Raw genomic sequence first — 72,089 nt, forward strand, 5'->3', positions numbered from 1 at the left:
AACAAAAAAAATCTTCATAAAAGTGTCTGATATCTAACAAAATGAGCAAATCAGATATACTACAATACAGTGTCATATATCCATTTTTTATAAGGTATTGAACAGTGGAATAAGTTACTTCCCAATGTGGCATATTAAGTCATCAAACAAGACTTGATATGCAAAATAAATGAACAAGAAATACCATAACACAGTGTTACACATCTATTAATAACACTAACACATTCCTGAGGTACCAATAATACTTTCTAAGCTAAAAAAAATCAGATACAGAATGGTTATTTATTTAGCAAACATTTGATCCAGTCAGAGTTTAAAAAAACAAACAATCTGCACAAAATAAATATTTCTCTAACAATATTAAGAGCTTAGTATTTTTAACTGCATTGTTAATAATGAAATATAAGTATTAAGGGAGAGAAGTGCATATGCCTTTGGAACAGATTTGTTTAAGCATTCACAATTATGTACTTGTACTGTTTTCTAATTTTTCTGCCAGAAGCCTAGCATGTATATGAGCAAATACTGATCCTAAAGGATCAGACTGAAATGCAGGATGATTCATAACTTCATGAAAAGTTTCAATGTTTTCTAACCTGTAAAATTAACAATCAAGAATTAAAAACTGTAATTGCCTTTACTTTACATATACAGTGGGGCCTCGACTTACGATGAAATCGATATCCAATATTCTAAGGAACCAATATACCTTCCATACGATTGTTTATTTTAAGGACCGATGATATTTGCAGGTACTGATGGTTTTCCGATATAGCTGGAATGACACATGAATGATTCAGATGGGTGGCGCACGGAACATTACTCGTACGATTGTTCTCAACCAATTAACATATTTTTTATTGTTCAACATGTGGCACGTGGAACACTACTCATACAATTGTTTCAGATCTATGACGATCTGAAACTTATAAAGTTCCATCAACCAGCAACAGTGCTGTGCACTTTGAAGACTTTAAAGCCAGCAGAGGCTGGTTTGAGCACTTCAAAAAAAGATGAATAACAAAAGTGTTGAAAGGCATGAAGGTATCCAGTGCTGATAAAACAGCAGCTGAAACCTTTAAAATTGAATTTAAAGAGTTTGTTGATCAGGAGGATTATCTTCCTCAGCAGATTCTTAACATTGAAGAAATCGACCTCTTCTGGAAGTGAATACCCAAGAGAATGTACATCACTAAGAATGAGGACAGTTTACCTGGGCATAAGCCTATGAAAGATAGGCTCACTCTCCTGTTGAGTGCCAATGCCACTTGAGATTTTAAGCTGAAGCCTTTGCTTGGGTATCACTCTGAGTATTTAAACAAAAAAAAAGGTCAACAAAGGCATGCTGGGAGTGTTTTGGCGCAGTAATAAGAAGGCTTGTGTTACAGGATATGTCTTCAATGCATGGGAGCTTAAAGTTTTCTGTCCTTCAGTGAAGAGTTATCTTGAGAAAAATAAGCTTCCTGTGAAGGCACTGCTCCTGCTGGATATGATCCCAACCATATCCAGCAGGAGCTGGATATGGTTGGGATCATGGCCTGGTGCCATGATCCCAACCTTGTTCAATCTCTTGAGGCACAATTTGACTTTGTTCATGTCAAATTTTTGCCACCCAACACAATTCCTCTTCAACCAATGGACCAGCAAGTGACTGCAAACTTCAAGAAAATCTACACCACAAAAATGTTCGCAAGTTGCTTTGCAGCGACCTCTGGTGAACATGCTATCACCCTCAAAGATTTTTGGAGGTCGAAGTTCAACATGCTGGATTGTGTGAGGCTGATTGTAAATTGTTGGAATTATGTTTCCACCAGGTGCTTAAATTCAGCCTTGAAAAACATCTGGCCTTTAATTATCCATAAGTTGATGGATTTGAAGATGTTGGTGCTTTGATAAATGATATTGTTACTCTTGATAAATCAATGGGTCTGGAGGTTGGTGAAGAGGATGTGGAGGACCTCATTGGCGCTCATGAGTGTGAGCTAGCAGCAGAGGAGCTACAAGAGTTGGAGAAAATTACAGAAGTGACACTGGAGAGAAAGAGGAAGATAAAAGACACCCAAAAAGTGTCAGCTGAAGAGTTGAAGGCTGCCATTTCTGCTGGGAGCATTTAAGAAGTGGTAAAAAAACACCCTGACATTGATAACACTGAACTCATGATGTGAAAAATGGAAGGCAAAGTGATTCCTTACTTCAGGAAGCTACAAAAAAATCGTAAAATACAGTCCACTTTGGACAGTTTCTTTGCCAGTAGCAACAAAAAACTGAAAAGACACCTGATGCTAAATGCTAATTTATTATTCATTTTTTTTAAAGTTGTTTTATGACTATTTATTAAATAATCTTCATTTTCATTTGTATTAATTTTTAATCATCATTTTCATTTTATTAATTTTTAATCATCATTTTCATTTTTATTAATTTTTAATCATCTTCATTTTTAATGTAAAAATGAAGTATAACATGTATAACCCGGAGAACAAATTACAGGAAATCAATGTATTATTGGTTTCAACTTACAATATTTTCAACTAACAATGGGTTTTGTTGAACAAATTACCATCGGATGTTGGGGCCCCACTGCACTTTTAATATCAAAAACATTTATTTACAGTATTTATAACTAAATACATTCATCTTTTTTAAATTATTAATTAAAAAAACTTAATCATAAGTCAAATAAAACAATAGCAAAAAGTTGATTAGCAGAAAATGAAATTAAGTACTTTTAAACTGTCAGTACCTGGTATGCTAGAGGAAACCACCCAGGTATTAGGCAGTGTAAACAGAGATCAAGAGGTAATGTCCAAGGAAGAATCTGTGCAACCGGGCAAAACTAGATAACAGATAATAGGCTCAGTTTTATAGTTGGATACCCTTCATGAGAAGGAAAGAATATATGCTTAAAGGCCTGACATAGCCCAGTGGTCAAGAGCGATACCAGTTCATCAGTGGTATGTGGATAATTCCTTAGATATTGCAAATTATTCTTAAATTCAATTATTCATAAATTTACAAAGTTATTTGTAAATTTGATTTCAGTAATTCTGTGAATTCATCTTCTGTAATATTTTGTAAATTTAATTTTTGCCTCTTGTAAAGCTAATTTTGCTAAATTACATTCTTTTTGATATCTTGTAAGCTTAAATTTTTAAGTTCAATAGTAAATAAAGTTTTAGTACCTGCTTAATTATCATAATATTTTGTTAATTTAAATTCTGTAATATTTTATACAGATAATTCTAAATATTCTGACAGCTTAATTCTTACCTTAATGATAGCTGGTACAGGATCCATTCTGAATATCCTGTCTAAGGATATGCCCCAGATGGAAATCACTATAGGCGATTCCTGTATAAGTCAATAGTTCATTGCTTGTGTAGCCTGTGGTATGTATTCCAAGGTCGATCTAGTAGATAATCCTAGCTCTATTGATTGGTGAAGGTAGCATGGCTATTTAATATTGTGGTTGACAGATTTTGCACTTTCAATTTTATATCAAAATAAGTGGTTTTAGCATATAAAAATTTACAAATATTGTACCAGATGGATTTGTGCACTGATTTTAGCATTAAGTTTTTGGAGCTGGAGATGGCCTTTCTAAAAAAGATTATTAGTGAATGTTCAAAGCATGTTTTTAATAGATCACTACACAATAGCAACCAATATAGTACAGATGTTAGATGCCAGATTAAAAAGATGCTATAAACTACAGGCTAAGGCTACAGATTAGAAGACTATAAAAAGCACGATGAGAGCCACTATATACAGCTGGAATGGGACAGCAAGTGTGAATGCCTTATTATAGGCAATTTCAATTTGCCCCTTACTGATTGGAGAAAGTGGAAGGAAAATTCATCATGGAGCATAAAATAAAAAAAAAAAAAAAAAACTAGATGATTATCATTTGTATCAACATTAGAGAATATACTAGAGGTAACAATATTATTCTAGACCTGATCATCAAACCACAAACCAGATGACATCATAAGCCAGTAAAGGAACTAGCATGAAGTGATCACACAGTTCTAAGTTGGAAGATGAAGAAAGAGTTTGCAGCAGATGAAGGAACAGGGTTTAATTTCCTCTCTATTATTAGGGCAGATAGCACGGTAATGGCAAATACATTAGAATTATGAAATGCCTTTAATGCAGTAGTCATAGAAGCCATAAATGTGTATATGCCATTAAGAAAATACAGAATAAGGAAGATGCTGAAATGGATGATTAATAAGCTAGTCAATTAAATAGAGTGGGAAACAATGGCATGAAAAAGTTACACAGCTATGAAAAGTACTGAAGTCTACAACACCTACAAGTTGATCTGTAATAGCACCACAGAAAAGGTTAAAAGCAAGGACAGATTATGAAAAATCACTGACTAGAGTAGGAACAAAGAGTTTTTCACATATGATATGTGAATACAAAGAAGAAAAGAACAAATCAAATCAGACTTTGGATAGTGGGTGTTTGTGTGCAGGAAAGTCTTAGATAATCTAGCTGATGTTGCAGATGAACTTAACAAATACTTTGTATTCATATTTATACAGAAGAAAGACCCTTCGTGGTTAGAAGAAACTGTGTGAGTGAAGCTCAAAAGCATAAAATTACCAAATATTGAAATTTCAGAAGATTATTTATTAGAAAAACTTTTCAGTCTGAGTTTATCTTTTGAGTTTTGATGGCACATACCCATTAATTTTGAGGGAGACAGCAAGAGAGTGCACTGAACCTTTAAGTTTAATTATGAGGCTTCAGTGGATACAGGAAAAATTCCTGTGAACTGGAAAAATGCCAATGTATCACTAATACATAAAGGTGGTTCTAAGAGCGAAGTGATTATCTACTAACTAGTCAATCTGACTTTAATGGTAAGGAAAATCATGGGGACAATGAGAGTGTGATACAGAGATATTTAGAGAGATGGAATTCTGAAGGATGCACAACAGTTTTGTTAACACAACAGTAATGGTGAGTAACCTAAGAAGTGGCCCTCAAAATTTAACAGGTGCCTCCGTAGCCAGGTGGGAAGGAGCAGCAGTGCATAGCACATGCTTCTTGATTAGACCGGGGTTTGAGCCCATCACCACCAAATACGGAGGATGCGGAAAGGTCAGGGAATGACCACCGCATATCCCGGAGCAATATGGCCTTAGTTGCTAATGCTTCTAAAAACCAAATAACAACAACATCAAAATTTAACGTTTCTGCATTAACCATTAATCAATGATTAAAAACGTGAAAATTTTCCTTCCTAAATATAGCACAGCTTTTACTGCAATAGTTTCTGAAGTGATTTTTTTATCGATTTTTTACAGAAATTGCACATAAACTGACAGGTTACCCACCACTGTCTTTGCAACTATTTGGGATTTTGCTTTAACAGAAGTATGATACCGAACATGCGGACAAGTGCCAATGCTGTGTTTATTTAAAGTTTCATATTACTTGTTTTTCTTCTCCATTACTTCAATAAACATCTACATTCTTATTCTAGTTGTTTTTGAGAGTATATTATAATTTTCACAGTGTAAAGACAACTGTAGGAAACCCAATACTCTCTCCAAAATAACTTGCTTCTCTGCGAAAAGCAAGACATATAGTTTCAAATTTCATGCACTGTCAAGCATGCGGAATTTGAAATATACCTGAAAAATGAAAGTAATTAATAATATCAAACATATATATTTTTATCTTTTAATAATATTTATTTTATTTTAATAATATTTTATGTCTAAAACATTATTTTGCAAGTTTCAGCTTAATGCAATCCATTAAGAAATTATGCAAAATGGGCACAGTTTAAACAGAATTCAGAAAACAAAAACATTTTCAAAAAATTGGAGAAAGATTTGCACCTGTCAAGTAACCTGCCACTGTTTTTGCTACATTTTTGTCACCACCAATACCAGGTTAAGGGAAAATCCTGTTTAACTAGCCTAGTTAATTATTCTGATACAATCACTCATGAACAGATGTAGAAAATAATTTCAAAATTTTTTATTTGGATTTTAGCAAAGCACTGACTTAATTCCTCATGAGAGGCTATTGTATAAGCTGGAACATGTTGGGGCCATGGGTAAGATTCTAAGATGGAACACATAATAGCTACATTGCTAACTGGGCTAATGTTAGAAGTGGAGATCACAGGGATCAGTTTTGAAATTACTATTGTTTCTTAGTTTCTTAAATAACACTGATGAAGAGAAAGAGGTCAAGAAAGAGGACCAGAGTATGTCTGCCAGGGGCAAAGGTTTATGACGTTGTAGAGCGAATATCATCTTTTAAGGGCACAAAAGGTGATATAGTTGTACACGTTGGCATTAATGATATTAAGAGTAGGAGACCGGAAGAATTACTTAACAAGTACAGGTCACTGTTGAACAAAAGCCGAGAATTAGGGTTGAATTTGAAAGTGTCTGCAATTCTGCCCAGACACAATAGGAGGGAGTATATGATGAGAGCCTTGTTGATCAATTCGGCCCTGGAAAGATTGTGCAAGGCTCAAGGGGTAGAATTTTTTTCAGGCTGGACTGTACTTGTTAACAGGAGAGATTGCTTCTACAGGGATGGGATACACTTAAATAGAAAGGGTGCAAGAATATTTGCTGATGCTATCGAGGCAGTGTTAGGTGGGTCGGAAAACTGCTAGCTTGGGGGAGACAAAGACCAATAGATTGACAGTAGCCACTGGCAGATGTGAAAGAGATTCTTGCACTGCTTCTATTAGAATGAGCAGAAGCCTGAAAAACAAGATGCATGATATTTCAGAGACTGCTGGGAGCCATTGCGGTACAAGTAAACACATGGGTTGTGTTAGGGTAGCTAAGAATAGAAACAGGTGCAGGTATACTTGCGTGTACACCAATGCTAGGAGTTTAGTAAATAAATTTGATGAATTTGAGGTATTGCTCAAAACATCAAAGGCAGATATTGTTGGGATATCAGAGATGTGGTGTCACACAGATATAAGGGATGCAGAACTGGAATTTGGGGAGTACAACATCTACAGAAAGGATAGACAGGATAGCAAGGGGGGAGGGGTTATGCTATTAGTTAAGAAACACATAAAAACCAAGGAAGTGAAGCCAGTCGACATTGCTGGACAGTGCAGTGTTGAGGCAGTTTGGTGTGACATAAGCATTGGGAGATCAAAATTGAGAGTAGGAGTGTGCTATAGGCCTAATGACTCTGATGAGTATAATAAGAAACTGTACAGGGAAATAGAGTGGGCCAGTAAATCAGAGTCTTATAATGGGAGATTTTAATGTCCCAGATATTGACTGGAATTTGGGGGCTGGCCACTCACACACTAGCAGGGCTTTTGTGGATTTATTGGATATTGTTTTCTACATCAGCATGTTCGGGAGGCAACTAGAGAGAGTAATACTCTTGATTTGATTATCAGCAGTGATTCTTCATGCATTAAGAATCTGCAGATAAATGAACCACTAGGTGGCAGTGATCACAGTGTGCTAAAGTGGGATTTACTCAAAGAGGTAACTACCATTAGGGGTAAAGGGAAGGGTTATTGCTTCCGTAAAGGCGACTATGATGGACTGAGACAGTATTTAAATTCTATACAGTGGGACCAACTGATGATGTTACCAACAGCAAATTCAAAATGGGAAGCATTCAAAGAACTTATCTTGGAAGCTACTAGGCTTTACATACCAACTAAGAAATATTGTTCAAGGTTTAGGCCAAAATGGATATCAGATGAACTAATGAGGCATATGACAGAGAAGAAAAATGCATGGGATACTTACAAATTAACACATGACACAGAAGCCTATGATAGATACAAGTTGATATGCAACCAAGTTACAAAGGAGGTTAGGCAGATTAAGAGAAATCCTTGGCAAGGGAAGCAAAGAAAAACAGCAAAGAGTTCTTTACTTATGTAAACTCTAGAAGGAAGGGGATGAATCAGATTGGTCCACTTGATATCGATGGGTCAACTGTTGATGATCCTGCTCAGGTAGCTAACAAACTAAATGAATATTTTGCATCAACATTTACACATGAGGAGTTATTCAGCGAGGGGAATGCCAGAGGTGTATTCAACTCTAGCAGTAAGCTACAGAATCTTGAAATAACTGGGAGTAAAGTGGAGGAGAAATTGTTGAAGATAAACACAAGAAAGGCACCCGGGGTGGATGGGATCTATCCAGTTATATTAAAGGAGGCAGCAAAGGAAGTAAGCAAACCCTTAGCCATAATTATGAGAGCTTCCTTGGACTCAGGGGAGGTACCCATAGACTGGAAATGTGCAAATGTGACCCCAATTCACAAAGGAGGATCAAAGGCTGACACAAGTAATTATAGACCTGTGAGCTTAACTTCTGTTCCAGGAAAATTAATGGAGGCACTGGTTAAAGAAGCACTGCAGGATCATTTAGACAAGACTTCAGTTATAGCTCGGACACAGCATGGTTTTGTTAAGGGGAAGTCTTGCCTGACCAATTTGATTGGATACTATGATGCAGTCACAAAAGAACTGGATGCAGGGAATAGCTTTGATATTATATACTTGGATCTTAGAAAGGCTTTTGATACTGTTGCACATGGAAGACTGCTACACAAATTGGAGCAGTGTGACATTGGAGGCAAATTGCTGCTATGGATAAAGGGGTGGTTGAGGGGGAGAAGACAGAGAGTGGTAATCAATGGACACTGCTCATCATGGAATAATGTTATTAGTGGAATCCCTCAGGGCTCAGTGTTGGGTCCATTATTGTTTTCTGTATTTATAAATGATATTGATGATGGTATATCAAGCTTAATGTCCAAGTTTGCAGACGATACAAATGTTGGCAGGGTTGTCAAGGACACTACTGACACTATGCTGCTGCAAGAGGATCTGGAAAGGTTGAGCAGATGGGCTGAGAGGTGGCAAATGAAGTTTAACATTGACAAATGTAAAGTACTACACATGGGAAACAGCAACCCCAGAGCAACGTATCAACTCTGTGGTACTACACTGACAGTGGTAGAGAATGAAAGGGACTTGGGGGTGGTTGTGCAGGCAGATATGAAGTTCTCTGAGCAGTGCAGACCGGCTGCAAGAGTAGCTCATGGAGTATTGTCAATGATATATACAGGAATTTTTCCAGCAGGGATAAGGAGGTGATTATTCCCTTGTATAAGGCAATGGTCAGGCCACACCTAGAGTACTGTATACAGGTCTGGAGGCCTCATTTCAAGAAGGATGTAGAGCTGCTGAACGAGTACAGAGAAGGGCAACAAGATTAGTGAATGGAACAAAGGGGTGCTCTTACGAAGAAAGGCTTAAGTTTTGCAAATTACAGTGTCTGGAGACTAGGCACCAGCGAGGTGATCTGATAGAGGTGTATAAAGCCTTGAATGGTTTGAGCATGCTCAATGCTGATGGGATTCTTCCTCTAGCTCAGAATAATCACCTGAGAGAGCATAAATTCAAATTGAGGAAAGACAGATGTAGGATAGACGTGCGGAAATTTGCCTTTAGCCAGCGGGTGGTTGGTTGGTGGAACAGACTTCCATCCCTTGTCGTGGAGGTTGATAGCCTAAATAAGTTTAAGGCTCAGCTGGACAGGTATTTTGAACGAACAGAGGGGTGAAGTGGAAGTGGGTTTTTTTTTTTTTGGCTGATGCTGCATGAGCTTGATTTCTTGCATCAAATGCCTCTACTAACGCTAATGCTAATGCTAATGATGTCAAAATTTGCAGATGATGTTAGGATGAAGGGGAGAGGTTAATGATGAGTGGTACTTCAGCAGAACTTGTGCCTATACAAGTCAGCAAGGTCAGAAAAGTAGCAGCTATATAGAGAAAGAAAGGGTTTTGGGAGTTATGATACTGGTGGAAATGAAATTCTTTAACAGTGTAGGTTGGTGGTAAGGAAAGCCTTGCTATTAGCCACTTTCCTTGTAACGTAACATTACTGTTACATTACAACAAAAGCCCATGTTTGATACCACCCCAGTTGGTACGTTACTCTGGGGTTACTGCTAATCATATAGAGTACTTTACATTTATCAATGTTAAACTTCAGTTGCCACCTCTCACAGCCCATTTGCTCAACTTTTCCAGGTCCTGTTGCAGCAGTGCACTATCATTACTGTCATCAACAACCCTGCCAACCGTCGTATTGTCTGCAAACTTAGACATTAACCCTGATATACCATCATCAACATCATTGATAAATACAGAAAACAACAATGGGCCCGACACCGAACCCTGGGAGACTCCACTAACAACATTAGTCCACGAAGAGCAGTGTCCATTAATTACTGATCCATTGGAGCAGTATGGCATTAAAGGCAAGTTATCCAACTTGCCCTTAATGTCATACTGCTCCAATTTGTACAGTAGTCTTCCATGTGCAAAAGCTTTCCTAAAATCAAAAGCCTTGCTAAAATCCAAATAAACTATATTGAAATTGTTCCCTACATCCAGCTCATGAGTAACTGTCAAAACAGGTTAATTAAACATGATTTTCCTTAAAAAAACCATGCTGAATGTCTTCAGAATGCCATTTCTATCTAAATATCCCTGGATTGCACTCTTGATCACTGCTTCTAAGATTTTCCCTACCAATGAATCAGACTAACGGCCTGTAATTACTGACTTCACTCTTAGAACTGACTTCACATACTGGTGATAGGTTGGCACTCTACAATCCAAAAGAATCTCTCCCAAGTTCAATGATGCTGTCATAATTAATCTCAAAGATTCAATATACTCCCTGGCCCCCCTCGCTCAAAATTACTGGGTGTATATCATCAACTCCAGAGCCTTACTTGCCTTTAGTCTCTAAAGCTTTTCAAATAATAAATGGTCACTTATAATTTCAAGATCACTAATTTCCAACCTCACTCACACAGCACTTCCTCAGCATGAAGCTTTTGTCAGTAAAGAGCAATGTGAAGTACCTATTCAATCCATCAGCAACATCAGCTGGGTTATCCTAGGCTCTCCCACACCGAGTGGGAGAGCCTGGGATAACCAGTGTCCGATCTAATTTGTTTCCTTCTTCTTTGTGTTCACTACACAAAAAACTCCTTATCCCCATTCCTTGCTCTCTTAGCCAGTGCTTTCTCATACTCAGCCTTGGTCTCCCTAAATCTTATTTGTGATACTATTACAGTTTAAATTGTAGCTGTTGGGCTTCAATACTTTTCATTGCTCTACAACTTTTCCATGCTATTTTTTTTCTGCTCTATTAGAATGGCCAGCTCCATATTAATCCATCTCGGCATCCTCCTCATGCTATATTTTCTTAATTGTATATATATATATATATATATATATATGCATTCATGGCTTCTGTTATTATTGCTTTAAAGGTATTCCATGATTCTTATATATCCACCCACCCTCTGCAGTCCGTCCAATTAATAGATCCACGTGGTGCCTGAAACTGTTGTAGTCCTCTTTTCTGAAATTAAAACCCGTATCCTTATCTTTATTTATTGCAACATCTATCTTCATCTTCCAAGAAATACCTGCATGATCACCACCTGCAAATGGTTCCTGTACTTTAAGCCCTGTGATGTCATCTGATTAGCGAGTAATGACAAAGTGAAGAATATTCTTATCCCTAACATGCTGGTACAAATAATAATAATCTAGTTTATTTAAAATTTTTGTTTGCAATACTTCACAATCTTCTGATCTGTAGATTATTTCCACTTGCAAAAAAAAAACACAAGAATTCTTGAGATGTGTGCAAGCATTACTTTGACCCATATTATCTGATATACATGAGTTTACATTAACCCCCCCAACTAGCAGTTCCCCTAAACCCTTAAGGTATCCTCAATGATACTAGCAAAAATCATTGCACTACCTCTGTTCAAATGAATACTGTCTCTACAAAATAGATTCCTTCTACTTACAAATGTAGACCACACTGATTAAAATCCCCCCCCCCCAGAGAGCCTTGCAAAGTATCTCAAGTTTTGAGTTAATCTACAAGGCTTTCAAGCATATAATTCCTCCTACTGTGTTTGGGTAGAAATGCAGACACATACACATTCTGACCTAGCTCGTTTTTCAGCATTGTTCTATATTTATCCAACAAATCGTTGGGTTGTGTTTGTTTAATATCATTTTTTTTTTTTTTTTTTTTATGAAAACCCCAAACACAAAAGGTATCAAAACCTATAGTACTTAGTACCGTGCTTGGGTTGAAGGAGAAGTATTGGTGGGGGGGATGCCGGAAACTTTGCTCTAGAGCCTAAACATGGGTTTCACCACTTCTTCAAGCCTCCAATAAGCAAAGTGGTGGTATTTCACCGGTTGATGAAAGTCATCTACCACCTCAGTTAGTCCCCCATACAAATAATAATACTCTCTTACCCATCCCCTCCAAAATCTGACGGTCTGTTGGTAACATCATCAACTGTTGATCCTTGCGAATGCACCATGGGTCTAATCCACCCATCTTTATTGCATCTGTTTCCCTCACAATAGAATCTCTGAATAAAGCTACATCTCCCTCAACCAGAGCAGTATGCACTTGACTATTCTGTTCTGGGACACGAATCGAGGATGCAATGTTGACAAGTTAGGGGTATCCACAGAGTTTGTGAAGATATATCACTCCATTAATAGAATTCAATGGCAGAAGGGCAAACTACCATAATATAGTGATACCCATATAAAATTATTAATGTATTTACAAAGAACATTATCCAGGACTATTCTAGTGAAGCAAAATTATTTATACTGACATGCGATATAGATAGATTATGGTAAAAAAAAAATAAAGTTAACACAAGAATCTATGATTCTTATCATTTTTTTGCTGTTTCTATGAACTGAAGAAAAGAACACAGATTCTATTTTATAATATATACTTACATTGCCTTCTGCTGTGATTTAAGTGATCTACAACTAATTGGTTTCTCTGGTTTTCTATTATCATTCCTATAAGAAAATTATGAAAACATTTTAAATTATTTGAAACATGAAACAGCATTATTAAGGCCAAATACTAGAAGGAAGCAGACTTTTCTGCATTAGCCAAAAAAAAATAAAAAAATAAAAATAAATAATATATTAATACTATTCCCATTCCCACAATGTATTCATCCAGTTCCAATTTGAACTTAACCAGAATCATTGCCTCTGCCATAATGGGAGGCAACAATTATGGTTGACAACCTACTGCCCATAGGTGAACTCCAAGAGATTGGGTCTTTCCCTAAGATTTTATAGGTGCCCCATAATTCTTGTCTCACTTAAAAGGGAAAACATCAAAATTTCTCATTCATTTTACTCAATCCCATCAGCACCTCATTCATTCAACCTTCTAAGTCATTCTTAACATATGCATCTCTTTGCTCTCATCACCAATCTGGTCATCCTTCTCTGAACCCTGTCCAGAAATTCCATATCTTTTTTAAGGTGTGGTCTCCAGACCTGAGTATAATATTCCAAATGCAATCTAACCATTGCCTTGTAAAGAGGGATATGGCCTTCTCTCCACTAGGAAAGTCATTATAAATCATATGACACAACATGCCTTCTTAGCCACTTGTTTACACTGCATAGAAAATATCATGACAGAATGAATCAATAATGTGTAAGTCTTCAGCTTGAACCACTTTTAGCTCCTCTCCCCCACTTTATATGTGATTCCAGGATTTCTGGTCGCCAAATGCATAACCTTAGATTCAGAAGCATTAAACTTCAGTTGCCGTTTTTGGGACCATATATGCAACTGATCCAAGTCTTTGTGAAGCAACATGGCCTGGCTTGAATCCTTAACCTGCCTTACCACCTTCTAATCATCAACAAAAAACGAAACAGTAATGTGAAAAGTTTATGACAGCTTACCATGGATAATCTTTTCACTATCATTTATAAAAATTAGAAATAGGAAGAGACCCAACAGCAATCCCTGAGGGACACCACTTGATATGCTATCCACCCTTAGGAACAACCATTTATAACAATCCTCTATCTCCTCTCTTTTATCCAGCCTGTGATCCATCATAGGCTCTCATCAGCAACTCCAACTCCTAGTTTATACAGCAACCTTCCCTGAGGGATGGTAATAAAAGCTTCAGTAATTTAAAGAATTTATTGAAGTAAATAAGGCATGACCTCCCCTTAACTTAAACCCATGCCATGCAAAGAAAATTACACTGGAAAAGTGCCCAATGGTTCAATATACTGTTGAATATATACCATCCTCCCTTGGACCTTGTCCTCTTTTAACCTCAGTGGTTTTCTAAGAAACACTTCTCTGAGATCACTATATACATGTAACCTGTTTTACAATCCGACCCTTTAACATTCCCCAGAGATTTGAGCTTGTTTTCAACTGTAAATATCATTCAGAAGTATCTGTTCAAGTCATTTGCCATTTCTGCTGGGTTTTCTATTGACCTTCCAGTGCAACCACTTAAGAAACCTATTTTATTTACTCTCATCCTCTTTTTATTCAAATATGAGAAGAATATTTGTGAACCAATGAAATGCATTTTCAGTTCCATGGACATTTTAAATGTTTACCTGCAACAAGTGAGAAATTAGTGACAAGGATTCAAGAGTTTTATACCTCTTACTTGTGCTTTGGGTTGGACTTTCAGGATTTCACAATGGTTCGAGATAAAGATTTTATCACAGAAAAATTACCATATTTGATACGTTGCTATCTCTATTCATTATAGATGTTCATTTAAAAAAAAGAGAGAGATGTTCATTTAAAGATGTCATTCAATTTTTTTTGGGCAGCCTGTATACAATACAACAATTTAGGTTTAATTTGTTAAATATGCAATAATTCCATTTAAAAGACCCAAAATACACGAGGCAGGAAAAATATGTAATGCACAGTCTTTGGAATGTCATAATCTGCGTCATGTACACTGGATTTGTTTTTAATAGCCTTCTAGTGAATTATAACTATAGTATGCCTGGCAAACATAAAGCAAGATGAACAATTAAGTTGTCAGTTGCTGAAAGATAAAAGACAAAGAAGCAGTAACAAACAAAAATGTTTACAGCACTCAAAATAAAACTATGTTACAAAACAATCAAAACCTATGTTGGTATTATTACATTTATATCCAAATTGGAAATATATACATAATGGAGTCAAATGTTTCGTGGTATTTTCTCACCATGTCTTCAGTGACAGTTGTCTTTGCGATATCAAATTTGGTTACAAAAAGAAGTTCAAAGTGATCTTTTGTGACAGTGATATTGCAAAGACAGCTGTCACTGAAGAATTGGCAAAAAAAATACCATGAAATGTTTGATTCAAAAATAAAATTAATAACACCAATGTATGTTTTGAGTGCTTTATTATCTTCAAACAACACAGTTTACCTATGCATCATGCTGCTCAAGGAATATCTTAAATATATTACAAAAATAAATTACAAAGTTTGGACCTAAGTATTGACTGCCAATCTGTTATGCTGCAGGAATTTTAAATTAGCATCAAGTTTTTTTTTTTTTAGTATCCAAAATTAAGATTTAACACCACTTCAATTGGGCATATTTGTGGTCCACATGCAGTACTAGTTCTGTAAACCGCATCAGTTTTTTTCCAAATGTGGAAAATTGATTTTCGAGATTTATCATAATATTTACCTTGATAACATTAAATCTAAATAAAAATATGCATACTATAATTTAACAATTAAATAATATCTAAATTTTTGTATGTTGTACATCACCTGGTGAACTAATCTAATCTACCGTATGGGAGCCCCTGAAAATATTTTGTAAATGTAAAAGGAGACCATTACACACAATCAGGTTGAGAAGGATTGAATAAAAAGGTGTACACATGAGGCTATAATATTTATCGTTATATTTATTTTTATAAAAACATCACCTTTCTTTTGTCTCCTTTTTCAGTAAGAGTTCTAACGTTGGTAATGCATCTTCTAAGGGTTTCATATCACCAACAATTGGAGTTTCCTTCCTTCTCTTTGCCTCAATTTCTTCTTTTCTGGCTAAACTGATGGCACTAAGTTCTGAAAAACAACATGTTCAATTACAGATGCAAACATTAAATATACATTTTAATAAACATGTAGAACTTAATACTTTTACTGTGAATTGTATTAGCAAAGGTACGAGCTTATTACTATGTTGGCCAAGGTTCTACTCAAGCTCTGTGGGTTTATTTTGAAATTTTTTGTTTTCATGAAAATCCTAAATACGAGAGGTATTAGAACCTACAGTACTTAGTATGAAAAGATTCTAATTATAACTAGTACTTACTGAACTAAACACATTGGTCACTGACCTCACTGGAGACAGTGACTAATCTGAAATACTTACTTTTATAATGCCTTTGTATTAGATAATGGTATTTTGTGGAGGTAGTATGAAGGAAATGGCTACGCTGAAATAAGAAGCACAATTTGAAAGGAGTATCCCTAAAATACCTAAGTACTTATTGTTTATATTTTATTATTTTTGACTTACCTCCCTACTAACTTAATGGTATCTTTGGGAAGGTCTGTGAAGGTGATGGCTGTGATGTAACTGTAGTACAATGATGTGAGGCAGACCACCTCATGGACTGTTCTGGCTGGTCTTGCTGGGACTGGAAATCATTGACAGAAATACTGTCAGGCATGTAAGATTCCCTATTCTAACTAGCAATTCACTGCACTGGTCAAAATGGTCACTGACCTAACAGAAGATATGGCCTAACCTGTTATGCTTTACATATGTACATTGTAATATCCAAATGGTATCTTATATATTTAGTCATTGATTGTACTCTAATTTTGATTTACCTCTCTGCCAACTAAGTGGTATCTTGGGAGGATATTGTGAAAGTGTAGGCTGTGCTGTAACTATAGTACAATGATGTGAGGCAAACCATGCCAGGGACTGATTTGGCCGGTCTTGCAGGGACTGGACATCATTGACAGAAATACAGGCAAGTATGAAAAGATTCTAATTATAACTAGTATCTACTGAACTAAACACATTGGTCACTGACCTCACTGAGGACAGTGACTAATCTGAAATACTTACTTTTATAATGCCTTTGTATTAGATAATGGTATATATTGTGGAGGTAGTGTGAAGGAAATGGCAATGCTGAAATAAGAAGCACAATTTGAAAGGGGTATCCCCAAAATACCTAATTACTTATTGTTTGTATTTTATTATTTTTGACTTACCTCCCTACTAACTTAATTGGTATCTTTGGGAAGGTCCTGTGAAGGTGATGGCTGTGATGTAACTGTAGTACAATGATGTGAGGCAGACCACCTCATGGAATGTTCTGGCTGGTCTTGCTGGGACTGGAAATCATTGACAGAAATACTGTCGGGCATGTAAGATTTCCCTATTCTAACTAGCAATTCACTGCACTGGTCAAAATGGTCACTGACCTAACAGAAGATATGGCCTAACCTGCTATACTTTACTTATGTACATTGTAATATCCTAATGGTATCTTATTTATTTGGTCATTGATTGTACTCTAATTTCGATCTACCTCTCTGCCAACTTAATGGTAACTTGGGAGGGTATTGTGAAAGTGTAGGCTGTGCTGTAACTATAGTACAATGATGTGAGGCAAACCATGCCAGGGACTGGTGGCTGGTCTTGCAGGGACTGGACATCATTGACAGAAATACAGGCAGGTAAGAACAGATTCTAATTATAACTAGTATTTACTGAACTACACACATTGGTCACTGACCTAACTGAAGACAAGGACTAATCTGAAATACTTACTTTTGTAATGCCTTTGTATTAGATAATGGTATATATTGTGGAGGCAGTGTAAAGGAAATGGCTGTGCTGTCATAAGAAGCACAATATGAGAAGGGAATCCCTATTATACCTAATGAATTCTTGACTGTATTTCTAATTTTGCATTGCCTTTCTACTAACTTAATGGCATCCTTGGGAAGATATTGTGAAGGTGATGGCTGTGCTGTAACTGGTGTGTGAGGATGTGAGGCAAACCATGCCATGAACTGTTGGCTGGTCTAGCTGGGACTGCACATCATTGACAGGAATACGGCCAGGCATGGAATGTATCCCTGTCCTAACTAAGTGAATTACTGACCTGGTCTTAATGGTCACTGACCTATCAGAAGCTATTGTCTAATCTGTTATACTTCCACTTTGTACTCTGTAATATCCTCCTGGTATCATAATTGGAGGTGATGTAAAGAAATTGGCTGATTTGCAACAGAAGTATAAAGATGTGGGGCAAGCCAGGCCTTGAACTGTTTCGGCTGGCGTTGCTGGGGTTGGGCATCACTTACTGCAATACGAGCAGGCATGCAAAGGCACCCCATTACCTCTAGTAATTATTGAACTGGACAAGACTGACATTGACCTAACAGAGGGTATAAACCAACTGTTCTACTATGTACTACCCTCTTTTAACTTAACAGCGTCCTCTGTGGAGGTGATGAGAGGGTAATGGCTGTGCTGTAACAGGAGTACAAAGATGTAAGGCACACCATGCCATAGACCTTACTTTTACTCCTGTCCCAAACCTGAATTAGCTTAGTAGCATATTACAGTCACACAGGCACAGCGATGATACAATGATGAGTTATGTGCCCTGTGAGAGCTGGGCACTGGCACACCCCACCCTGGGGCAGGGTTCTCGACTCCCCACTGGGCGACCTTTTTTTTTTTTTTTTTTTCCCCGCAGGTCTGCCCTGAGTGGGTAGGGCCCCGCTGGGACGGACTTGCGGGGACTGTCCTCCTCCCCCTGTTCTAGGTCAGGGCTGAGCCCTGCGAAATGGGGGGCGGGAGTTCCTTATGGGTGAAGGTAAAAATTAGTAGAATCTGGCTGCCTCCTCGTGGCTAGGGATGGGAGCGGGGGGTTGGGGCACATCTCGCCCTCGACCCCCGCTGCTAAATGCCAGAAGCCAGCCACACACAACACAAAACAACATATTATACACACTAAAATAACATTAAGTAGACCCCAACGTTCTCACTAGGCAATTCTTAATTTCGTAGACCTCAAACGTTCGGAATTTTAACCTCTTTTTTTTTTTTTTTTTTTTTTAATTTAAATTTTTTAAATTTAAAATTTTAACTTTTTTTTTTTTTTTTTTTTTTTTTAACCCTTAGAGGAATTATTACTGATCATATGATCCTGCTGGCATTAACATAGCTTAATACACGGCGGACATAGGGGACACCCTGGAAACCGCCAGTAACATACAAATATACTTTGCAGTACTTAGTACCGTACTTGGGTTGGAGGTTGAGAAGATGAAGGAAGATATTTGTTGACATTAGACTTGAACTTTTGTAGACTGTTATTTTCAGTAAATACGTATGAAGGAAAGTTGTTCCAGAAAATGGCAGTTGAATGAATACACAAGAAAGATGAAAAGTTGATTTTGTGAGTTTGAAGTTGGACAGTAAACGAATGTTGGCTGGTGGTGGTGGCACATGTTCGGATTGTTTTGAATGAGAGAGCGAGAATTATAGAAGCCAAATCAGAAGAACAGTGCACATGGAAGTATCTGTAGAAAAGGCATGCAGCAGAAACAGTACGTCTATGAGACAGCAAGTCGAGGGATTCTGTTAGAGATGAGTCATTAATTAACCTAACTGCCCTCTTCTGGATGGAATCTAGAAGCCTGAGGGAGGTTTTGGGGGCACCGCCCCCAAAACTTCTCTCAGGCTCATCTCAAACCCAGATGTGGGAACAATATCCCATGGTAGGGTAGATTTGTGATTTGTACAGAGTGAACAGCTGTTTGGAAGAAAAGTAACGCTGAGAGCGAAAGAGAAAACCAAGTTTTTTAGATGCAGAGGAAGCAATATTTGTAATGTGCTTGTGCCAAGAGAGATTAGAAGTCAAGGTAATCCCCAAAAGAGATATATCATTTTGCCTAGAAATCGGAGTGTCACCAAAGAAAAGAATAGGAGCAGAAGAATCCTTTTAGCAAGATATAAGACAAGACTGAGTTTTAGAAGGTTTGAAATCAACTAAGTTGTTTTCCCTACTGCAGAATTACCTGGAGATCAGCATTTAAGGAATTGGTAGTGAATATTCGAGAAGTTCCAGCTGATTTAACAGGGCAAGGTTTCTCAAAATCGAAAGTGGAAGGCAATGTGCTATCATTGGCAAAACTATGGATAGGATTTCCAGTCAATGGAAGAAGGTCATTAATATACAAGAGGAAAAGAGTGGGGAAAATTACTGAACCTTGGGGGACACCAGCAACAGTGGAGAAGTTAGAAGACAGAGCCATCTACCATCACCCTCAGTGAGCGATCAGAGACAAAACTGGATAACCAATTACAAAAAACAGTTGGCAATTCATAAGATGGAAGCTTGTTAGAAGACCATTATGCCAAACACGATCGAAAGCCTTTGAGATGTCAAGAGCAACTGCTTGTGTTTCACCGAACTTTTCCATTGAATTTTTCCATAAATGGGTAACATAAGCCAGAATATCACCAGTGGATCGAAACTGACAGAATCCATATTGGCGATCGTTGATCAGACGGAAAGTTTCTAGCTAGGTAGTTTAAGAGTTGGCAGTTAATTGACTTTTACTTTAGAAAGAGTAGAAATAATTGCAATGGGACGATAACTGGATGGGAGAGATTTGTCACCTTTTAGGAACTGCTTGGATATGAGCAAATTTCCAAGCAGAAGGAAAAACACATTTGGAATAAGAAAGTGAAAAAAGGCGGCAAAGCACAAGAGTAAGTTCTGGAGCACAGATTTTGAGAACAAGTGGAGAAATACCATCAGGACCTTGAACTTTCTTAGCATCACGATTCGTCAAAATCCTTCTGAAATCCTTTTGACAGAAGACCACAGGGGGCATTGAATGGAGCGTGGTGGGGGGTGTTTTTCCAAGGTCATTAATACATCAGTTGGAAGAAAAATGGGATGTTAGCAGGTCAGCTTTATCCTTGGCTGAAGTAACAACAGAACCATCTGGTTTTGACAGAGGGTGAGAACAGAGATGGGCAGAAGTTGCACTCAATAGCTTTGGCAAGAGACCAGAATGCTTGGCTGCCGTTAGGGCAAGAAGCAAGTTTTCTACTCTTAGCTTGTTCAAAATCTAGTTTGGACTGATTAATAACTGCTTTACAATTGTTGCAATCTTTGGTGCAGGCAGAAAATGAAACCGAAGAATTGGAAACAAGCCAATTATGATATGCAACGTTCTTCTCTTGAACAGCCTTAGCACATTTATTGAAAGTGGAGTGTGGAATAAAGGATTCCATTCCTGCAAGAATAATTTCGCTGACGCGATCTGAGCAAACATTGACATCAGAATATTTGAAACAGTAATCTGACCAAGGAAAAGAAGAAAAGAAATCTCGCAGGTCCTCCCATTTTGCATTCGTGTAATGCCAAATAATACGAGGTTGGGAATAGTCACGAGATAAAGTTTCCATTGGAGAAGAGACAATCACTAAGTTGTGATCTGAGGTGCCTAAATGACCAGTCACTTTGACCTTGTACTTAGAAGGGTTGTTTGTGAGAAAAAGATCAAGCGTGTTGGCTGTATGGTTAGTATTGTCCAGTATTCTTGTAGGTAAATGAACAATCTGTGCATTAGTAATTGCAAAAGCCTCAGCATCTCGACCAGCTGGGTCTGTGGGACTAGAAAACGGAAGCCAGCTGGAGTTGTGAACATTAAAATCACCAAGGAAAATTACCTCACTGTTAGGAAAGTTGGACTACAGAAAGTCAAGTTGCAAAGAGCTCTAAGTGATTAGTGGAGATGGCAGAATGGTAGAGACAACAGATGAATTTAACAGAATGAAGTAGTGAGATTTTAAGCCAGAGAAGATTCTAAATTATCAAGTCTCGGACAGGGAATATCGGAATGGACATATGCACAAGTACCACCTTTGAGGCAAAAGGAATCATACAGCGAATAATTTGGGCAAATGAGATAAGCAATAGTTGAATCAACCGATAACTGAGATTCTGTCAGAAAAAGTACATGGGGTTTGGCAGACTGCAAGTGAAAATGGATATTGTTAAGATTAGAATTGAGACCACATATATTTGTGAAATGAAGTAGGAAGTGTTTGGGAGGTTTAGATCTTTTCGCAGATATGTTTACTCTTATTAGTTTGAAAATTCATGGTGTATTCAATAGTAAAAAAAGTGTGTGTGGGGGGGGGACATGCTATATGAAGTAATGAAATTTTTGGATATGGTGTACACATAGTAAGAATATACCCAGTTCATTGACATAACGTAGCCTCGATAATACCCCCTGCATACACACTACTCGGACTCCGTCCAGTCACTATCTGGCAGAGTAGAGGTAGCAAGATTATACACTATCTGATCCGGAAGCCTCATAAAGAGTTACTAATAGGTACGGTCCTGTGTACTAACTATCGGCCGGCCTGCGAACACCATTTTAGAGCTGTACCCTTGAAATGTAAGAAAGACTGGATCTCACCATGATGATCATAATAACCTCAAAAGTCATCAGTCATACTGCATGATTGAAGAGATGGGGAAGGGGTGACCGGAACTTAGCTCTGCAGACTAAACATGAGTTCCACCACTTCAAGCCTCCAATAAAGCAAAGTGGTGGTATTGCACCAGATGATGAGAATGATCTACCACCTACAGATGAATTAATGAGGCTCGTGGCAGAGAAGAAACATGTATGGGATGTATATAAATTATCAGGTGACACAGATGCCTATTGCAGATATAAACTTGTCTGTAATCAAGTCACAAAAGAGGTTAGGCAGGCAAAGTCAGTTTACGAGAAATCTTTGGCAAAGGATGCAAAGAAAAACAGCAAAGAGTTCTTTACTTATGTAAACTCTAGAAGGAAAGGGATGAATCAGATTGGACCACTTAACATAGATGGGTTGACTATTGATGATCATGCTCAGGTAGCTGATAAACTGAATGAGTATTTTGCATCTACATTCACACATGAGGAGTTATTCAATGACACGAATGCCAGAAGTTTATCAAACTCTAACAGAGTAACTCTAGTAACAGAGTTGCTCTAGTAATAACTGAGAGCAAAGTGGAGGAGAAATTCTTGAAGTTAAACATAAGGAAGGAACCTGGGGTGGATGGGATCTATCCAGTTATATTAAAGGAGGAAGAAAGGAAGTAATCAAACCCTTAGCCATAATTATGACAACTTCCTTGGACTCAGGGGAGGTCCCCATGGACTGCAGGTGTGCAAATGTATCACCAATTCACAAAGGGGGTTCAAAAGGTGACACAAGTAACTTTAGACCTGTTAGTTTAACTTGTGTTGCGGGGAAAATAATAGAGTCATGGTTAAAGAAGCATTACAGGATCATCTAGACAAGACTTTCTTTTTTTAATGAAAACCCCAAACACAAGAGGCTTTAGAACCTATATCAATGCCAGAGCTTGCACTTGAACATCACACAACACAGCCCACATCAATGCCAGAGCATGCATTTGAACATCATGCAACACAGCAGCAACCCCCAAGGCAGAATGCGCTGGTCCCAAAGGAACTAGTTGTTGTCGGTGACTCTATTGTCAGAGAAACGGGGAACATATTATGCAAAATTTCATATTGTGGTAGACACCCTGGTCCTGTTCCACAATATGTGGAACAGGACCAGGGTATGTCTACCACAATAGCCAGAATATGTCTGGCAGAAACAAAGGTTGATGACATTATAGAGTAGATATCATCTTTTAAGGGCACAAAGGGTGATACTGTTGTACATGTTGGCACTGAGTAGGAGACCGGCGGAATTACTTAACAAGTACAGGACAATGTTGAAAAAAAGCTGTAAGTTAGGGTTGAATTTGAAAGTGTCTGCAATTCTGCCCAGACACGATAGGAGGGAGTATATGATGACGGCCTTGTTGATCAATTCAGACCTAGAGAGATTGTGCAAGGCTCAAGGGGTAGAATTTTTCTCAGCCTGGTCTGTGCTTGTTAACAGGAGAGACTGCTTCTACAGGGATGGGATACATTTAAATAGAAAGGGTGCAAGAATATTTGCTGATGCTATTGAGGCAGAGTTAGGTGGGTCAGAAAACTGCTAGCTTGGGGGGGGATACACGGACTAATAGATTAACAGTAGCTGCTGACAGATGTGAAAGTGATTCTTGCAATGCTTCTGTTGAAATGCAATTGAGCAGCAGCTCGGAAAGCAAGGCAATGGGAATTTCCAGGACTGCTGGGAGTCATAGTGGAACAAGTAAATACATGGGCTGTGTTAGGGTAACTAAGTGTAAAAATAGGTACATCTATATTTGCATGTACACCAATGCTAGGAGTATACTTCATAAATTTAACGATCTTGAAGTGCTAGTCACGACATCAAAAGCAAATATTCTTGGGATATAAGAGATGTGGTGTCACACAGACATAAGCAGTGCAGAATTGCAATATGTGGAGTACAACGTGTACAGAAAGGACAGACAGGACAGGACAGGAAGGGAGAAAGGGTTAGGCTGTTAATTAAGAAACACAAAATCTAAGCAAGTGCATCCAATTGATGTTGGTGGACAATGCAATGTTGAGTCTGTTTGGTGTAACATAAGCACTGGGAAAGGAAAAATGAGAGTAGGTGTGTGTTATAGGCCTAATGAATCTGATGAGTATAATGAGCAATTGTGTAGAGAAATGGAGTGGGCCAGTAAATCAGTGTGTCTTATAATGGAGGATTTTAATTTCCCAGAGATTGAATGGAATTTGTGGATTGGTCACACACACTAGTAAGGCTTCTGTGGATTTATTGGATGTTTGTTTTCTACAGCAGCATGTTCAGGAGGCAACCAGAGGGAGTACTACTCTTGATCTGATTATCAGTAGTGATTATTCATGCATTAAGAATCTGCAGATAAAGGAACCACTAAGTGGCAATGGTCACAGTGTGCTCGAGTGGGATTTACTGAAAGAGGTAACTACCATCAGGGGTAAAGGGAAGAGTTTTTGTTTCGTAAAGGCGACTACGGTGGTCTGAGACAGTATTTAAATTCTATACGGTTGGACCAACTGATGATGTTACCAACAGCAAATTCAAAATGGGAAGCAGTCAAAGAATTAATCTTGGAAGCTACTAGGCTTTTCATGCCAACTAAGAAATATTGTTCAAGATTTAGGCCTAAATGAATGTCAGATGAACTAATTTGACATGTGGCAGAGAAAAAATGCATGGGATACACACAAATTAATAGGTGACACAGAAGCCTATGACAGATATAAACTGGTCTGTAACTAAGTCACACAGGAAGTTAGGCAAGCAAAGGCAGATTACGAGAAATCTTTGGAAAAGGATGCAAAGAAAAACAGCAGAGTTCACTTATGTAAACTCTAAAAGGAAGGGGATGAATCAGATTGGTCCACTTGATATCGATGGTTCAACTCTTGATGATCCTGCTCAGGTAGCTAACAAACTGAATGAATATTTTGCATTTTGCATTGACATTCACACATGAGGAGTTATTCAGGAAGAATAACTCCTCATGTGTGAATACATGTTCAATACACCTCTGGAATTCCAGAGGTGTATTGAACTCTGGCAGTAAGCCAGATAATCTTGTAATAACTGAGAGTAAAGTACAGGAGAAATTGTTGAAGATAATCATAAGAAAGGCACCTGGGGCGGTTGAAGATAATCATAAGAAAGGCACCTGGGGATGGAATCTATCCAGTTGTATTAAAGGAGGCAGCAAAGGAAGTAAGCAAACCCTTAGCCATAATTATGAGAGCTTCCTTGGTCTCAGGGGAGGTACCCATGGACTGCAGATGTGCAAATATGACCCCAATCAAAGGAGGATTGAGGGGAGACACGGGTAATTACAGACCTGTTAGTTTAAATTCTGTTCCAGGGAAATTAATGGAGACACTGGTTAAAGAAGCATTGCAGGATCATCTAGACAAGACTTCAGTTATAGCTTGGACACAGCATGGGTTTGTGAAGGGGAAGTCTTGTCTGACCAATTTGATTGGATACTATGATGTACTCACAAAGGAACTGGATGCAAAGAATAATTTTGATATCATATATTTGGATCTTAGAAAGGCTTTTGATACTGTTGCACATGGAAAACGGCTGCACAAATTGGAGCAGTGTGACATAGGAGGCAAATTGCTGCTATGGATAAAGGGATGGTTGAGTGGGAGCAGACAGAGAGTGGTAATCAACGGACACTGCTCTTCGTGGTCTAATGTTATTAGTGGGGTCCCCCAGGGTTCGGTGTTGGTCCATTATTGTTTTCTGTATTCATTAATGATACTGATGATGGTATATCAGGCTTAATGTCCAAGTTTACAGACGATACAAAGGTCGGCAGGGTTGTTAATGATACTAATCATGGTAAGCTGCTGCAATAGCATCTAGAAAAGTTGGGCAGATGGGCTGAGAGGAGGCAACTGAAGTTTAATATTAACAAATGTAAAGTACTGCATATGGGAAGCAGTAACCCCAGAATGACATATCAACTATGTGGTACTGCACTGATAGTGGTAGACAGTGAAAAGGACCTGGGAGTAATTTTGCAGGCAGATATGAAGTTTTCTGAGCAGTGCAGACGGTCTGCAAGAGTAGCTCATGGTGTCTTGCCAATGATATGCAGGAATTTTTTTAGCAGGAATAAGGAGGTGATTATTCCCTTGTATAAGGAAATGGTCAGGCCACACCTTGAGTACTGTATACAGGTCTGGAGGCCTCATTTTAAGAAGGATATAGACTGTTGGAACGACTACAGAGAAGGGCAACAAGATTAGTGAATGGAACAAAGGGTTGCTCTTACGAAGAAAGGCTTAAGTTTTGCAAATTACAGTGTCTGGAGACTAGGCACCTTCGAGGTGATCTGATTGAGGTGTATAAAGCCTTGAATGGTTTGAGCATGCTCAGTGCTGATGGGATTCTTTCTCTTGCTCAGAATAATCACCTGAGAGGGTATAAATTCAAATTGTGGAAAGATAGTTGTAGGATAGATGTGCAGAAGTTTGCCTTTAGCCAGCAGGTGGTTGATTGCTGAACAAACTTTCATCTGTCATTGTAGAAGTTGATAGTTTAAACAGATTCAAGGCAGATCTAGACAAACATTTGGAGCGAGTGGATGGGTGAAATGAGAAGGGTCTGTATGTTTTTTTTTTGGCCGATGCTATATAAGCTTGCTTTCTGCATCATGTGCCCTGCTAATGCTAATGCTAAAAATTTGCAGACGTATTGCTGAAGATCAGACACAGCCATCTTGACAAAACCAAAACCTGAAAACTGTTGACTGTCTGATATCTGAGACCTATTCCAGGCATCAGACTTCTGAATGACAAGCCAATGGTGTAGCTGCATTAAAGAGCTCTTTTGACACCGAAAATGATATGGCTGAGGAATTAAATGACATGGTTTTAATAAGTTTTGAAGCTGAAGAAATGGTGTATAAATCATTTCTATTACATGGTGATAAACGGAGATGAGGCAGTGAACTACCTTGTTGAATTCCTCAACATATTAAATCCCTCCCATGAATGCTAGCCCACTGACTTTAAAGGTCAGTGCACTTGTAATGTTGTTATGTAATTTGAATCATCTGAAACTTTGTAATAGCATCTGGCTTCAAATCAAGATCCTCACGCACAGTGTCATCAAGGCTACAGTTTTTACATAATGTGTAGAAGGTGAAACTGTATTTATTCTATGAATCCTAATCATCCTGTTCAGACTACCCTTTTGAATTCAAAGACTGCAATTCCCACTCAGAGTATGCTTCACCTTAAGAGTATGCTTCACCTCGATGCCAATCCTTAAGAGGCTGGCATCGATGTAAGGAAAGATTGCTACCCTCGTGGGCAATTTTACATAGCATGTTCAAGGGTTAGTAAACCAGGTAACTTGGTGATATTACACCTGGAGGATAAAACTGCAAACATAGTAAAGAAGCCCTAGCCACATAGCTATACAATTCTTCAAATCTTGAGTGTTAGACCAGTAATAGGGTAAAAAGTAATTGGTTTTTTAATTCATTTGAAGAATGGATACTTTGGCTAGTTAATGTAATAAAAGTGTTGTAACCACTTTTTTTGATATCACATGTTCATTTTACTGAATTATGATAATACCATTAATTCCATACTTTTATCTCATGTTCATATTATCTCAGATTTTAAAAAGAGTAAAGCATGCTTCAAAGAAACTGGATATGAAAAAACATATTTTTAAAGATTCTATTGATGATGAGTACCTGTTTTGAATGTATCAAATGACCGTGGTTCCAGTCATGGGAACATGCTTCTTCAATCCAGTTTCCTTCTTTGAGGTAAAAGCAACTGGAGAGGATTCAGAAACATTTTGTGTGGCATCTATGTCTGAGACAGAACTAATAACACTAAGCCTTATATCTGATAGAATCTGCTTCAGATTTGAACTCTGAAGATCAATGGAGTTCCTTGAGCATGAACAGGCTAGTTAACCTATTTGTTAAGTAGTTTCAAATTCAAGGAACTCCGCTGAACTCGAAGCCATAATTTTAATTATCCTCTACTATGAACAACTGAACCATTCCAAATGGATCGTATAAATGTAAAATCGGTAAAAATATCAATATCTGAATAGAGTGATAGATACTTTCAATGATCATGATTTATTTGAGTGTAATTCTAAATTCAAAGCCTAAGTAAAAATGATACACTGGTTAATAATTTTTTTTTTCGTAATATGTATAAAATAAACATTTGACTAAAACTGCCACGATATTCATGAAAATTAAAGTAAAAAGTTGTGGAATGCACCGTTTTATTTTTATGCAAGACACATGAGATTATGTATCTTTGCCGACTGGGCTAGCCAGGTGGGTAAAGTGGCTGCCTGGCAACCCAAAGGTCGCGGGTTCAAATCCCGCCTCGGGCTTGGATCAAAGTAATGCAAAAACCTTGGGAGGTGCATTATGGCCACAGAAGCCAATGCGCCAACAATTACCAAAAAAAAAAAAAAAAATGTATCTTTATTATGCAATTTAGAATTATAACTTTATTTAAAAGGGAATAAACTTTTAATTCATTAATAAAACATCATATTTTTATATTATGTAGAAATACTCAGAAAAAATAGAAAAGTGGCAAAACATTCAATAAAATAAAATTATTTTTTCCCTCACACACACACACACACACACACACACACACACACACACACACACACACACACACACACACACACACACACACCAATTTAAAGTTAAATTTAAATGTTAATTGTTCAGCCACAATCCAGTTTAATAAACAGCTTTTCATCTAATACAGTGAAGTTTTTCCTTTGAGAGTATCCCTATCCATTTCCTTTCATTAACACATTAAGAATCGCACCTTCCTAGATGGTACTATTCCACTGTGTTATATCCTAGTGAAATATGAAAGATAGACCTTGTTTATCACTAACAGCACCCAAATTATTTGAGAAAAATTCTAAACATAAATGTAAAAAGTGTATTTTAAGAGAGACAATTTTTATGTGGCAAATACAGTCTCTTTTAAAATATACTTTTCAGTACCACAAGGCATTGAATGATAGAAGATTGGCTACCAATATGGAACTAAGCCAACCAGATATGATAATGGCACATCATGGCCTTTGAATGCCTTCATGATATAAAATCCATAGCAATGGTAACACAAAACAATCGCAACTTAAATCATACCAGCTGAATCATCAAATGGAAAATAGTGAACAGAAGGCTGATAGTCTGAAGGAATGATTTGTATTATCATAGTAACCTGCACACCCACTGGGTATAACAGATTTAGATTATGATGAATTTTTGAAATTTTTCCTTTAAACGGTTAAAACCATCATTTTCTCTATTCAAAGCCTTCATAAAATATATCATAAGCACAGCTTTATATGCAAAGAGAAGTAGCAAGTGAGCACCCACTACTAGAATATTTAAATAAATAAATAAAATAAATTTTCTGTTTATACTCCGGGACGACCAAACGATCAGAGGAGTTCACAAGATAGACAGAATACAAGAAACAGCACCGTATTCAGCAGTCACGGGTTTGAACCCCGGTCACTCAAGGCACGTGTACTTATGCACCCGCGCGCCTGACCACTAGGCTACGGCAGCCTCTCTATTATTTGCTCTATTAACTATTTGCTCTATTAACTGCTACAATTTCTCTTCTAGCTTCCTTTCAGTTATCACAAAATCATTTAACTTGTATTCGTGTGAATGTAGGTGCAAAATATTTATTCAATTTACATGTAATTACACATATAAATATGCAAACAATTTTGGAAATATGAATAAGCAAGCAAGAACTTTTTTTTCTTTTTTATTTCTTTTTATTGAAATCAGTAAATGTACTTCTAATATCATAGTGGTTTTAGATATATATATATATATATCTAAATATTTTTTTTTTGTAATGGCTCCTACCAATCTTTATTATCCTAAACACTTTATATCAAAAGGCTTTTTTATATATGTTATTTATAAATTAGTATATGTATGCTTGCTCAACTTCATAAAATGAACCAACAATAACACTGTATAAATTTGACTATTTATCCTCTTTATAAAACATAGAAATACAATCTGTAGTTAAGTACTAAACATTTTAAGAAAATGCAAGTAACAGTTATATTAATTACTAAAAATTAAAATTTTCTCATTAATGACTTACTTTGCAGAAACCATTCGTGTCTCATCTTTCTTTTTGTCTTTTTATCCAGTTGTTTCTCGCCAACCTTGGAAGAAATCATACTTCGCCTATCAAAATCTGGAAGGCTCTGTTGAAGATGCTCTGGCAATATCACATTACTAAAGAGACCAGTTGATGGGAACAAGGGCTGAGTAACAAGTGCCTGATAAAACAATACATGCTCTATTAATAAATCAAAATATATTGAAATTGAAAAATTAAATCGGTACTTTGGAATATTTCATCTATATTATAGGTTTATGATATATAATCATCTGGTCATATTAAAAATGTTTATATCTGAAGAATAGCAAAGACGTTAATATGTATAATAACAAAATCTGGTAGCAAGAATTAAAATAAATTCTATTGTATTAAACAGTTCACAGGGTATCTCATTAAACAATGTTTGGTGATCACTGAATTATGACCACCCCTATGAAAACTGAATGTGACCTGTTGACCACATGAAGTACGAGAGTGCGGAGTTAGTCGACCTACATAGCATAGATAAGGTGTCAGTGGTTCAGTAGGTAGTAAAATTCCGAGCGTGATGGGTAAAAGGAAGGATTTATCGGACTCTGATAAAGGACAAATTGTGGGCGCTCGACAAGCAGGTGCCTCGATTTCCCAAATGGCTGAACTGGTGGGGTGTTAGAGAGCCGCCGTAGTTAAAGTTTACCAGGACTGGCGTCAAAATGGTCAAACGACAACCCGACGGCAAAACTGCAAAGGTCTGCGAAAGGTTGATGTTAGAGGTGAGTACCAGGTCTGACAACTCATACAGGCGAACAGGTGCAGCACTGTTGAAGAGCTGACTACCCAATACGACATGGACCAACCCAGAACATTATCTGGCATGACCATGCGTCACACACTCGCACGTATGGGCTATACCGGTAGACGACCCATACAGCATCCTCTCCTAACCAAAATTCATCGGCGTAAAAGACTTGCCTGGTGCAAAAAACATGCAAGTTGGACACTAGAAAACTGGAAGAAGGTGTGCTGGTCGGATGAGTCACGTTATTTACTCCACACTGTGGATGGTTGTGTACGGATTTGGCGTCAACAACACGAGGCTCTTGATCCATCATGCATAGTATCAAAAGTAAGGCCAGTGGAGGCGGTTGTATGGTGTGGGGCATGTTTCACTGGCAGGAACTTGGACCCCTGGTGCATGTGGAACAATGTATCACTGGTCTCCGCTATCGTCAATTGCTTGCTGACTGTGTACACCCCGCTATGTTACATTTTTTCCCGAATGGCGATGGTGTCTTCCAAGATGACAATACGCCGAGCTGGCACTTGTTGTGCAGGAGGTTGGTCTCCGAACTTCCCCCGATATCAACCCCATAGAGCACTTGTGGGATACTATGGAAAGGCATATCAGGCATTTGGATACACCAATCACCTCCATACCTGCATTGCTGACCGCATTACACACAGCTTGGTTGGCCATACCTCCTGAAAGCTTCCAACATCTTGTTGAATCAATGCCACGTCGGATAGCTGCTGTACTGAGGGCAAAAGGAGGACCTACAAAGTATTAGGTAGGTGGTCATAATTCAGTGATAACTCAGTGTAAGTTTCTGAACTGAACTACATTTGTAAAATAATAAAACAGTAGTTGAACAGAGCCGGAATATTCGTGGTGTGAACTGTGCAAGAAACAGTGAAACCTCTGCTGATCATTTCAACTGTCACTGCAATTGCAGATATAACTGCATCAAGAGCCTACAGGGTGGGGTGGAAGAGAGATTACTTACTCTCCAGCTGTGAGCTTTTATGAAAGAATTTGTTAAAAAGATGAATGATACTTTAAAAAAAAAAATACAAGTTCAAAACTATCTGGATGAATTTATGTGGAGAAAATGGTGTTAAAATTATATTACCATTGTCCTTCATTTACCGAAATGATACCTTTTATTTTCCAAAAAATAGGTAAAAACAATACAAATAAAAATTCTGTTTCTTTTGCTGGTTTCAGCTTAATGCCCATTTTTGTGCAAAATACTGACAATGATGCAGTAAGAGATGAAGCAGCTGAGTATGGAAAATTATTACAGAAGAGAATAAATTTTGTAACTATACTAATAAATCTACACTTGCCAGTATATCTGAAAAGTTTTTACACAACACTGCTCACTAAACAAATTACTTGAAGTTTTACCCAGCTACTATGAATGGGCATACATGAGAGGCTGGCACAAATGTAGGTCTGCTTATTGTCATCAAAGAACTTTATGACAAAATACTAGTAGCAGTAGTAATGGCAAATGATGCAAGACAGCAAGCTTATATGGCATCAGCCAAAAAAAGAAAAAAAAAAACAGTTGCAATCCATATCATGCAAGAATTTGTCTAGTTCTCCCTTGAATTTATTCAACCCATCCACTTCCACAACAAGAGATCGAACCTGTTCCAACAATCAACCATCTGCTGGCTGAAGGCAAACTTTCGCACATCTATCCTGCAACCAACCTTCCTCAGCTTGAATTTTGTAGTCTCAGCAAGTGGAAAAATACCATTCAGCTTACTCAAACCATTCAAAGCCTTAAACACCTCAATCAGGTCTCTGCACAAGTGTCTGGCCTCAAGATGCTGCAATTTGCAGAACTGAAAACTTTCTAGATAAGAGTACCCTTTTGTTCCCTCCACCAATCTGACTGCCCTTCTCTGCACCTGTTCTAGCAGATCTACATACTTCCTAAAGTGAAGCCCAGCCTTGTGTACAGTACTCAAGATGCATCCTAACCATGGCCTTATATAAAGGATAATCACCACCTTATCCCTGTTAGCAAAGTTTCTGTATATCATAAGTTACTCTGGGGTTACTGCTACCCATGTGTAGTACCTTTTATTTGTCAATGTTAAACTTCAACTGTCATTTCTCAGCCCATCAACCCAATTTTCCTAGATCTTGTTGCAGTAGCTCATCCTGATGACTGTCATTAACCACCCTGCCAACCTCTGTATCATCTGCAAACTTTACTGTACTTTATCTTGTCAAAGGCCATATTTTGCCTGCCAGATGATATTAAACCTTTCATAAGTGAGTTTCTGGAGAGTACGTAGACCGTCTGAAGTGGTTTTTTTTTTTTTTTTTTTTTTTGAGGAATTCAGAAGTTTTATAAAGAATTGAAAACTATGTACATAAATGTTTTTTAATATTTTTTTTGTATGTAGACTTTATAATTTATTATAAAGTTTTAAAGTTAAGAATACTTAAAGCAACATCAGTACTTCCTGAAGCCACCTATACCACCTTAAAAGACAACAAAATCTACATTCAAGGGATGCTAAACTTTCCAGAATAAACCTGCTTAATCAGAGTATGTGGGCATTAATCAAAATAAAGTTATAATTTCACCAAAACTGTAAATTTTTTTTTATTATAAAAAAAAAAAAAAATTGTTAACCTGTGAATCTGAACATCTATTTGCTTGCAGTTCTTCTGTATGTTCTGTTGACTTTGAAATGGCATTCTGAGAAACTTTAGCTACATCATGATATTTCTTTCTCTGCCTTCTTATTTTCCCCATTTTCCTAAATTATAAAGGATGATATCAAAAATACAGTAAAAACATAAATAACAAATCCAATATCAGTTTTAAATATATATATAGCAAATAAAAAGTAAGAATAAGTTTTAACTAGTACAATTAAGGAGGATTATGGAAGAAATATCTTATATTAACACCTATATAGGCACCTCCATGCTACAATTTTTAATACTTTTTAGTGGTGTGTTCACACTATAAGGAAATAATTATCTCTTACCCAACGGTTAATATCCTTTTGGATATTTAACATTCTGACATTTAATATTTATTTATTTCAACTGTTAATATCCTTTTGGATATTAACTGTTGGAATAAATACAGTACATCCGCAATTATCTAAGGTGAATGGGAAATAAATTTTCCTGGATAATCTGCAAAATGTAAGAAAAACTTCAATATGATAAAAACAAATTTATTTACATACATATTCATATTTATAAAAGTATACTACAGAGGGAGAAAATTTGACAAAATTTAACATGAACACAATTTTTTTGAAAAAGGAAAACAACAAAGTTTGCTTTTGTTCTTGGTTTGCCTTCCTTGTTGCCACATTTCTTCATTTTTATTGATGAGCTGAAGTTTTTTTTTTTTTTTTTTGGCTGATGCTGCATAAGCTTGCTTTCTTGCATCATATGCCTCTACTAATGCTAATGATAAAGTCTCTGATTATTAGAAAGAACAAACTCTTTTCCATTTTAACATGATGGACACATTAACATAAATTAAAAACCAAACAAATAAGAAACTGAAAATGTGAACATTAAAGCTAATTTCCCATTATTATTTTTCGGGGCTAAACTCCATTATTTGGGTACCACTTGTCACCGCACATTGGGTGTGGTTGTAGAACGGAGTGATTGTATGGTTGAGTTCTGTGAATGGGTGATTATTGTGAAGGCATTTTCTTTCTGATTGTTTTGTGTTGTTGAGGAGGGGGTGCTTATCTTAGGTAGGGTGTTTATCCCCCCATCCCGCTGTTTTAAAATCAGAAAACAAGTTCTCAATTTAAAAACAGTAGCAAGTGGGGGAAAAACACCCTAGGCGTTTTTCCCCCTAGGAGGACAGTGGGCAGGGAAAGCAGTGAGTGGCATCTGCCAATTACTGCTTTGTTCCTATCTGTTTGTAGAAATATGGACTAGTACCTACATAAATTATGTAGATACTAGTCCAAGATCTGGAGATAGGTAAAACTCCAGATCTGGATATATCCAAGATCTGGAGTTTTACCTATTTTTCGAGTGTATGGAGAATGGAAACAAACAGATATAATTTAAACTATTTTAGGGAAAACAAACTAAAATGTACAATGAAATATAATTTGTACAGTAGTAAATGAAGGGTTACTGCAGTGGTTTTCAACCTTTTTTTAATAATGGCAACCCTAGGTAATTTATTTTATTTTGCAGCACCTCTACTCAATTTTCTGCCTGTTGATCCGATTCTCTCTCTCTCTCTCTCTCTCTCTCTCTATATATATATATATATATATATATATATTTAAATAATGGCTTAAAAGTTCTAATGTAATAACATAAAATAAAATAATAAATAAATATTAAGCTATCATTAGAGACAGCAAAATGCACATCCTCCATATGATGCCCAGATATAACCAATAATTATTGGTTATATCTGGGCATCATATATATATATATATATATATATGATATTAAAAAATATATATGTTATATGATATTTATTACAAATATAATTATAAAAATTACATTTAATAATACAAATTATATATACAGTATATAATTTTATTCTTTATATAGAGGTACTAAGTAAACATCAATTATGGATCACCACAAAATTAAAAAGATACTGTACACCTTTTTATAATGAAATAAACATAATTAAAAAATAATAATAAGTTTAAGTAATTTAAACCCAAATTACGTGGCACCCCGTGGAATGGTGTTGCGGCACCCTAAAGTGCCGTGGCACCCCGGTTGAAAACCACTGGGTTACTGGAATACGACTAGAGTAAGCTAGTAGGATGAAAGTAAAGGTAGGGATACAATTTTTGAGAAATTCAAAGACATTATCTACAGAAACATTATAAAAGCAGTAAACAACACTGTAATGGTTTTTGTTATCTGACTTATACTGACCTAGACTTCAACAGATTGTAGAAATTCTACAATCTACAACAATGGATAGTTGATCTACAACATGGATAATTGAAGATCTACTATAATTGCTTAATCTTGCAGAAGTCACATCTGGTGAGTATGGGCTTGGCATACTCAGGGTCCTGAGCTAGATATCATCATTCTTCTTTTTCTTGGTGATTCCTTTCTATTTCTCTCTCTCTCTCAGGGTAACTTGGAATTTTTTTTTTTTTTTTTTTTTTTGGCTGGTGCAGCATAAGCCTCAGGCTTCCTTGCATTATTTCATTGCAGTGAGCTAATTAATTCATATATCAGATATATGTCTCAGGATTTTTCTAAATTATAGTTAAAGCAGTTGAGGTAGTGAGGAGCAGTGAGGTAGTGAGGAGCAGTGTTCGGAGGAACAATTACATCATTTCACGGATTCTTTGTAAATCGTGTTCGGAGGAATAACCTGGGATTGCCTCTGTTCAATAAATTAACGATAATATTCTTGTCAAATAACTAGTTGTAAGCTTCTCTGACCTACGTGGTCGTGGTGGAATATAAACAGAACATTTACACTCAGTGGCGTAACCAGGGTAGGGTCAGCAGGTATGGGTACCCCCCTGACGCTGAAGTGCGGTACTGTGGCGCTTTTTAGCATTAGGCAATTGGCCTTTTTTTGTCCATGTACCTGCTGACAAAAAATCCTAGCTACGCTACTCCTTTACACTACATACAGAGGAAAGTCATAATCACCTACCATTACCAAAATCATTAAATCCAAACTACAGTTACAGAATAGCTACACTTACGGATTTGTTATGATTTATCCTACAGATTTATCCTTCTACGGCAAAAACTTATGATAGCCTGTTATGTAAACAATACTGAGGGCACATAACAAATTTACACTCATCAACATCGGTTCTACACGTGTTTAGCAGACTTTCGATGGGGACCAGAAAATAACATTACTTCACTTAACTGCTAAAATGCATTGCAAGTAACGCCACCAACGTTGAAACAAAAGCATAGCAATGGCAAAAGAGAAATGTCTACTTCAAAGCATTTTCTATATTTTTTCTGTATCTTACGTTGATTTTAATTATATAGGGTCATCAAGAAAACAAGCAATAGTTTTTTGAACGGCTATATTTTTTCGATGTATTGGGTTGACACTAATGAATTTGGTACTACAACAAGTAGCACAATTTATCACACCGAATTTTTCTACCAGCTAGTGGGAAAATCCTGTAAGCCAGTTGAAGTACGATGGTGCACATTTCTTCTATGTGCCAAAGTGCCAAATTAACATAAGCACAATTGATAAACGCCTATCACAATAAGCAATACTTTAAGTAATCGTACCATTAACTAATTATGTAATCGAACCATTAACTAATCGTATTGTTGTTGTTGTAGGGTTTTAGGAGCATCAGCGACTATGGTTATATTGCTCCTTGTATATTGTCTGTAAATTGATTGTGTTTTGAGGTAGACAAAAACTCGATTTTCCGGAGGGAAAAACCATGCTACTTCGCCTGACACCGATTAACTCAGCCACACGGTGAAAAAGGCCCATGAAATTCTCCCGTCATCGACGGAATTCGATTGCAAGTCTTTTCCACCTGGTGAGGAGGACGGCGATTCTACAAATTGTGCTGTCCACGAGGGCCATCTGTGGTGCCTTTCCTTTCTACGGGGATGGGATCCCCGTAGAAAGGATGCCTCGATTATAGAAAGCAAAAGGAATAAATAAAGGCTAAGTTCTGCAAATTGCAGCAGCTGGAAAATAGGCACCTGCGAGGTGATCTGATTGAGGTATTTAAGGATTGAGGTATATGAGATATATAAGGTATATATTCAGTTAGCTCAACCTTGAATGGGTTGGCTCACTGAATTCTGATGGGATTCTTCCGCTTGCTCAAATTACGAACCTGAGGGGGCATAAATTCAAATTGAGGAAGGACAACTGTAGAGTGGATGTGCGGAAGTTTGCCTTTAGCAGCGGGTGGTTGATTGCTGGAGCAGGCTTCCATCTGCCGTTGTGGAGGTTGATGGTTTGAATGGGTTCAAGGAGGAACTGGACAGATTTTTAGAGGGAATTGGATGCGTGAAATTGTTTTATTTTTGGCTAATGCTACATAAGTTCATACACTTGCTTTCTTGCATCACATGCCTCCATTACTACTAATACTAAATAATAATAATAAATAGCGTTAATTTAGAACAATGTTATAAATTAAAGACAAGAAAGAAATTTAAGTGAAAAACAGTAATTAATATAATAATTCTGAGCCTAATTTAACCAGTACGGTCAATTTGTTCCTCATATTATTCCTACATATACTAATGTGCAAAACTTAAGAAACAGCACTATTTCTAAAGGTTACAACCATTCTTTACTTAAGGTACTCACCAGCTGAAGATAGCGCTGACAGAGGAATGGACGATGTTACCGCAAGAACTTATCAACAACATTGTTCTAAGTGTGGATAGGCGGTGCAAAGACTACATCGACATTAGGGGTGGCTATATCTCCTACTGAGGACCACCTCTTCCCTTTGTGCCATCTTTGGCAGTGATGCATTTGTGTCATGGCAGCCAGTGCTATGTCGCCATTTTTAAATAAAGTCCCTCTGTACCGTTTTGTTTCAGTTGTTGTGTCGGTGTTGTTTCCTTCGTCATTTCTGTACCTCACGAGATTTCTCTAGTATGCTTTTCCCATATCCAGACCACTCCTATGAGAAGCTACATATGAAAACCTGAATGGTCCTTAAATTTTGCACACCATTGTATTAAATGAACTGCACTGGCTAGAGTTACATGTTTTGCTTCCGCTTGCTAACCTATCCACAGCGATGAAACTACCATACAGCCAGATCTGTCACCACAGGGAGCTTGAGCGAGTACAGAGAAGGGCAACAAGACTGGTGAGGGGAACGAAGGGGTTCTCTTAACAAGAAAGGCTTAAGTTCTGCAAATTTCAGCGTCTGGAGACTAGGCACCTGTGACGTAATCGGATTAAGTGTATGAATACCAGAATAGGTTGAGCAGGTTCAATTTTGATGACATTCTTTCTCTTGCTCAGATTAGGAATTTGAGGGGGGCATAGATTCAAACTGAGGAAAGACAGTTATAGAAAAACATATGCGGAAATTTGCCTTTAGCCAGTGGATTGCTGGAATAAACTTCCATCTGTCGTTGTGGAAGTAGATAGCTTAAATAAATTCAAGGAGGAGCTGAACAAACGTTTAGAGGGAATGGATGTATGAAATTTTTTTTTTTTTTTTTGGCTGATATTAAATAAACTTGCTTTCTTGCATCATATGTCTCTACTACTGCTACCTCTACTCATATTATTATTATTATTATTATTAGCCATATGGTGCAAGGAAGCCTGAGGCTTATGCTGCACCAGGAAAAAAAAAGTTCCCGAGTTACCCTGAGAGAGAGAGAGAGAGAGAGAGAGAGAGAGAGAGAGAGAGAGAGAGAGAGAGTCAAAAGTAGAAGGGAATCACCAAGAAAGAGAAGAATGATGATATCCAGCTCAGGACCCTGGGTGTGCCATATTGTTATTCATACTTGAAGCAGTGCGTTTCGACTCAATCCTTGAGGCCACATAGTCTTCACAATCATATAAAACACGCTAATAGTTCTTTTCATTTTGTATAATAATCTAAATTGCAAGTTGCATCAATGATCAATTCAGGATGTTAATTTTGAAAGATCTTCTAACTCACTCTGCATTTTGTGTGACATTGTAAATTATATCATAATATCTGTGTACGAAATTTCAACCTGGACTATAATTTGGTGTGGTTCCCAAAAGTTGGCTGAGACCACTAATAAATAAATAAATAAATTGATGGTTCATATTATGCTTTTATTTATACATAACATCACGTGTAGTCAACTTACATACTGCCTGGTTGGTTGGCATGGTCAGTGTGACGCTGCCCTAAAAGTCTTGGACACAATAATGTCTTAATCCGGCCGGCATTGCTTGTGTGGAATTTATGGACAGCTTTGGTATTGAAATACGTCTAGTCAAAGGGTGAGATTTCAAGTGAGGTAGGAACATTCGTCTGAACTGTATCGGTCAGTTTCTTCTAAAGGAATAAAACATAAGAGTACTTAGGAAATCACTGACGTGATGCGACTTTTAACTTCTTAGCAGTTTACATGGTTCTCGAATTTGCATTTCTCTATTTGTTCTCGATCTTCCAGCATTCACAAAAATATCGAGAATGCTAAATGATTTTTGCATTTATAGCATATTAGCAGATTTAGAGTTTAAACAAGACACAGCAGTTTACGTTACTAGAAGAATGGCAGCGTGGTACGAGATTGCCACTTTCTTTGGCTGGAGTAACTTATTGATCATTTAATTCTTTCAAAAGTCGTTATTCTGAGATATTCATGACGTCTGATTCAGAAATAACACCTTTAAAGTGGCATACGGAGTAAATACTATGTTTACTTCACCAAAAGACCAGAATTTCAGGAATGCTGTAGCAGGTTTCTGATTGTGTGTTTCATCCAGGTAATTCGAATTAAAACCATCTCACCATTTTTGGTAAAGCCCCAGAAATTTGAAAAGGAATGCTTGTGTTCTGAGGTCGATTTTCTGTGTGCTTGACGAAAATCTCGAGTTTCCGGGAGAAAAACCATACTACCCTCGCCTCAGATCCACTAACTCAGCCACGTTGTGAAAAAGAACTATAAAAATTTCTCCCATCATTGACGATGATTCGAACTCAAGTCTTTTCCACCTTGTGTGGGGAGAACGGCGATCCTACCAACTGTGCTACCCACGAAGCCGCAATTTATAAACAATATACATGGAGCAATATGGCCTTGGTCGCTGATGCTCCTAAAATCTTACTACTGATATACAGGAAATACAGGTTGACATATGGACTGATAGAGGAGATATATTATAATAATTATTACTACTACCTCTTTTCTCTCCTAAAAGGTTTTTTATCCCCAATTCGCGACGCGACGGTTAATGGTACAGTGTTCATGCGGTTGTTATGTCTGATTAATATTATTGGCCGAGGAGAATGTTATTATTATTAACACTTTTTCTCCCTTATGGGATATTTTGGGCCCCCTGACGGGTACTGCATGGGATGGTTGGTTACGTCCAGTATTATTATTATTAGGTATTATTAATGTTGGTCGTGCAACTCTCTGACTATCCTACAGGTGCTCAGGATCGCTGCTTTCTGGAATTCCATGTAAAGGTTCTCTGGGAGGCATATTGGCCTCCCAGAGAACATTTGTATGGTACCAAGGAGCCTCCATAAGCACCATGCCGGTGGTTGACACAGTAAGTGGAATGGTTCGACTTGTTAACACGACGATCGACTTGTTCCATACTCCATATTTCTTTGACTTTCTGTTTTAAATCTGTGTACTTCCTGACCAGGCGTCTCCGTAGCCAGGTGAGCAGGAGCAGCAGTGCGTAGCACACGCTTCTTGATTAGACCGGAGTTCGAGCCCGTGACCACCAAATACGGAGGATGCGGAAAGGTCAGGAAATGACCACCGCATATCCCCGGAGCAATATGGCCTTAGTTGCTAATGCTCCTAAAAACCAAATAACAAACAAACAAACAAACTTCCTGACCTTTTCATTGCAGGTTTTCTAGAGGTTGTTGGAGTTGGGCCGCCATGTCGATCAGGTAGGTAGCCATTTCCTTATTTGTCGACGAAGATTATGTCTGGTCTGTTATGCAGGATCATCTTGTCCATTATTATGGCACGGTCCTAGTAAAATATTTGAGTGGGTGTCTCTAGTATGGACTGAGATTCGTACTTGTTACACAAAACACGTTCTTCTGATCAAGTGGTACATTTGCGCTATCTTCTGATATGTTATCCTGGAGATCTGATTATGTCTCTGAGTGTACTACCAAATTATGATATTAGAGTCCCCTGTAAATGATTACATCTACCCATATTTATTTTGTCTGTAAATTGCGTGTGTTCTCTGGTCATTTGCCTGTTAGTTGGACGAAAAACCCCCAGTTTCTGAGGGAAAAACCTTGCTATCTACACCTGAGACCGACTAACTCAGCCACGGAGTGAAAAAGCCCACTAAAGTTCCTCGCGTCATAGACGAGATTCAATTCCGGGCCTTTTCCACGTGGTGTGAGGAGGACGGTGACGATACCACTGGCGCCTCCGGAGTCAGGTGGGCAGGAGCAGCAGTGCGTAGCACACGCTTCTTGATTAGACCGGGGTTCAAACCCGTGACCACCAAATATGGAGGATGCGGTAAGGTCAGGGAATGACTACCGCATATCCCCGGAGTAATATGGCCTTAGTTGTTAATGCTCCTAAAAATCAAATAACAAACAAACAGACGATACCACTGTGCTACATGCGCAGACTTCTCTGAATGTACTGTGCTTGGTGATAAACAATTTAGCACATCCCGCGGTGACGTGCTGAATTGTTTCTGGGGCTAGATGGCATCATCAACATATGTCAACTGTCAACCTGTAGTTCCTGGTGTTGATTATCCGATCTTGGATGGCAAACAGGCAAACATGACTCTATAGGTCAAAGCCTGACACTCTTCAGCCACGATTATGTTCTTCACAGCGACACGAAGCGGAGTAGAACAGACGTTTCAGGTGCCCCCTTTACATATAACGCCCACATGTCGTCAGCCACGCGTTGAAAGCCAACTTATCTATGTAGTCTTGATGCTGGTCATAGTAGTGTCTGCATGAAGTGCCTTCTTCGCCCATCTTTCTGGCTTTGTTTGTTCTGTCCGTGCAAAGAGATCTCTTTATTGAGGTTGAGCGGTGTGTTCTGTCTTCCTTATGGCTTCATAGATTGCCGCTGTTTTCCTGGAAGTAATCCCACAGGTGCTTGATCACTTTCTTCTCTTGTTCAATGAAGTCACTCAAACCCCTTCCATCTTTCTTTCCAGGCTATGGTCAGTCCCTGGACCTCGGGTGTTGTTGGCGGCTTCAAACATGAGCCCATTGCCCCATCACTTTATATTTCTGGCCATATTTGTTTTCAAAATGTTTTTTCAGTTGTTAAAGTCTCCAATTTTTTTTTTTTTTTTTTTTGTTTTTTTAATAGTATGATGTGAGCAATACACGAAGGAACCAGTTTTTTCCTGCTTCCTTCGTGTATCGTGGCCGTGAGGTCCAACCGGAGAGTACGGCACCATCGTAATATCGAAGCCTGAGGCGGGATTCGAACCCGCAACCTTTCGGTTGCCAGGCAGACACTTTACCCACTCGGCTAGCCCGGTCGGCAAAGTCTCGAATGACTCTAGCCTATGAAACCAATCGAGATTTAGGTAGTCTGGGACCATAGCATGAATTTTTTTAGTAGTCCTAAAATGAAATCGTAGGCTGCCCTTGGAATAATGGAAATCATGCTATTTTCGGCTCCAGCGATTTTGAAGTCCCGGCTAAGCTGCACCACTGCGCCTCAATAATTCGGCCTTGAATTCTGAAATCCTCTCTCTTCTAGAACGTCTGCTGCACGTCCATTAAGTCTGTGGTATCGTCAACGTCCTCCCCACACCGGGTTGAAAAGACACGAGTTCGAATCCCGTCGATGACGTGAGGAACTTCATTGGACTTTTTTCATTCCGTGGCTGAGTTAGTCGGTCTCAGCCGGAGATAGCAATGTTTTTCCCCCATAGACTGGGGTTTTTTTGTTCAGCAAACAGGAAAATCGACAACAGAACACACGCAATTTACAGACAAAATAAATATGGGTTGATGTAATCATTTACAGGGGACCCTAATATCATAATTTGTTTTTTTGTTTGAAGTCTGCGCGGTAGCACAGTAGTATCGTCACCATCCTCCCCACGCCGGGTGGAAAAGGCCCGGGATCGAATCTTGTCGATGACGCGAGGAACTTTAATGGGCTTTTTTTCACTCCGACGCTGAATTAGTCGGTCTCAGGCGTAGATAGCTAGTTTTTTTCCCCCAAAAACTGGGTTTTTCGTCCAGCAGAACAGACATATTGACCATAGAACATACGCCATTAACAGACATAAGACACACAGCACGGCAGATGAATTTAATTAATCGGGTGGCCCAATATAATAGTTATACTTGCACTGGTAGCACAGTGGAAACGTTACCGTGTTACCCACGTCTTGCTCGGGTAAGACGTCAAACTCCTTGACGATCGAATTCCGTTGATGACGCTAGAAACTTTAATCGGCTTTTTTTCACTCCTTGGCTGAGTTAGTCGGTGTCAGGTGTAGATAGCAAAGTGTTATTCTCCCCCCCCAGAAAGTGGGGTTTTTGCCCTTTAGAAAAATCGACCAGAGAACACACGCAATTTACAGACACAAATACGGGTATATGTAAGAAATTACCGGATGACCCTAATATATATATATATTTTTTTTTTTTTGCACGTGAACTGACAATCGTACTTCTTTTGCTATCTGTTCTCCATTGCTAGTAAATTAATTGGGCACATATGTGGTCGTCCAGGTTTTTTGGCGTTTTCCTGAACACAAAACGCAGTCTTTCAGTTTAGATATTTTCTCATAGATTATTGCAAACAGCACAACCTTCTATTCTCCTAATGAAGTGGCCAGGCAGTGGATTTCAGTAATTTGTTTTGTCTTGTATAAAGTTGATTACTGGATTGTTTCCGTTTCCTATATTTAGAAAGATGGAATGCATCTAGAGGAAATATTGCAAGTGACATTCCTTCGCTTGATTAATGCATCCATAGGACAGGAAAATAGGATTCCAGTTGGGCAAAATAAGAATAATTTACAAGATAATTTGCTATGTTACTATCAAAACGTGCAATGTCTAAACAATAGCAACTATAAAGACACCTATTCCCTTATATTACAAGAAGACTACGACATCTACTTTTTAGTGGAAACATGGCTCATTCCGGATGTTATGGACAGTGAATTGGTCCCACCGGGCTTTGTTGTTATTCGGAGGGATAGACTGGATAAGAGAGGCGGCGGGCTCATGATCGTCTGCCAAAAAAGAGATTCCTATCTCAAAAATCAAAGTCTTGGGTAACATTGAAGGAATTTTTCTCCAACTGGGCAGTGGCTCTTATATCTCTATGTTATGCTTGTCTACCTTCCACCACCTATAGATAACACTCTTATGATGGAATTTGAGAACACTATCGACCAAATTCTTGATCAATATTTGGGAATAGACCATTTAATTGTTTTAGGGGACTTTAATATGCCACATGCCTACAATGGATGTAATGCCAATCCAACTAATGTCTGGACACTTAAGGGTAGATTTCAAAAAATTTTCACCTCTCTAAATCTGAATCAGATCTGTGAATTTCCAACTAGAAATGAAAACTACTTGGATTTAGTCTTCACCAACTTTCCTTTGGTGGTCTTTAAGCCAACTAATCTTTTCAAATCAGATCACATTCCTGTGGCCTTTTCCATCAAGAAAAGATCAGTTAAAGATACGGATTTAGAACAAAAACAGAAGCTCAATTTCAATAAAGTGAAATGGCCTGATATGAATTATGCATTTAAAAACTGTAATTGGGAATTACTATTAAAAATCAATGATCCTCAAAAAGCACTGGACTGCTTTTACCAAATCATTAATGAAGTAACTAACAACCTTGTTCCATGCTATAGTGTTCCTAATCCAAATTACCCACACTGGTTCTCTAAGGAACTAAAATCCCTACTGTAAAAAAAACGAAAAATGCATAGTAGGTTTAAGACAAATAAAGAAATATGACTTTACAATAAATATTCCTCCTTAAGAAGACAGGTTACAAATACTTGTACTTTGTCGAAAGAAGAATCTTCGAGGCAAAAGATATGAAGCCTATATTCAGCTATTTCAAAGCAAAAAATCAAAATGCGGCTTTAAACACCTTAGATATTCCCAGTGAACTGTCATCTTTGTCTGAGGCAGACTACCTTGCTAGCAGCTTTGAAGGAATTTACAAAACAGATACAGCAGATGACGGGATGGAAGGTAACGAAAATTTTCCTCTCAACTACATTGATACACTAACAGCATTCGAAATCAACCGGAATTATTGATCACAATCCACAGTATGAAAAAGGACCTCACACGAGGCCTGGACGGTATCCCTACTGTCTTATGGAAAAAATGTGGAACCACACTTGTAAAGCCATTACTTCACTTAATAAAATTGGTATTTGAGAGTGGAATCTATCCAGCTCAACTGAAAAAGACCTTTGTTACCCCTCTTTACAAAAAAGGAGACCCATTCTCACCCAACAATTACAGACTAGTTTGTCAATTGAATACACTCTCAAAGGTAATTCAATCCATTGTAATGAAGCAGCTATTTACTTTATGAAACTTAATTTGTCAGATTACTCCCACGGATTTATCAAGGGTCGTTCCACCTGCACAGATATGATTTCGTTTGTTTCGAACATATCCCAGGCGCTTGACGAAGGAAAACAAGTCGACTCCACCTTCCTTGATTCAAGTAAAGCCTTCGACAAGGTAGTCCATCAGAGACTAATCAACAAACTGCATCACTATGGCCTCAGAGGACAGGCACTAAACTGGATTGAAAACTACTTGGAAGGTAGAGAAATGTCCGTGACATTTAAAGGTAAAACCTCATATCCTTTCAGTCCTGAAATTGGTATTCCACAGGGTTCATCCTTAGGCCCGCTATTATTTCTTATCTACATCAACGAACTGCCAAGCTCCCTTGGAGACTACCAAATCAAAATCAACGTATTTGTAGACGACATAAAAATCTATAAAGCAATTCGCAGTACCAATGAGTGCATCATCCTAAACAAAGCTCTTCAACGAGTTACTCAGTGGCTGAAGGAGAACAAAATGGCAGTCAATGAAAACAAGTGTGAGCTGATGAGCTTTGCTAATGCACACAAGAAAATCAAACTTAATTTTTCTTATTCTATCAACAACAAGGCAATCAAAACAGTTAGTACAGCCAAAAATTTAGGTATCTTTATTAAAGAATCATTTTCCTTTGATGTCCATGTCTCTAACATTGTGAAGGTAGCTAGCAGAAAACTAGGTTTCCTGAAAAGAATTAACCGAGACTTCAATCATTTGGTACTTTTCATCTTTCTTTACAAAATCTATGTTAGGCCAGCCCTAGAATTTGCCTCACAGGTCTGGTCCCCACATGTTGCTTACCAAAAATTAGAAATTGAAAATATTCAAAAAAGAGCAATCCAGTACGTTTGCTTTAAAAGTGGCATTGAATACAATGAGAAATCCTACCAAGAGTGGTGTGTATTCTTTGGACTCGAAACGCTGGAAAAAAGAAGAGATAAAGCCGACTTACTCCTTCATAACCAGCTGTTAAATGGTACCCTGAATTGCCCTCAACTCGTCTTACAAATAAATTTGAACCCTCCAACAAGAGCGTTAAGAAACCATCCACTGCTGAAACTATCCTATGCAAGAACAAATTATGGATACTACAACTTCTACAACAGGACTGCAAGATCAATGAACAAAGCAAATATGGAGATATTTGACACCCCTGGACACTTCAAGAGGCAACTGAAATTGCTAACCTCATCCGTTACCTGACTTAAAATGGACTCTTCTTGCAAGTTCTAAGACTCTGATTGTGTAATGTGTGTGAAGAATTACCAGTGCTCTGCCTAATCCTACCTGTTCACTTAAATACGACGGATGAGTCCTACTTTTATTTTATCTGTACATTTCAATTCACTGGTCTTCTTATGTACATTTACTTTTCTCTTTACTTTGGGAAATATATACTCCAAGCTTCTTCTTTGAAGCTGTGTAATAATGCTTTGTAGCTGCACCCTGAGGCACGTTTATTTGCTGATTTTGTAGCTGTTAACAATAATAATAATAGGACCACAAATCCAAGTAATATTAGAGACCCAGTTTTTTTTAGGAATAAGCTATAGAAAAATTTTTGTATTTTATATTTTCGTACCTTCCATCTCTTCCTGACGGTTTATTTGTTGCTGTTGTGGAGTTTTAGATGTAATAAGAATAATAAGCGAGTTAATATTAGTAGTGACAAATGACGCAAGAAAGCAAGCTTATACAGCATCGACGAAAAAAAAAAAAAACAACTTCCCATATCACCTCCTATAGTTTGTCGAGTTCTTCCTTGAATTTATTTGAACTTCCCCTGTCGCATCAAAAGTTTGAAGTTTGTACTGACACTCAACTAGCTACCCTCAAGCCCAGTGTTTCTCAACCTTTTTTTTTTTATTTATTTATTTATCGCCTCCTAGAGGGCTTTTAAGGCAATTTTTTTTCCCTAATCGCTCCCAATGAAATTTGAAACTAGAAAATACTTTATATTTTATCTTTTTATTCAATGGGATCCATGAGCCTGATGCTTCTTAGCTAAAAGTTCAATATTCTGTATGAAGTTAGTAAGTTTAATTCTAATGTATCCTCTTGAACATTAGCATTAGCATTAGTTGAGGCATACATTTCAAGAAAGCAAGCTTATACAGCATCAACCAAAAATATATATATATCGATATATATTAAAAAAACCCTTCCCATTTCACCCATCCATTTGTTCCAAGTATTTGTCTATTTCTGCCTTGAATTTTTTTAAGCTATCAACTTCCACAACAACAGATGGAAGTTTGTTCCAGTAATGAACTACCTGCTGGCTAAAAGAAAAATTTCCACATATCTATTCGACAGGTGGTATTCCTCAATTTCAGTTTATATCAATTGAGGTTTGGTATCTAAGCAAGAGGAAGAATCCCATCAGAATTGAGCTCAACCCATTCAAGGGCTTATACACCTCAATCAGATCACCTTCGCAAGTTTAATAAAACATAAGCCTTGAATAAAGAAGAAAATTGTTTAAACAATGTTTGCGCTAAATCTTCATCGCTTACATATAGACATACGTAAAACTAGTTAGAGAAAAACGTAGCACTCTATTAGAAATCTGTTAGATTAGTATAGTCTTGATCTGATTATCAGCAGTGATTATTCATGCATTAAGAAGCTTCTTGATTGACCGGGGTTCGAGCCCGTCACCACCAAATAAGGAGGATGTGGAAAGGTCAGGGAACCACCGCATATTCCCGGAGCAATATGGCCTTAGTTGCTAATGCTCCTAAAAACCAAATAACAACAACGTGCATTAAGAATTTTCAGATAAAGGAACCACTGAGTGACAGTGATGTACTGAGGTGGGAATTACTTACAGATGTAACTACCATCAAGGTTAAAGGGAAGGACTTTTTCTGTCGTAAAGGTGACAACAGAGGTCTCAGACAGTTTTTAATTTCTGTACAGTGGGATCAACTGATGACATTACCAACGTTGAATTCTAAATGAAGCCTACAGGGATTTAATTTGGCGGCTACTAAGTATTTCATACCAACTAAGAAATACTGTTCTAGGTTTACGCCTAAATGGATGTCACATGAACTAATGAGACTTGTGGCAGAGAAGAAAAATGCATGAGATGCATATAAATTATCATCAAGAGGGAGTAATAGTCTTGGTCTGATTGTCATTGGTAATTATTCATTCAATAAGAATCTGCAGATAAAAGAACCACTAAGCAGTGATCACAGTGGATTGATTTCAATAGTCTTCCATGTGAAACAGTATCAAAAACTTTCCTGAAATCCACGTGTATCAAAATTATTTTTTGCATCCAGTTCCTTTATGACCACGTCATAGTATCCAATCATATTGATCAGACAAGGCTTCCCCTTAAAAAATTCATGCTGTGTCTGAATTATTACTGCTCTTTTGTCTGGATGATCCTTCAATGCTTCTTTAACCAGTGACTCCATTATTTTCCCTAGAACAGAAGTCAAACTAACAGGTCTATAATTACTCGTATCACCCTTTAATCTCCCTTTGTGAATTGGAGATACATTTGTACATCTCCGGTCAGTGGGGACTTTCCCTGAGTCCAAGGAAGCTCTCATAATTATGGCTAAGGGTTTGCCACCTCCTTTAATATAACTGGATAGATCCCATCCAACCCTGGTGCTTTTCTTATGTTTAACTTCAACAACTTCTCCTCCACTTTGCTCTCAATTATTACAAAATCATTAAGCATCCTGTTAGATTTTGATAGACTACTGGCATTCCCTCCTTGAATAAGGTCTTATGTATGAATATAGATGCAAAATATTCATTCAGTTTATCAGCTACTTGAGCAAGATCATGAATAGTCGAACCATCTATGTTAAGTGGACCAATTTGATTCATCCTCCTTCCTTCTAGAGTTTACATAAGTAAAGAACTCTTTGCTGTTTTTCTTTGCGTCATTTGCCAAAGATTTCTCGTAACCTGCCTTCGCCTGCCTGCCTCCTTTGTGACTTGATTACAGACTGGCTTATATCTACCATAGGATTCTGTGTCGCCTGTTAATTTATATGCATCCCGCGCATTTTGCTTCTCTGCCACGAGTCTCATTAGTTCATGTGACATCCATTTGGGCCTAAACCTAGAACAGTATTTCTTAGTTGGCATGAAAAACCTAGTAGCTTCCAAGATAAGTTCTTTGAATGCTTCCCATTTAGAATTTGCTGTTGGTAACCTCATTAGTTGGTCCCACTGGATAGAATTTAAAAACTGTCTCAGACCACCGTAGTCACCTTTATGGAAGCAAAAACCCTTCCCCTTACCCCCTGATGGTAGTTATATCTTTAAGTAAATCCCACATCAGTACATTGTGCCCACTGCCACCTAGTGGTTCCTTTATCTGTAAATTCTTATAGCATGCATTTACAGATAAAGGAATCACTAAGTGGCAGTGATCACGATGTACTGATGTGGGATTTACTTAAATGAATTCTGTTTCTTTCCTTTGTTAATATTTGATTACAACCAATTTCAACCACATAAGACGTTGGAAAACAAAGAAGTACTTTGGCCATTTCAGACCAAATTGTTGGATAAATAAGTGTAGTTGTTTTTGATCCCACAACTGAGCCATTCTACTTTTTTCCGAATTTATATTTGCATTCCTCGTTACATTTTAATTCAATGAGTTCTTCTTGAATTTCTTCACTACCGAACCCAGCATCGCATCCAATTGTATCGAACATCCATAACTTCACTTCAAAAGAAGATAAATCTGGAAATCTATTTTTCATTTCAGCTTTTAAAGAACACAAATGATATGAATAATTCTTGAGATCATTCTGGATGAGAGATTCATTGATTTCAGCGAACTCTTGCGTACCATGAAATTATTTTCTGATTAAATTGCTTTCAAATGTTTCCAGTTTTTCAGTGAAGTCTTTTAATATCCGTTTGCAATCTATCACCTGCAGTTAATTTCCTTTGAAGCTGAAGTGATACTTCATTAAGTTTTCGAAAAATCCAAGTCATATGGTATATGTTGTTATGTTGTTTTTTATGTTTGCCGATCTCCTTTGCTAAATCTGTGTCTCCGCTTTCTAAAAAACTAATTTTCGTATTGAAAAGGTTTACAAATCTTGTTAGAGAGTTTATTTTAAAAAGCTATCTGACTTCTGTGTGTAAAAGAAGCCTCACATACTGTTCTTCATTATGAACAGAAAAGTTTCTGATATGGCTATCATATTTGCTATGTGACTTTAATTAATTGATGGTTTTAATAATTATACTGAGAGATTGAGAAAGAACTGGACTAATATTTTTTGCAACTAGATGATCTCGGTGGACAGTGCAGTGTATTGCAAGAACTTCGAGACATACAGTGGCAGACAAAAAAAAACACCTTAAAAAAGTAACATTTGTAGTGAAATGTATAAGATATTGATTACATTCATTTTGTTTGTCACAAAGCAAAGGTATTGCGTCCGATAACGCTTCTATTGCATCAGACAGTAATTGCAAGGTATTGCATCAGCCATGTCTATAAATATGGCGTTGGAAGAGTATACACGCTCATTAGTATCCTGTTTTGCGGAGGTATAAGCATGGCTCCATATGTTCAGTTGACACCAAGAAAAAAAAAAAAAAAAAAAAAGAGTAGCTGTTGCCCTGTCCCAGGAAGTGCTTTCTACGTGTCCTCATTAGTATCCTGTTTTGCGGAGGTGTAAGCATGGCTCCATACGTTCAGTTGACTGCAAGAAAAAAAAAAAAAAAAGAATAGCTGTTGCCCTGTCCCAGGAAACGCTTTCTACGTGTCCTATCGCTGATAAAATAGGCTGGCACCAGTCAACAGTATCCCGGGTGCTGAAATTAAAGCGGGAAAACGGTGATGTGAAAAGAAGACCTAGATCAGGCCGTAAGAGAGCGACTACGCCTTCTCAAGATCGATATTTGAAACGGCTATACCTTCGTAATCGCCATGCTAGTGTCCTGATCCAAAACTGGACTTTGAGATGGCCTCTGGTGTTGAAACAAGTGCACGAACTTTCCAAAGCTTTCGGAATGTGGCCTGCATGCCTATCGGCCCAAGAAATCTTTGTAGACCCAACAAATGAGGAAGAAGCGACTTGCTTGGGCTAAAACGCATATTTCGTGGACAAAAGAGCAATAGGACACCGTCATCTTTTCTGACGAATCGAAATTCAACCTGTATGGCTGGGATGGGAAACGATATATCACAAGACGAAAATCGGAGGCATACCAACCTGACTGCATAACAGCGACTGTAAAGTTCCCTGCCAGATGGTCTCGGGGATGCATAACAAGCAAAAAGGTGGTGCGAATTAAGTTTATTAACAGAACGGTGAATGCAGAAACCTACACTGCTGTCTTGGGGAGTGTCTGAACGTTATTAGGGATCACTACACAGACGTCCAAAACTGCATTTTTCAACAGGACTCAGCCCCTTGTCACACAGAAAATTGGTAAGTTTTATGCTATTTAGATTTAATGATGAGTTTGACTTCTTGTCTCGCAATGCTTAAAATATACTTACACCAATGTTTTCCCTCGTTTTTCTCCCTTAAGGTGGAGTCATATCTGAGAAATGCTGGCATTACAGAGTTGGATTGGCCTAGCAACAGTCAAATTTGAATCCTATTGAAAATTGCTGGTAGATAATGTCGTCTAAAATTGCTCAGAAGAAGCCAACAAGTAAGATTCAGCTGCAGGAGAGCATTGTAAGGGTGTAGTACCACGAAATTGAGCAACCGTATATCCAGAAGTTGATTAACTCTATGCCAGATCGTTGCAAAGCTGTAATTGCAGCTCGAGGAGGAACAACAAAATATTGAGGACTTATTTTGCTAATTCACAGTACATAATACTATTACATTAACTTGTCAAATGACAAGTTAATGTAATAGTATTATGTACTGTGAATTAGCAAAATAAGTCCTCAATATTTTGTTGTTCCTCCTCGAGCTGCAATTACAGCTTTGCAACGATCTGGCATATTTACATTTCAGTTTGTACATGTAAATGCAATAAAATTTATGTTTGGCTGTCAAGATTGCCATGTGCATGATTTCTCATAAAATTCTATTAATTACGCATTTTACCCTTTGGAAAGATATTTATGAAATTAGGTATATCAGGTGGAGTCTTTTTATTCGATTTCATTCACAGAGATATACAACCCATCTAACAAATGCATTTCGAACATTTCTGCAACCCACAATGCAGTGCAAAACACATTATTTGCAAAATTCACAAGTGATGCAGTTTTTTTGTCTGCCCCTGTACTTCGTTTAGGTGGGCAGTGTGTTGGTGGGCAATAAAACCTTGTCTTCCAACCATGGAAGCAGCACCATCAGTGATATAGGATACCAATTTTGCAATGGTACTTGCTTTTCATAAAATCATATTTTTATAGCAGCAAAAATGGATGCTCCATTATAGTCAGCTTCTATAGCTTTTATAAACAACATCTCTTTTTGCAATTTACAAGCATCATTGAAATAATGAATGTATGCCATTAAAAGGGACTTATTATCAGTAACTGCAGATTAATCAATCTGAATAGAACATTATTATTGGTTTCTCGTTATTAGTTTCGATCTCTAATGGGGGTCTTATAACAGTCTCAGTAACTGTATGAGCACTACCAGTTTTTGCAATGATTTCTGCAATTTTATAAGACACGTTCATTCCATAGGATTTTGTTTGTGTGTTCTTCTTCTGTGTTTGTATGTTCTTCTAAGAAAATAACAGTGTTATTTTTAAATTTTTAAAATATTCGATATGTTTACTAACTCTATCAGGATGTTTCCTTTTTAAGTGATCTAAAAGTCTTGATGGTTTCATAGCCTCATTTGAAAAATAACTATTACACATAAGACACATAGGCTGTCTTGAGTCGAATGGGCTATCAATAAAACCATTAGCTAGATATTCATCCAGATACTGTCGAAACTTTTTATTTTCAGCACTTGACATGATTGGTGATGGGTTGAATAACTATAAAGAATTAAACGATATAATATAAACTATTTTTATTTAACTCTCATAGCCCATATCACTCATAAAAGCACTGTGGATCAAAAATAAACAACTTCCACAAGGAAATCAATACTAATTGTCGCATATATATTGACCAATGAAACAAAAGAATAAATAAATAAACCATACCCACCATACCGCCGCCAAGGTGGCAGCTGTCGGAAAGGTGCAAAGGCCAAGGATTGCTGAAACATTATCTCTGAAAGCACTTCGGCATTTAATGCCTATGAAAGGCAAAAGTGGTTGGATTAAATCACGCCCACTATCTTCTTTTTATCAAAATTTCTCACTCACTCCTAATATAATACAGTATACCTATATGTTAAAAACCAGTTGTCTCGGGGAAAAAAACCCAATGAGAGAAATTAGATATTAAGGAATAAGATATCGTCGAGTACGGTTGAACTTTGGAGGGCCACAAACCATTGTAATACCCATGAATTTTTCGCCCCAACAACCAATTTTCGCCCCCGCTGTGAATCCCTGCTCTAGCCGAAGGCAAACTTCATACATCTGTCCTGCAACCATCCATTCTCAATTTGAATTTATATCCTCTCATGTGTGTGGTCTTAGCAAGAGTAAGAATGTATTAACACTGAGCTTGCTCAATTCATTAAAAAGATTAAACACCTCACTCCTATCAGTCTGGAGACTGCGCCTGCGAGGCGCGTAGTCTCCAGACGCTGCAATTTGCAGAACTGAAGCGTTTCTTGGTAAGAGCACCTCACTAATCTCGTATCCCCTTCTCTGCACCCATTTTAGCAATTCAACATCCTTCCAAAAAAGAGGGCTCCAGACCTGTGTGGAGTACAGATGCGGCCTAACCATTGCCCTATACAATTGGGAAAATCACCAACTTATCCCTGCTAGCAAAATTCCTGCATATCATTAACAAAATCCCATGAGCTGTCTTGGCAGCCTGTATATACTGCACAAATAATTTCATATATGTAAACTGGGTGTGTTCCGTGGATGATTTGCCAGCTTGCTGGACGAAAAACCCGAGTTTCCAACAGAAAAAAAATCCATTCAACTTTCTCCTGAGACCAACTAATTCATCCACGTTTGTGAAAAAGCCAATAAAAAGTTCCTCGCTTCACTGGCCGAATTAGAATCCGGGGCAAAGGTTTGTAAACCTTCCCTTGGTGGTGCCTTAGAATTGGTGCTGTATCAGCTAACTTGTTTTTGATGTGCAGTAAAGTAAAAAAGTAATCAAATAACAAAAAAGTTAAAAATTAAATCAAATAAATTAATATAAAGACAAAACTTAAACATCTCAATTTCGGATAAAAGCACGTAATTAATTAGAAAGATTTAAAGACGGCCTTGTTCAACGATGAAAACTTAAATGCACGATATATTTGATAAACACAAAAAAACATTAGCTACAATTTCCTTATACTCAGTGGAAAACAATTTTTTTTTCTTTTTTTTTTTTTGATAAGCATCAGGCACAATGATGATTCATAATCATTTAACAAATCTCCACTAGATGGCAGGCAGTATCGTTTTGTCATCTTCACTCTTCCTACCGGTTTTTGGCTGTAGGCTTAGTATTGCGGTGTAGCATGGTATGAGGCGGCGAGATTCAATTTGCACATTATTTCACTTTGTAGCGTTTGTGTTTTTTTTTTTTTTTTTTTCTTGTTTGTTTTTTTTTTTTTTCCAATCACCTTGTCTTCTTCACCTTGTCGCTGCTGGGTAAGTAATCTTGGTGATTCATTTAAAATACTTGGATAAAATGAAAAGCATCCCCTTAATTAAAATATTTATGCGCCTTCATGTGATTTGCATGTGAATGCTTTGACAAATACGACTTTCCATAAATGGAAATAGATAAATTTAAGTTTTACAGATATTCTTAACATTTCAGTGAACGTGCAGTACAAAAGATAAAAAAAAGGAAAAAAAGTAGGAAGTGAAATGTAAATTAGCATAAATAGTTTATTGGTATTCATATAATGATATACTTTTCAAATGACGCGTTAAACATGAGAATATCAATTTCGATCAGAAAATGATCGAAAATTCGTGAATGCTTTCGTGTTCATTTTTACTAGTGCATAGTTATACTTGTGCGATTCTACTTCTGTTTCAAATATTGATTTTTAGATTTTTTTGTGGCATTTAACCTAGTTATGGCAAGGTTATTGGGAAATAAGGAAATCCAGAACTGTTAGTGATGTAATAAAATTGAACCAGTCTAGATTTCGCTAATCCAATAGAGAATTGCAATTCAAAAGAAATAATAATAATAAACAAAAATAAAATAAATAATAAGACAGAAAATCTCTCCTAATATACACAAATTGGTGAACCTCGTGTTGTTCACTTGCCTATTCCGCTGTGTAAGGAGCAGGGAATTTAAGAACTCTGAATTTAAGAACCAGAAAAAAATTTATTATCTTACACGTGAATTTTTTTAAATCACCAATATTATTAATTTAATCAACGAGAAATTTACAAATAAAGAATCAAGAATTCATTTCGAACAGCGCTATTCTAGTGGCAAACATTGGTTTGGAACTTTGGAACTTTAGAATAGATAAACATTGATTCGCGGCACCAGTTAGTATTGCATTTGATAGTGATAGTAATTCTGAAAAAAGTTCTCTCCATATCCAAGGATTTTTACATATTTCGTTTTCAATGGAGTTTCAGTTTCTTTTTCAATCGAACGGTAGTTGAAATGAGCCAAGATACTTCGCGTTGGTTGAGTAGTGAATCAGTTTCGATTGTGAAACTGAAACAAAAAATTTCTGTTTTGCTAGGGTTGAATCCAGACTTGCGGGTTTACTCGACAGTAAGATTTTAGGAACTGTGGTGGTAAAGACAGGCTCAACGGTATGTTTTAAAAAGTAGATTTATATATGTTTTTATTTTTATATGATTTATGTATGTAGATTTTCTTAGAATATGGTGTTGGCTTGGGGAGGAAAATATTAGTTCCTGGTGACATTTCCCCTACGTTTACCGCATACCTGCAGTAGTCAGCCAACATTCTACTCGTAGAGACTTGGAAATGAGGTATGTGAGTTGCAGTATATACATTGAAACGATTGATTTAAATCTTTTATTCTTAAATGTTAGAAGATGCTGATTCATATCCTGACTTGGGAATGGATTTTGGTAAATCCTTCTCGAGATATGCTGCGAGCTTCTGAGATTTTTATGGATTGTTTGGGGAAATGGATGTGATTCTCGGCTAACATACATACTGATATGAATATTGCCTCATAGGACCGTATGTTGCCCCAAAAAATTTATCAGCCATCGTTTACTTGAGCTCTGTTATTTTAGTTGCTGTAACAGTGAAGTTAAAAATTTCTCGTAGATGTACCAGAATATAAAAAGTGATTTAGTAAACAAAATAATAAACAGAAAGAAGTTAGTTCAATAATGCTAAAAGAGGCAGGGTGGAAGAGCGATGTTTTTACTGCTAATTAGAGAAAGATTATTCTCAAGAGTTAGACTACTACTGATTTTGATACAGGGCTACGTGTAAATACGTGGGGAGTTAATGGCACTGTTTCGAGTCTATTACTCAATTTTAGCTAACAAAAATAGCAGTGCGGTGATCTCATTTTGCTGACTGGAATATTAGTTGCACTTTGATAGAGTGAAGAGAGTTTCAAATCTGGAAATCAGGGCACGAAGCAAATTCTGAAAAACATGTGTGAAAGGTTTCTTATTTAATGTATAGCTTTGATGTCTACATGAGAGTCAAAAAGCCCTTTCATATTATACCAGTTATTTATACAATAACATATTTCGTATTATTTATTTCATATTAAATCAGTGGTGAAAAACCACCATACTGTCGACCCCCCCCCCCACTTCCGCGGAAGGAGGCAACAGTATGGTGTGTGGACCAACAATTAATTAATTTGTATGGAGCAGAGCGAGGGGGTGTTCAGTATCTAACAGGGGAGGAAACTCACAATTTGTTGTTTTTAGTATTAGTATCGGCAAATGATTCAAGGAAGCAAGCTTATCCAGCATCAGTCAAAAAAAAAAAAAAAAAAAAAAAACTACCCCTTCCCACATCACTTGACTAATCCTTCTTTGCCTAATTTCCTCTAATAATTTGCTCAATTCTTCCTTAACCATCACTCACTCTCACCCTCAATAGTAACAAAGACATCGCGTGGTATCTGTTTAAATCACTGTTTTGTTTTAATTATAAAAAAATAAATTTTTTGCTTTTTTTTTCCTAAATTGAAAACGGTGATCTGTTAATCGTGATTAGTTAAAGACAATTAAAAAAATATATCGAAAAGAAATTAAAGAAACCAATAATATATAATTTGTCTATCAGAAACATGGTTTGAACCTGACCAGGAGTCAATAGCCTGTGCTCCGGCCGCTGGATTTTCATCGTTCTTAACATCAAGATCTCAATCTAGAGGCGGCGGTGTTGCCATCTTCGTCAAAGATTCCAACCTGAAATTTGTGCACGTCACATCTAGCAACTTCTTATTTTATGAAGCAGTACTCGTGACTGTGAAGTTTAATGCCTGTTTAATCGATTTAGCGGCAATCTACATACCCCCAGCTCCAGATATTGCAACAATTGACGATACTACCGGCTGGATAATGAGTAAGTTACACCCTTCTGCTACGCACATTCTCTGCGGCGATTTTAACCTTCCACCCCATCTTAGCCCTCTTCTTCAGCGACTAATAACAATCTCTGTCCATTAAAGTTTAAGATTATCAACGAGGACCCAACGAGAGGCATCAATCGCCTCGACTTGATTCTATGTTCTGGAATTTGCAGAGTCGACATTCCACCAGAAACGTCCTTCAAATCAGATCACGACCCATTTGCATTACTTCTTGTTCTGCCTATGTCCAGCTTCAATTGCAATAATACTGTAGAAAAGAAAATCATATTTTCTCCTACTTTTCTGGATCCCAAAAAGTGCCTCGAGGCAGCGCAGTCTATTCCATGGCATGTGCTTGATGGATGTGACCCAATCTTCGCAGTTGATCTAATCACAAGATGGATAAATACAGTCACCCTCTGTGCCAGCCAAAACCGTACACATTTCTCCAAAGACTAGAGCTTGGTGGACCAAAGATCTAGCGCGCAGTTTCCACAACAAGCAGTACCTTCACAGGCAGTGGAAAAGCTTTGGCAGAACCCAAGATCGAATCCTATACTCCAGAGCAAGATCTATTTTCAACAGACTCAAGGCATCAGCAATAAAGAGATACTCTGATGCTACCTTGTCTAAAGGAAAAGCGCCATACTCATCCAGACAGTCTCATTAATTCAAATCTTGATCTAGATAACTGGATGGATTACATTTCAAGATTTAAAGCCAATTCCACCTCTGCTGAAATTCCTCTCCAGAATTCTCAACTTTCTCCTACTGATGACCTTTCCATAATTTCCATCACAAGACAGCAACTGATATATGCTATTAACTCCCTGCGTCCATCTAGTACCGCAGGCCGAGATGGGATACCCCATTTTATAATTAAATGCCTTAGCCCCTACATCCTAGATGCATTGCTTTCAATCTACAACTCTGTTCTTTCCACACGAGTTTTTCCTGCTCAATGGAATGAATACTCTGTGAGTTCACTGCCTAAGGTTAAAGCACCAACAAGCCCAAAGATTTCAGACCAATCTCAACTTCTTCCACTCTCCTCATACTTCTTGAAAAGGTACTCCTTCCAGCAATAAACAAACAGTTGATGCCACAGAAGCTGGAACAGTTCCATTTCGCAGCCGCAAATAGATCCACCATAACAAACCTCATGACCGCACAGACATCAATTCTTCAAGCATTCGAAATTAAATCCGAATTAGCTATTGTGTACGCCGATATGGAAGCTGCTTTTCACAGCTTAGACGTCACAGCCCTTCTCAGTCTTCTGCAATTCTTTTTCAGGATTAATGGAGACCTACTATCTTTCTTCACCACCTTGTTGAGGAATAGAAGTGTCCACCTCACAATGAAGAAGACCCACTTTACAAGAAAAATCAATGCAGGAGTCCCACAAGGCAGCGTCCTGTCTGGCCTTCTTTTCTCAGCCATTCTAATTCCTTTCATGAGTCCCCGTGATGATGCTCTAATATATGCCGACGATATAAAGTTTCTTACCTTAATCCAACCGTCTGCAAACCCAATGGCAATTACGTCTTCAATCACAGAGAACTTGACCGCCCTTTCAACTTACTTGAAGGGGCTTACTTACGTTACTTACTTACGTTCGGATTAAACCTTAACCTTTCAAAATCTGCAATAATTATTTACTCATTGAAACAGCAACCAACAGTAATTCAACCATCAGTTTTGGGTACTCTCATCCCAGTGGTTACCTGCCATAAGGATCTCGTTGTCTATTTTGATCCGAAGCTGAAATTTAATGTTGACACAGAATACCTCCAGAAGTTATTTAGCAACACTTGCTTCATTCCAACGATGCCGCAACCACTACCAGATATCTTCAGACCACTGTTAATCCGGTTATTTTATACGCTGCTGAAATTTGGGCATCTGCGTCGCCCTCACTTTAAAAACCGGTGTTCTCGTGTGAATACTGGACCCTGAAATTGGCCACAAATAAGCATCTCCGACCCCCTCAATTGAGAACAACTGACATGGCTGAGCAGCTAAATGTACCCAGGCTCCCGAGGTTAATTGACAGCAGGCGTTTAATGACTACAGAAAAAATGTACACAGGAGTGATAAACGCCCCAAACATCTGGGATTTCTGTCAGTGGCACAATCCTCTGCCATCCTTGAGGTCAGAGCCCACACTAATCCTCAAATACAATCGGTTGAAACTGTGTAGTCGGTTCCTACCTGCCCAGGCACTCCCCAAAATTCAGGCACTGCTCCGTCTTGGAGTCAACCTAGAGAAAATGGCTACCGACTACAAATACCGTCACATGCTCCTCGACTGGATTACAACTGTGGAACTGGGATAAATTCCTCCCAACAGGGTTACGACGTTCAGTTCCTCTTTATATTTTCCTATTATTATAATTTCATTTTTAATTTTGTGTAACTCATAATGTCCCATGTAATTGTAATTTTTTCCTATTTAATCATATATATATAATGTAAAACTCCTGGCCATGTCGCCGTGTTGAGAATTATTGTTACTAGTACATGTACCGTACTTAGCAGCAATAAAAAAAGATATTTATTTATTTATAAAAATTGGCACATCCAGGGTCCTGAGCTGGATATCATCATTCTTCTCTTTCTTTGTGATTTCCATCTACTTCTCTCTCTCTCTCTCAGGGTAACTCAGAAATTTTTTTTGGCTGGTGCAACATAAGCCTCAGGCTTCCTTGTACCATATGGCTTATAATAATAATAAAGAACGCTTTTATTTTACTTTTTCAGAGACTGGTCACCCAGACTGAAACTCAGAGGCTCGCGTGGCGTCCGGTAGACGCAACGTGAGCGTCTCGCAGACACCACGTAGGAATGGCAGTTACCTAGAAGAAAGGTAGACGCTTTTGCTCACCTGGGGTCTGTGTTAAAAGCCAAACAAAATTTAATATCTGGTAATTCATTGTATGTCGAAATGAAAACAGAAAATAGCCTAACCGATTAGAATTGGTGGGGAAAAGGTGCACTGGAGGATTTGATTTGTTTTTTTTTTTTTACCCCAGATTAAAAACAAAATTTTAAAGAGTACGTCTCTCAGACACTATGCTAGCAGAAGAAGGCTAACATTATTCAAACTATGCCCTTCCTACTCGCCTTTACCTGCGTTTATTGACTTGCCTAGTCTTTGTTGGAAAGCATTTTCACTCACTTCATCTGTCTAATAATTGTGGAAACTACAATTGTTATTATTAGCCATATGGTGCAAGGAAGCCTGAGGCTTATGCTGCACCAGCCAAAAAAAATTTGAATACCCTGAGAGAGAGAGAGAGAGAGAGAGAGAGGTTGGAGGGAATTACTAAAAAAGAGAGGAATGGTGATATCCAGCTCAGAACCATGGGTGTGCCAAGCCCATACTCACCAGATGTGAGCGTCTGGGGTTTTGTTTTTATGAAACCCAGTTTGATTCAGAAATTGGTCCATTAACTGCTTAGCAAGGAATGACTTGCATCCACCAACTGGAGTCATCTCAATAATTACTGAAGAACGCTTTTCTGGACTGTTTCAGTTGATATCGCAGACAGAGGTGGTACAGTGTTTTCTCATATGTAAGGTGGCCAGATGTCCCTTTTTCCCTGAATTGGCTTGATTTTGGGCGTATTGTTCTGGTCTTCCCTTAAAAGCCTTCTGTTTTGTTTCGTTTTTCATATAAAGCTAAAATTAATAATAATGGTTATTCTTTTTTAAATTTAGCATGACATTTAATATAATAAATAGAGATGTAATAAATAGAATCTGCGTAATTTTAATTTCCAAGTGCGAAATCGTTGTAAAGCCTCAATACAAAATGTTCTCTTGTACGTGTGCTATTTATTAAAACCGTGTACTTTTTTTCTTTTTTTTTTCGCACCTGAAATATCCGAGGCAAGGTGATTCCTTTTATAATTACTGATAAAACAGAGTGGCGGATATTTTTCCCCATTCGTTAAAATGCCTATGTGGAAATGCGTTTATAAGGAAAAATATTGTTTGTTCGTTATTTGGTTTTTAGGAGCATTAGCAACTAAGGCCATATTGCTCCGGGATATGCGGTGGTCATTCCTTGACCTTTCCGCATACTCCGTATTTGGTGGTGACGGGCTCGAACCCCGGTCTAATCAAGAAGCATGTGCTACGCACTGCTGCTCCTTCCCACCTGGCTACGGAGGCGCCCAGGAAAAATATTCGAAGGAATGTACATAATAAAGAAAAATATCGCCTTGATAACAAAATTGAATGCGCAGTATGCGTGACATTTTTAAGTATTGGATATGGTAGTCGTGTTAATATGAAAGGTCGCTTAGCATAAAGAGGTAACATAAGCAAAATTAAAAAGGCGAAACTACAGATTCTACAGTAGCGGACAAAAAAACTGCACCATTTGTGAATTTTGCAAATAATGTGTTTTGCGCTGCATTGTGGGTTGTAGAAATAGTAGTAGTGGCTGATTTTTTTTTTTTTTTTTTTTTTGATTTGGTAGTTGTTGGCGCATCGGCTTCTGTGGCCATATTGCACCTCCCAAGGTTTTTGCAGTACTTTGATCCAAGCCCGAGGCGGGAATCGAACCCGCGACCTTTGGGTTGCCGGGCAGGTACTTTACCCACTCGGCTAGCCCGGTCGGCTAGTAGTAGTGGCATGTGATACAAGAAAGCAAGTGTATGAGCTTATGCATCATCAGCCAAAAAAAAAAAAAAAAATCACACCATTCCCTCCAAATGCCTGTCCACTTCCTCCTTAAATTTATTTAACCTATCAACTTCCACCACAGATGGAAGTTTGTTCCAGCAATTAACCACCCGCTGGCTAAAGGCAAATTTCCGCACATCAATTCTGCATCTGTCTTTTCTTAATTTGAATTTATGCCCCCTTAGGTTCGTAATCTGAACAAGTGGAAGGATCCCATCAGAATTCAGCGTGCTCAACCCATTCAAGGCCTTATACACCTCAATTAGATCACCGCACAGGTGCCTAGTCTCCAGCCACTGCAATTTCCAGAACTTAAGCCTCTCTTGGTAAGAGGATTCCCTCATTCCCCTCACCAATCTTGTTTCCCTTCTCTATACACGCTCAAGCAAATCGACATCCTTCCTAAAATGAGGCCTCCGGACCTGTACGCAGTACTCAAGACGTGGCCTGACCATTGCCTTATACAGAGGGACAATCACCTCCTTTTCCCTGCTAGCAAAATTCCTATAAATCATTGACAAAACCCGATGACCTGCCCTGGCAGCCTGTCTGCATTGCTCAGAAAACTTCATATCTGACTGCACAATTACTCCCAGGTCTTTTTCATTTTCTACCACCTTAAGTGTAGTACCACACCTCTTATTCACTTCTACCCATATGCAGTACTTTGCATTTGTCTAGGTTAAACTTCAGTTGTCACTGAATGTTCGATATGCATTTGTTAGATGAGATATATACACTGTGCTGCCACTTTATTAGGTACACCCCTGCCGTGCACACAAATGGTTTGTCCCGCAACGTTGCAAGCTAAAAAGGATTCTTCTACTCCTGAAAATTACAATCTACAGAAATTCAAATCTAGTGTCAACAAGTACAGTATCTTCTTTTATTTTCTCAACCTTCAACCCATGCACGGTACTAAGTACTGTATAGGTTCTAATACCTCTTATTCACTTCCATAACATCAGATATAAGTTTCTGTCTGGTCGAAAGCAAATATTCGCCCATCCATCTTACAGTTATCCTTTTCCCAGTTTAATTTGTATGCCCTTGTGTTCGATACAAGGAGATGACACCTCTCATCCGAGAAGGAATAAGGACTATCTATGATCAGGGCAGGGAAAGAATAAAATTAATCCTTCCCTAAATTAAAATAATAAAATAAAATAAATAAATAAAATATCATAATAAATAAAAAAAAATAGTTTGACCGCCTGTTCTCCACCCATGAATAAAATTATTTTAACATTATGCTCTAGGGGACGTTACTCTTTGCGAAAACGTTAGCTGGATTCATGAAAAGCCAGTTGTGAAAGCCTCTTATGCGCGGGTGAAGTTATCTAGGCTGAACAAATTAGGTTGTTTAAGTAGTGTATATCACAAAGCGACATTTGTGAAGAGCTTTTAAGCGTTTGTTACTTTACGCATATAGATACCAGCGATCTAGGGATGCTTTTGCTGTGTTTAGCCTTAGTATATCAAGGCGCATAAGCATGTAGGACAAAGATTGTAAACTTCCTGTTCTAGTGGGAAGCCATTATTTATATTTATGCTGTGCACACTTATCTACTTGAACTTTGAAGTTTTGCAGAGATTGGCACTGAAAGAGCAGAAAGTGATTGATTCTTCTGTTATTTAATGAAATGTAAGCGAGTTCGGTCACTGTTCAGATTCAATTTTGGAGAGGTACAATGAGAGTATGGAGTTAAGAGTTTATTACAGAAAGTGTCAAGCTACTGAAGGTGGTAAATAAAGATCTAGATTTTGGATCAAAGTTTGTTGGTAAAGTAGATTGCACATTCTTTAAATTAGTAGTATTAGCGGTTAGTGCGGCAGTAATCTGTGCGGGGAGGGGGTGGGTTATATATACATTGAAAAATTCAATTTTTGGAATACGAAAATTCGATGGGCTGATAAACGAACTTTCTAATTAGCATATATATATATTATTAAATTTTTGTGCTAACATAAAGGAACTTTTCATAAACATTAAATGTAATTATTACTGTAAAAAGAAAATGAATTTTTATAGCACTAATTCGGTTCTTTTCACAGAAAAGTTTTTTAAATTAAATTTTACAAGTAGTGCAAATGTATCGTTCAGTGCATACGAAGAATGATCAAAAAATTCTGAGACTGTAGTATAAAAGACAGTTAAAATTCTGTGAATAATTTTATTTATTATTTTTTTTTTTTTTTCAATGTATTCATCCCGAAGTTCAACAGATTTATTTCACATCTGTTGAACTTCGGGAAGAAATCCTTAGGTTGGGCATAAAACGAGGCTTCCACAGCTGCTTTTATAGTTCTTCATCACCTTTAAAATAAGTTGCATGAAGTTGAGATTTGAGGTGTTTTAACAAATAATAATCACTTAGGTGATCTGAGCTGTATGGGAGGGAGGGTTAATTGTTCAGTTCCACATTCATGAATTTTATGTTCTCCGTGGTGGCCTGTGCCACCATTTAGAACAAAACACGAAGAGCCAGCGTTCCAGGTATTTTTTGTAGCTTTTAACTTTGGCATAAGGCTGACATAATATTTACTTGTTATTGTGGTTTTAGGTGCAAGGTAATCAATTAACAACAATCCTTTTGTGTCCCAGAAAATTTGAGGACAGCACTTTTCCAGCTGATGGAAAAGTTTCGTTGGCTTCAAAACGTTTTAGGGTGAATGCTTTCTGCTGCATGCTTTCTAATTTGGATTCAGGATTATAAAAATGGCCAAGTTTCATCATTAGTCACTAAATGAAATAAACTATATGGATTAGCAAGAATTAACTTTAAATTCTCTCTCGATGATTCCATCCTCTGACGTTTGTCATGAATGTAAAGGTTTCTGGGAACCCATCTTGCACAAACTTTGAACATTCCCAAATGTTCATATATTATTGTTAAAATACTTTCTGGGAAATATTAAGCACTTTTTCAACTTCAGACACTAATTCTTCTGTTTTCTATTTTTTTTTTTCCCTTCGACGATGGCAATTGTTTCAGAACTGATTGCTTCAAGACGGCCGACCAAACCTTTGATCATCCCGAAATGACTTCTGTCCTCTTTTGAACTCTGCCGACTATCTTGTAACAGTTGCACAACTGGGTAATACTTTCCCCGAACACGCTAATCATTCTTTCACAGATTTTTTCGCTCTTTAGTCAAAAATTTGATTAGTATTATTATTAGTAGTAGCAAATGATGCAAGACAGCAAGCTTATACAGCATCAGCTAAAAAAAAAAAAAAACCTGAAGGAAAACCTTCCGCACATCTGAAATCATCCTTCCTCATTTTGAATTTATGCTCCTCATGTGCATAGTCTGGCAGACCGGGGTTCGAGTCCGTGACCACCAAATACGGAGGATGCGGAAAGGTCAGGAAAAGACCACCGCATATCCCGGGAGCATTATGGCCTTAGTTGCTAATGCTCCTAAAAACCAAATAATAACAACAACAACAACATAGTCTGAGCAAGAGGAAGAGTCCCATCAGTATTGACCTTGTTGAAGCCATTCAAAACCTTAAAAACACCTCAATCAGCTCACCTCGCAGGTGCCTAGTCTCCAGACGCTGCAATTTGCAGAACTGAAGCTTTTCTTGACGAGAGCACCCCCTGTGTTCTCCTCACCAATCTCGTTGCCCTTCTCTGTATCCACTCCAGCATCTCTGCATCCTTCCTGAAATTAGGTCTGCACACCTGCATTACTGAACGATACTCGATTAAATTTTATTTCCCATGCCAACTATGGATAAGTATAGTGCGAAATCATCAATAATACATAGCCAAATCTGAATGAACAGAATATTAGCAAAGCGGCATCGTTTTAAATTATATCTCATATTGTGGATACCTTCACAACGAGTTGCCATGATATTGCACTACTTCGAATAAGTAACGCTTCACTGGAGGAGAAGACTAATGTTACTTATGGGCATAAAACGGCGGGCGGGTAGGTACCCGAGTGATGCAATGATGGCAAAACAGTTATGAAGTATAACTCCACAATGTGAGAGATGCCCCATGCCAACATAAAAATTAAATTATAGAAATTCCACAAGACATCGACATTCATTTTTTTTTCTCATTTTATAAGACATTAATTTATCAAAATAACATATTCTAATTATTTAATACATTTTGTATACTCTGCCCTAAGAACGCTTTGGCCACCGTTCGTAGCAATCATGGCAAGCTGAAGTTGCACTAAAATAAAATAAAATACGATATCACTCTTAGAAACAAATCACAACCTTGGAATACATGAGATTCCCCATAACTCCTCTGCCCTGTGCGGTCGCGCCTGAGTATAAACAGACCATATAAAGAGATGTATATACAAGTAGTTTGTTCCCGACTTTGAGTTCGTTCCTAGCGCGAGTTCGTAAAGCGGAAATATTTTTCCCATAGACGTAATGTTAAAAACAGGGGTTGAGTTCCAAGCAATGAAATTTGACCATAGTAATGTTAAATGAAGGCAACAAAACAATAGTATATGCTTAAATAATGATTTATTTATCCAAAGAAATCAAAACATATCCTTTAAAATCAAGCATATTATAATAATAAAGAAATTATTTATGTCATACAAATGTTAAAGAATGTTTATTCTTCATCATCATCGACTAAATGCACACTCGTTGATGGTTCTTCACTCATTGTTGGCTCGGCAATCGTTGGTTTGTTGGAAGCACAAGGAGTTGTTGGTTTGTTGGCACAAAGAGTCGGTTTCTTCTTCGGATATGCTTCAAGAGTCGTGTGTTTCCAAAACAGTCTTCTCTTTTCTTTAGAAATTTCACGATAGTATGCATAAGGATTTTTTAAAATCTGTAGCAACTTTTCTAGTGCCCTCGAAATTTGCATCTTGTGACTCGAAAACCTTAATTGCTGTTTCAATGTGCTGAAAAGCTTCGTCAAGCCCCTTGAGAATAATGTAACCAACAGGAGTTTCATTTGTTAAATCTTCTTTTTTCTCAGCTTCTTCACATTTTGCGATTTCAAGGAGGTCTTGATTTGTGAGTTCTCGATGTGTTTGAAGCAGATCAGTGATCTTAGCATACACCTCAATCTGCAATTGGTTAGCAATATTAACTATTGCTTCTATTTCATTTTGTACGATCCCTGCTGGTCCTTGAAATCCTTCAAAAAGTATCAATAAAATGAAAGGATTTATTCCAAACACCATTTTCTTCTCTGTAATTTTGTCCCACGCTCGTTTTATTATTTTGATTGCATCTAAAATATGGAATTTTTCTAAAATATGGAATTTTTTCACGAATTCTTTAAGAGTTGAACCTCCCTCCTTATCTCTGCCTGAACAAATAAACGCTCGCACAATAGTAATGTATTGTGTAGCTACGCGCGTGGTTTGAAATGCCTTATTTATGAATGTTTAGCGTTTATTTATTGCAATTAATGTTCATATTTTCGATTCTGTTGATACTTGATAATTGAAAAAAAAAAAAAAAAAAAAAAAGAACTCGTAAAGCGGGAACTACCTGTATTGCTATTTATTCTGAAGGAGTACCATAACCCAACAGGAGCACTTCAGGGATTAATTTCTGGGGGTGATCCTCGGTGTAAAAGCTGATAACCCAGTTGGGATGTTCCACCAATGCCAAAGGATCTGGATAATTTAAATACATCTACGTTTAGAGCTATAAGGCTCCAAACTACGGAAGGAGACCCGTACCTGGTAAGGATAAACATTTTATGTGTGCGTGCGCTTATTTTTTATTGTTTTAGACCTCAAAACACGTCACAGTTTTTAAACGTACTTTTAAAACAAAATAATAGTAAATCTTACTAACAAAAATACAAAATCTTAAAATAATAACCAGTTCAATTTTAAAAGTAAGTATTAATTACGCTGACTGCACAGCCAGGAAACGTACGATCAATTCATCAGGTTCTATTTTCATATCAGATTAATTGAGGATGTCCTCTTACAAGGACGAGCAGACAAGCTTTCGCATCCTTAACATGCAACAGATTGCGCTTAAGGAATGCACAACTTTAAGAAGTAATGAATGAAGAAAATTGTGTTCCGTTGTCGATGTGCTGGAGTAAAAATCCCAGTTGAATTTTCGAAAAATTAACTTCTCATCTAAAATCAACCGACTTTATTTTGATGAGATAATCTTTTAAATATAATAATTGTGAGTTGCACATTACTTGGTATTTCTTAACCAATTATTTCTCAAAAGAAGAGACTCAAGTAAATTACGAATACGCGAATAATTTTTAAATAGAATTATTGTGTTAAAAATCAGGTTCCAGAAATTCCATTAGTGTGCATCAATTTACACCGACGAGCCAAAACATTATGACCATCTACCTAATATGATGTTGGTCCTCCACGTGCAACAAAAACAGCTCGTACATGGCGAGGCATGGACGCTACAAGACTTCTGTGTCTTGTGGTATCTGGTACCAACCCGTAACCAGCAGATCCTTTAACTCCTGTAAGATCCGTGGTTGAGACGCCGCAGATCGGAGTTGCTGTTCCAACACAAACCACAGATGCTTGATGGGATTGATGTCTGGGGAATTTGGGGGCCAGGACAATACCTGGAAGTCTTCCTCACGTTCCGCGAACCAGTCTCGAACAATCCGGGCTGTGTGGCATGGCACATTATCCTGCTGAAAGACAGACGGCACCACCAGAGGGGAATACCGTTGCCATGAAAGAGTGTACCTGGTCAGCAATGATATTTAGGTATGTATGTATGTGTTTTATGTAAGGGAGGTTCCTAGAACAAAGTTCATCTCCGCCTCGTTGCACTGTTTATTTTTACAGACTCTGTTAATGTTAGGCCATATGTGTGTACCGGGAAAAAAAAGTTTTCATCCCGCGCATGGAATTTTCATCCCCCACTAGGGAGAAAGTGATAGGAGAGAAAAGATTTTGTTAGTGAGCTTATGTGTGTTCTGTAGTGTAATGTTGTGTTTTGGCCTTTTGGTTACCTAGAAGCCGCAGTCACCAGGACAACCGCTTCCAGTACTCTCCCTTGTCGCAGGAAGGCAAGGCCTCCCCTACAACTATCTCGCTCCCCCGGAGGGAAGAATTCCTCAGGGAGGAATTACTGGATAAAGAGGTAAAAGTGAGTAGGATAAGAGAGGAGGGGACTTCTCAGCCCAGAGGGGTTCCGCAGTAGGATGTAGTGCGAGGGAAAAAAAAAAAAAAAAGAAAAGAATGAGAATCTGGCTGTCCAGAACTGGGGAGCTCCAGTTCATGGCAGAGCGCGAGAAAAAAATAAGTGTTTAGTGTGGCAAGAGGACCATAACAATGATATTATCTGCTCCGACTACTTCTGCAGTGATTTGGTGTCTTCTTGGTTATTGATATTCGTTGCCAGGTGGAGCGTTTTTCTTTTCGTGAAGACATCTTTAGCAAAAGTCTGGAATGTTTCAAGGGTTTGTGGAGTTAGAAGTGGTTGTTCAAGTGTGTCCGGGGTAAGATTGGGGAAACTCTCTAAATAGTCGTTCTCTGTGATCACAATACTCTGAACATGTGAAGATTATGCGCTGCCAGTCCTCGCGTTTCCCGTAGTAACATTGATCTGTGTTAAGTAAACCAAGTTGATGAAGTTTTGCGTTTATTGATCCGAGTCCTGTCACGAAAAATGAGGCTTCAAGGGATATTGTAAGCTAAAAGTTTACTGCTTTGGTTGTTGTGAATTTCACATCAGGGAGGAAACTTTGCGCCACAACTCCTGTCGTTGACATCCCATCGCTCCTGCCGCCTCGTGATCAGCTCTGTGTTGCATCGAGTTCTTTCTTTCTTGGTGTTAGCGTCCAGGTCGGTACTTTATCTCTAGAAGTGTGGTAGGGATTATCTTCTTAATTCGGTAGCAAAGTGCTCGAAAAATTAGGTGCAGGTCAAGGGGCAGATCCCCCGAAATTACTTGTACGGCTGCGGTTGAAACAGTTCTGCAGATGCGGTGAGTGGATAGCAGCATGGATCTCTGTATTGAATTTAGTTTCTCTCTGATTTTGACATTGGGCGCCCTGTCGAACCAGGCCCCGGCTGCAAAGGTAACAATGGGGAGAAAAACTGCTTTATAATCGAGGAGTATTGTTCGTCTGGATAGTCCCCCAGTCGTTCCTTCTGACGATGGAAGCCGAAAAGTTTT

General features: G+C 37.8%; 1 protein-coding gene across 1 annotated transcript; it reads right to left on the reverse strand.

Moving 5' to 3' along the window:
* Nucleotides 1-389: 389 nt before the first annotated feature.
* LOC150075752 (ribosome biogenesis protein SLX9 homolog) lies at nt 390-37,267 on the reverse strand. The gene is made up of 6 exons (XM_090387525.1): nt 37,092-37,267; nt 34,034-34,160; nt 30,594-30,774; nt 15,842-15,983; nt 12,850-12,915; nt 390-596 (listed from the first exon to the last, which is right to left on the reverse strand). The coding sequence occupies exons 2-6, from the start codon at nt 34,154-34,156 to the stop codon at nt 464-466; spliced, it is 645 nt and encodes a 214-aa protein (XP_090243651.1). The 5' UTR covers nt 34,157-34,160; nt 37,092-37,267; the 3' UTR covers nt 390-463.
* Nucleotides 37,268-72,089: the final 34,822 nt, after the last annotated feature.

This window comes from Mastigoproctus giganteus, chromosome 13 (assembly GCF_048544385.1).
Source record: "Mastigoproctus giganteus isolate SK-2022 chromosome 13, ASM4854438v1, whole genome shotgun sequence".
NCBI classification, from domain to species: Eukaryota; Metazoa; Arthropoda; class Arachnida; order Uropygi; family Thelyphonidae; genus Mastigoproctus; species Mastigoproctus giganteus.

Coding starts and splice junctions, on each gene's coding strand:
- LOC150075752 (XM_090387525.1), bottom strand. CDS start 34,156: ATGGGGAAAATAAGAAGGCAGAGAAAGAAATATCATGATGTAGCTAAA. Junction 15,984..30,593: donor ACACGAATGGTTTCTGCAAA/GTAAGTCATTAA, acceptor GTTGTTTTTCAG/AACTTAGTGCCATCAGTTTA. Junction 597..12,849: donor AAATCACAGCAGAAGGCAAT/GTAAGTATATAT, acceptor TTAATTTTACAG/GTTAGAAAACATTGAAACTT.